We start from the raw sequence: 72089 nt of genomic DNA on the forward strand, positions 1-72089 counted from the left end.
CCTCTTTTTCTCTCTCAGAATTGTTGGGAAGGGCCCATAAGGAAGCATTTCACTGTTAGTCTACACCTGTTGTTCACAAGCTTGTGTCAAATACATTTGATTTGATTTGGACTGTGGACTGGAAGGAAAACTTTTTAGGTCAATTATAGCTTGCATGACTGCCCCTCCAGGATTCAGCGACCGTGAACACACAACCGCATCAAATCCCAGTCTGTGGATGGATACATGGATACAATTAAGAAAGAGTACATATTGTAAAATATGAATAATACGTGCATGTGTTAAAAATGTGTTAAAAATCTAATGGATCTGACTTTTTGAGGTTCCTTTGAATTATACATTTCAGTTTGAATGTGAGGTATTGTTGAAAACAATCATGTAAACAATCAATTTTCACAAACAAACTCTGCATCGTTGGTGGTCCTGATCAAACATACCATGTTTGTATCCCAACCCAGATACACCAATTCCACTAGGGAATTACCCATCAAGCCATATCCTATCACCCACTGACATCCAAACAAGGCTGTGGTCAGTGGTCACATTCTCCTAACAGTCACTAAATAACGGCCACTGACCTTATCTCTCAGTGGGTTTACAGATGGCATCTCCGACAGTGGCAATTGATTGTGTATCATCTAGTCATTTCAGAATGATCAGGCCATTTCCTAACAAACTGCATCTAACAGCCTGTAATTCTGATGCACCTTCCTGTAGGGTTCCAGAACATTATGGAAATTCTTTGGAATCCTTGGCCATTTGAGGAAATCCTGTTTCTGAGAAAGTATTTAGTCTCGGTAGTCTAGTCTGAAACCACATTGTATTGTTTCTTAATTTATCCTGATTCTGATATAGACTGATAAAAACAGCGGGACATTAGCTTACATTCACCCACCAGTCATTAGATTTAAAGCCATTTATGATTTTACATAAAACACAATCATATCCCACTGGGCACACACTGGTTGAATCAACATTGTTTCCACACCGTTTAAATTAAATGACATTGAACCAACGTGGTATAGATGTTTAATTGACGTCTGCTCCCAGTGGGATACCAGCAAGCATAATGGGGATTGTAACATCCGCATCCATCCTAAGTCTAGAAACAAACAACTTTCATAATATATAATAAGTATTCAAATGTATATCTAATCTATATACTGAATTTAATCATATATATATATATATATATATATATATATATATATATTATATATATATGTATATATTTTAAATGGCATGGATTATCTCAACCATATAATGAGACAATCTAATATCATGGTAGCCTTAGCCATGCAGTTGTTATTGAGGGCTTCTCTCTCCATGTATTCCTTGCTGGGTAAAAGTGTACCACGGTAACCATGGTTTTGTGAAATGCCCAAACGCAGCGACATCACATTAATCTTGTGTTTTTCCCTCTGGCGACAGAAACACTTACAATGGGAAACGACATGATACATGGGGCTGTCATCTTCACAGCTTCACCCTGCAACAGCATTGGAGCCAAATGGCTTTTGATGAATTCGATAGTTAATTCCCCTCCCAGCCATGTTTACAGTAACAGTTCAATACTTCACTCCATCAGGAAAGTTTCACACCATATTGGATCTGATAAACTGATTTAAATACCCACTGAGTGACATGGCATTGGCAGTGCTGAAGCCCACAAACCTGTCTATCTGCCTGCCAGTCTGTCTGTCTGTACGCCCATTATTATTCCTTCCGTCTGTTTGCCTGTCTGTCTGCATTGTTTTTGATGTGTCTTCATGACTTCTCCTCAGACAGTTTTTCGTAACAACACAGACATGACGTGGTGTTGAGTGAAATATCTGTTCAGGCTTTTGCACAGTAATGGAAGATCTATAGCACTCATCTGTTGAAGTAATTTTGCGTTTTTGAGCTTAACCTTTTTGCTTCAGAATGGAGTTGTTGACGAGCAGCCGTTCACGAAACGAGCAGCAGTACAATATGTAACGCCCTTTTACTGAAAGTGAATGATACCGTCAATTGATAAGATGACCAGATATGATTATCATACACATCTGAACAATAACCTTCATTTTACAATGCAGAGGCAACGGCCTACATGTAAATCATGTTGCAAAATGGCTATGACTACTAAACAGCAAACACACATCTAAAAGGAGATGATACTTATGCAGACACACTGACAAAATACACAACCAGGACATACAAGAAGAAACCGTTGAATGATCATAAAGATTACACTCAGATAAGGTATTGACCTCATACCAGATAGTAGCCCTAACTTCCTGCAGAACAAGGTCCTCCCCACTCTTCATAGCATTCCTGTGTTATCAGACTGGTGGTGCTTGGGCCTCTGTGGATCTGCCTGTCCCTGGACAAGCCCTGATCCTGGTGATACTGGCCAGGGAACAAGCTCGACTGTGAAGGGGAGACGATTATAAAAGACTATAAGTTTGGGGAAGATTACATTAACAACTCATAGGAATCCAAGGCAGGCTGACTACACCCACACTAGCCACCCCAAGCCAGTAGTGCATGACTCAGGGAAGAGTTGATCTAGATTAAGATAATGTTGTTTGACAGTACTCTTCTTTTTGAAATATATTTCTTTATGAAATACTCTCTGGTACTATTGTCTGACTTCTGGGAACAATCAATACATTACCTAACTTTCCAGAAATTCTGCTTGGAGGATTCTGTATGTCCTTCTTATTCCCTCCTGATTCAAGGAATCGTTCAAATGGGATTTCAGGAAAACCAAGGAATTTATAGAAAACCCTTGTCTGACAATATTTTGTTATGTAAAGTAAAGTTATCTGGCAGTACTCCTCATTCTGGAATTGTCTGACTAAACCATTACCTCTTGAATGGTGTTTTTTCTGTTAATATCCCCAGCAGACAAGCTATCGACCTACAACTCCTACAACAGTTTTGTCATCCTCTCTCTTCGACTGGCACTGATTGTCTGTACTGTACCATGCTCTTCTCCTTAGTGGAAAGTGCTGTGGAAGTCTTGGGTAAGGCAGAAATCTTGCCTTGCCCAGAGTCAGGGTCTCACCACTCATCATCCCTAATGATCTCCATATGGGCTGACTGCAGCTCAATGCCAATGTACTCACTTCCTGTTCTGACTAACTATAGGGAGTCACACCAGTGGAAAATCCTGAACTCCTGGTGTAGAAGAAACTAATACAGGGAGTTATTTCTGACCCTGTGACTTGACAAAGAGGAACTCCATGCCTTAAAGTCTATCACTAGCTTGGATTCAGTTTGAAGAACAGGTCCCAGCATACTGTAAGGCCAGGGTAAAGAATGAGTATCCATGGACACTGTGACTTCAGATAAGACTCATGGTATAATTAGAGCAACACAGCTTCAGGGACAAATAAAATACAATGAGAAATCATATGAGCAGAGAGCTGGCATCTGGCTTGGCACCAAACTCTAAACTGAACAACTATCCCAGAAACCTCTGCTCTTTATACCCAGAGCAACAGCATCCAGTATGAAAATAAAGATCATCCAATTACGGTCCCACATCACCCTCTGTCTCTCATAGAAGCATATTTCTTCTTACCTTTTACCACAGTGCAAACATAAAAAACATACATTATGGAAGGGCAAGATAAATATCATGCACTGAATGAAGGAGTGAAAAGGCCTGGAGTGTCACTGAAGCAAACCTTCACTGAGTGCATTGTGGGCGGCTCATGCAATTTTCAGCCACAATACTGTTTTGATGTCAATCTTTCACGATTCAATACACTTTGTCTAGTCTCTCCCTGCCCAGAACGTCGTCTGGATGTCCTCTCTGACCCCTCTTTATAAACCCATCATCTCTGCTGAGCTGAGGGAGAAGGCACGGTACAGTTCCTTAGCTCGCTTGTAGTATTAAATAACTGCAGAGGGAAGCAGTGTGTCTATTGATGTTGGCCACGCAGCTTAGCACACCCCAACCATCCTTTTCCTTTGTTACTGTGATTCTAACCTTTAATCCAATATATGACCTTTCTCCTTGTTGTTTAAGTGCTTTTAGACAGACTGAAAGACATACTTAACTTGGTAAAAGAACAAAAACCCTGTTTTTGAGGTTAATATAATGGTATTCAGACCTAAACAAACACATTTTTTCATTCCAAATGAGATTAACATGGTAGAATTTAGATTACATAGATAAGTCTTGTATATTGCTGTAATATGCATGCGGTCTCTCTCTCTCTCTCTCTCTCTCTCTCTCTACCTCTCTGTGCTGGTTCAGCAGACGCTACTTTCCTGAATGAGCACTTCCTCGTCTGGGCTCTGTGATCAGTGGGGCGGCTGTTAAGAGGAATGTGGAACGGAGGAGAGCATCAGCACAATGATCCCCCTCTCCCTCTCTTTACCTTTCACTCTTTCTCGTTCACGCTCCCTTTCACTCTCCCTTCTCTCGCTCCTTCCCCTCTCCTTTTCACCTCTATCGCTCTATATAATATCCTTGGCCCTCCTTTTCCTTCTTGTTCCCTCTCCTCTCTTGCATGGTCAGGACACTGGGAATATGAACATGGATTTGAACTACTTTAACTAGCTGGTATTCCTGTATGCCGCACTTACCATACGATACCACTATTCACCAACATCATACATGTATCTCTGTGTTGTGTATTTGTACTCTCTTACAATGAAGTAAGTGTCGGCAGCTTCCTCTAAAAACAACATCCAAGCAGGAATATGATGAGACACCTCAGATATTCTCCTCCGGTTTCAAGCATTAACCAAGGTTATGAAAAAGTGCTCCAGACTCACAAATCATTAGTTACCATAGAGAACATCTCTACTATATGAATACCAGACAGAGCTCAGCCCCGGCCCTGATTGGCAGATCTGGGAGTTTCTGTGAGTGGGGTCCATTCGGGTCATGGCTACAGCTTTTGTCAAATGAACATTGAAAGTAAAATATAAAAAATAAAAACCTTAACCTAATTATCCTAACCTGCTACGTTAATTCTCATAACCTGCTGTGTAAGTTCTCCTAACCTGCTACGTTAATTCTCATAACCTGCTGTGTAAGTTCTCCTAACCTGCTACGTTAATTCTCATAACCTGCTGTGTAAGTTCTCCTAACCTGCTACGTTAATTCTCATAACCTGCTGTGTAAGTTCTCCTAACCTGCTACGTTAATTCTCATAACCTGCTGTGTAAGTTCTCCTAACCTGCTACGTTAATTCTCATAACCTGCTGTGTAAGTTCTCCTAACCTGCTACGTTAATTCTCATAACCTGCTGTGTAAGTTCTCCTAACCTGCTACGTTAATTCTCATAACCTGCTGTGTAAGTTCTCCTAACCTGCTATGAAAAGTCAAATCTGACTGACGTTAATTTGACAAAAGCTGGATCCCTTCTAGCCATGACCGTCTGTACCATTGTCTTGCCAGTTCTCTGGGAGCAGAGAGTGTGGGAACATGACCTACATTATACTGGAGATTGGTTGCAGATGCAGCCTCGGTGCTGTTGTAGCAGGGAGCTGCTATTGAATCAGCAAAAACCCAGGCTTCCTCTGAGGTTTGCCCCCAAGCTTGAGATTTCTCTCTCGGAGGAGGTCTGGAAGTCTCCTTACATGTCCTCTATCTTACTACGAGGAGAGAGACACACAAAGAGAGAGAAGGAGAGAGGGAGACAGAGAGATGAAAAGGAGAGAGAGACACAGAGAGAGGGAGACAGAGAGATGAAAAGGAGAGACAGAGAGAGAGGGAGACAGAGAGATGGAAAGGAGAGACAGAGAGAGAGGGAGAGAGAGAGAGAGAGAGAGAGAGAGAAAGAGAGAGACAGAGAGATGAAAAGGAGAGACAGAGAGAGAGGGAGACAGGGAGATGGAAAGGAGAGACACAGAGAGAGAGGGAGAGAGAGAGAGAGAGAGAGAGAGAGAGACAGAGAGATGAAAAGGAGAGACACGGAGAGAGAGGGAGACAGAGAGATGAAAAGGAGACACACATAGAGAGAGAGAGGGAGACAGAGAGATGAAAGGAGAGACAGAGAGAGAGAAAGAGATAGTGAGCTTCCGTCATAAGATACATTTCACTGCGGTGCATAAAGTAGAAAGTGCTTTCTTGCATGAAATGCCATCACACTGATATCTGTGTATGACACAAGACACTTGTAATTTCATCCGTGTGATATGAGTTCATTCATTAAAACATAATCAGCCATTCTCAGATTATGGGAATTTGTGGACATCTCTCATCAGGTAGCTTATTTTGATCCTTTTGGTTTTTGTTAAGGCTACCACTTCTTCCAACCAACATAACATGTGGTCATAACACTTGTGTAAAAGTCAGTATAAAACAGACTTCTGCACAGTTTTTACAGCAACATGAACAGTTTATTGTAGAGGTGACCGTGGTGACGGTGACATAATTTGTCATGTGCTGCTTTCCAAGTTTTCTCGAGTATAACTACCCTCTGTTTGCAAAATTCATGACTCATATAACCAGTATCACCTTCTTTCCCAAGCACTCCCTTTTCCACAAGGTTTGCCGTTGAGTTCAATTCTCCGCTGGCAAAATGAACCACGGACAGTTTTCCATGGAAAAGGATTTACCAGATTGGGAATGGGGCCCAGAATGTACCACACACTGTAGTTACTGTACTGTATCACGGCTATTGACAGCTAATGATGATGCTGCTGTGACGGCTGTCTAATAGCTCCTTTAACCACACTCGTTTCAGGGATTTTAAACACATTCAGACTGCATTGATTAACTGCTTTGCCAGGGAAAACATGCCACAATGATGCTCACCAACGAGCAATGATTCCTATGCTGCTCTACGACTTGTATAGCCAACCACAGCCCCTAAGGTCCTCTGCCAATGGCCATATCTGAAATTGGTCAATGACCCTGATAATAGCCTGTGTGATTAATCTATACATAATGTCACTGCCAAGTGAATTACATGATTGTATGGTTATTAACATGGTTTATAGAATAACATGGTTGAGTGAGGTTTACCTGAACACTAAAGGATTACATTTCTTCCCAACATCTCACGTAAGGAGGAGACAATTCAAAACACACAGTAAACCCCACACACCTGGATGAAGTGATGTCACCTAATAACATTTTCAGATGTTTGTAAAATTGGATAGACTTTCCTAACTAACTAAGATTAATGGGCCTTTAAAGGGTTTCTGGTGTTTACATTTTTTTTGATATATACAGTGCCTTGCGAAAGTATTCGGCCCCCTTGACCTTTTGCCACATTTCAGGCTTCAAACATAAATATATAAAACTGTATTTTTTTGCGAAGAATCAACAACAAGTGGGACACAATCATGAAGTGGAACGACATTTATTGGATATTTCAAACTTTTTTAACAAATCAAAAACTGAAAAATTGGGCGTGCAAAATTATTCAGCCCCCTTAAGTTAATACTTTGTAGCGCCACCTTTTGCTGCGATTACAGCTGTAAGTCGCTTGGGGTATGTCTCTATCAGTTTTGCACATCGAGAGACTGACATTTTTTCCCATTCCTCCTTGCAAAACAGCTCGAGCTCAGTGAGGTTGGATGGAGAGCATTTGTGAACAGCAGTTTTCAGTTCTTTCCACAGATTCTCGATTGGATTCAGGTCTGGACTTTGACTTGGCCATTCTAACACCTGGATATGTTTATTTTTGAACCATTCCATTGTAGATTTTGCTTTATGTTTTGGATCATTGTCTTGTTGGAAGACAAATCTCCGTCCCAGTCTCAGGTCTTTTGCAGACTCCATCAGGTTTTCTTCCAGAATGGTCCTGTATTTGGCTCCATCCATCTTCCCATCAATTGTAACCATCTTCCCTGTCCCTGCTGAAGAAAAGCAGGCCCAAACCATGATGCTGCCACCACCATGTTTGACAGTGGGGATGGTGTGTTCAGTGTGATGAGCTGTGTTGCTTTTACGCCAAACATAACGTTTTGCATTGTTGCCAAAAAGTTACATTTTGGTTTCATCTGACCAGAGCACCTTCTTCCACATGTTTGGTGTGTCTCCCAGGTGGCTTGTGGCAAAGTTTAAACGACACTTTTTATGGATATCTTTAAGAAATGGCTTTCTTCTTGTCACTCTTCCATAAAGGCCAGATTTGTGCAATATACGACTGATTGTTGTCCTATGGACAGAGTCTCCCACCTCAGCTGTAGATCTCTGCAGTTCATCCAGAGTGATCATGGGCCTCTTGGCTGCATCTCTGATCAGTCTTCTCCTTGTATGAGCTGAAAGTTTAGAGGGACGGCCAGGTCTTGGTAGATTTGCAGTGGTCTGATACTCCTTCCATTTCAATATTATCGCTTGCACAGTGCTCCTTGGGATGTTTAAAGCTTGGGAAATATTTTTGTATCCAAATCCAGCTTTAAACTTCTTCACAACAGTATCTCGGACCTGCCTGGTGTTTTCCTTGTTCTTCATGATGCTCTCTGCGCTTTTAACGGACCTCTGAGACTATCACAGTGCAGGTGCATTTATACGGAGACTTGATTACACACAGGTGGATTGTATTCATCATCATTAGTAATTTAGGTCAACATTGGATCATTCAGAGATCCTCACTGAACTTCAGGAGAGAGTTTGCTGCACTGAAAGTAAAGGGGCTGAATAATTTTGCACGCCCAATTTTTCAGTTTTTGATTCGTTAAAAAAGTTCGAAATATCCAATAAATGTCGTTCCACTTCATGATTGTGTCCCACTTGTTGTTGATTCTTCACAAAAAAATACAGTTTTATTTCTTTATGTTTGAAGCCTGAAATGTGGCAAAAGGTCGCAAAGTTCAGGGGGGCCAAATACTTTCGCAAGGCACTGTATATCACTGCATTCCAGAACAATTTGGTCTCCATATCAGCGTTCAATGAACCAACAACGTGCTTTGGGCCAATCGACATGGGAAAACACACTCAACCATGTTAAACCCATTGTAAACCCAATCCCTCCAGAACTTTCATTACACACACTTGGCCACTATTCCCAGTGATTAGTAATTGTATAAGTGTTTGGTTTACCATTGTCCTGTCAATTATTGGTCCCATGTCCGTTGGTGGTGTGAGTACCTATGCGTTGGTGCAGCTGTTATGCTGGGTGTCTTATAGATTGTGTATTATTGGGTATCGTCCCGTGTCGTTCAACAAGGTTTACCCTCGCTCTTTTGTTTGGGTACAGCCTAGTGTTTTTGTATATGTGTTTGTTTTGAGTGTATTAAAAACCCCTATTGTGTATTCCTGCGCCTGTCTCCAAATCCTTTATACCAGCGTGACACCCACTCAACCGTGTTAAACGCATTCAGCTGTGTTAGTCTACTTTCAACCCCTGATCTGTTTCACCTGTCTTTGTGATTGTCTCCACCCACCTCCAGGTGTCTCCTGTTTTCCCCATTAGTCCCTGGTGTATTTATCCCTGTGTTTCCCGTCTCTCTGTGCCAGTTTGTCTTGTTTTGCCAAGTCAACCAGCATTTCTCCTAGCTCCTATTTTTCCCAATCTCTGTTATTCCCAAGCCCTCCTGGTGTTGACCCTTGCCCGTCCTGACACCATATCCGCCTGCCTGACCGCTGCCTGTTCTGACCACTGCCTGTTCTGACCTCGAGCCTGCCTATCACCATGTACTGTTTGGACTCAGACCTGTTCACTTAAACCCTGCCTGTCCCCGACCTGCCTTTTACCTACCCCTTTTGGTATAATAAATATCGGAGCTCAACCATCTGCCTCCTGTGTCTGCATTTGGGCCTCGCCTTGTGCCCTTTTACACCCCTCGGCTCTGACGTTTAGAATAGATTCATTATGATATCAATAGGGTCATTGACCAACTTCAATTATTTCAAATAATTATTTGTTGTATAATCCTCATTGGAGTATCATTGGAAGCGGATCATCTTCATTTGAACAGGTCAATTATCCTCAAGTGTAATTTGTCTCCCCATAACAGTCATGTTACAGCTTTCTAAATCATGTGACAAATGTTTTTGTTTTCTTGATCAACAAATAGTTTGGCCATTTTTGTGTGTACGTCTGTCATTACAAGAAGTCAGGTGTTCCGGCCTGGTTTTGTCATGGCTAAGTAACAGCATATAGGGTTTGCCCGAAACGGAGCCCTCAGAAGCAGGCGAGCTCAGTGGGAAACAGCCCTCCCTTTCAGCCCAGCGCGTGTACTTAATGAATTTCGACACGTTCCCCGTTCCTTTCTATCTCCCCTACCAAAATGAATAGAAGCAGGGCTCTACACTGAAAGGCTACGAGGGGAAATCTAAATGAAAGGAGATATTGTGTTGACACTATGGGACTTCCTAAAAAAAAAACGTTAAAAAAAACGATGGAACTTCCTGTCTGTATATTGTCTGCTTTCACAATATCCAATAACAGTGGGTCATGTTACAACGTTACAAGATAAGGGATCTAGAGAGCTGCTACACTATGTCTGTTGTTTGAATAATAGGAATTTTATCAACTGTGATCTCTCTTTAGGCTCTGGGAGGAACATGATTTCTAAGCCCATGTGAGAGCCATACTATGTGATCATGACACCAAAACCACAAGCACGACGAGATCACACGATCAGAGTCCAAGACCACAACACCAATTCCTGGCACAACTGTAGTTTATAGCTTCAATTAGGCATTTCACTACATCTAATTCCTCTCAGTTTATGCAACATTTTCACAGAAGACCCTCTGTGATTTGTCTAAAAGAGATGAAAGCACTGGCCTTTTTCGAAATAACCTGCTGTCTAATTACGGCTGTAGACAGACAATAAGATGCCTCACTTGGCCAATTAGAGATAACAAACATTAAATCAAATATGTTGGGCAGCAGTAATCTCTCTCTCTCCATCCCTTTCTCTCTCTCTCTCTTCCATATATCCCTCTGTCTCTACACCCCACCCTTTTTCCAACTCTCCCTCTTTATCTTTCATCCTTCATCCATCCCTCCCTTTCACTATCTATCTCTTTCTCATCTCTCTCTCTCTAATCACTGCACAGTCGTGGGCCAGGCATGGCAGCGTGCCATCAGGATTGATTTGAAGACCCTCCTCCTGAAAAGAGGACAATGAGGCCGAGGAGGTGGGTGCGCAGGGGCTCCCTTCTGATTAAATTCCACACAATCTTTTCCTCAGAGGGTTCCAACCTCTCAACACATACCCCTCCGCCCCCTCTGTATCCCACACAGCAGCTGGTCACAATGATTATAATAACACCCTGTACCTAGGTCAGAACTGGTAATGCCAGCAGCCACATGTGAGGGAGGTGATATAGTAGTGTTAGCATAGCAGGGGGTGATCTGATCTCACTGTCTGGTCTCTGAGGTGTTGTTTTATCTAATGGATGTGATGATATCAGACACACTGTCGATGCTTGACTGAAGGCCCTTTGACAGCCGATTTATGATCTCTTTATTATTTATTTATGATTTATTTGAGTAGGGACCCTTGACATTACTGTGCTGTATGTCTGAGATAAGCAGTTATTGTCCATTTTTTATTCAACCTTTATTTAGCTAGGCAAGTCAGTTAAGAACAAATTCTTATTTTACAATGACGTCCTCGCCCGGCCAAACCCTCCCCTAATAACCAGGATGACGCTGGACCAATTGTGTGCCACCCTATCAGACTCCCAATCACAGCCGGTTGTGATACAGCCCGGGATCGAACCAGGGTCTATAGTGACACCTCTAGCACTGAGATGCAGTGCCTTAGACCGCTGCGCCACTCGGGTCAATGCCCTGCTCTCTTGCTGTGTTCCATGGGAGAATCAGAGTTTTGTGCTGCCACCGTAAATTTCCTGACTTCTGTTCCATGCGCCACTAAATCATCAGATGTGGTTGTCCTACTTCCTGTTGTTCTATTGTTCCCATTTCTCCAGATAGACATCAAATCTCCAATAACACCCTGTTGCCCATAGTGCATTGCAGAGCTCTAATGTGGCTCTGGTCAAAAGTAGTGCATTATAAGATACAGGATAGGTTGGGACATGAGATGCATAATGAGCAAATGGTATCTGAAACCCTTCCCCATTATATTAGATATTCAATACCAAATGCCTCAATGTCTGTCCTGAGATGTCTTTTGTCTGAGAAGCATCTAAGGATATCCTCGAGAAAGGAAGGACTCAGTGAGTCTGAATATCTAGTAAGATGCTTCATGGATTGCAGTACAAGCATTGTTTTATTGATTTCATTTTTCTTCATTCTGACAGTCTCCCAACAGTCTCTCATGCAGTCATGGAAACCCCTGGAGTGTCTGTGCCAATGGTGCCAATATCCATCCCCGTTGTAGGACAAGCCTGGCACTGGTAGGGTTCCAGCAGGCCTGGCATGGGACACACAAGGGAGGGCATCCTAAATGGTTATTTGTGTGAACAGAGCTTAGCGCCATGTGTTTCTGAAGGTCCCTGTGGTGAGAGGGGGAATGAAGGAGCTGTAATCCTGTGGTGAGAGGGGGAATGAAGGAGCTGTAATCCTGTGGTGAGAGGGGGAATGAAGGAGCCGTAATCCTGTGGTGAGAGGGGGAATGAAGGAGCTGTAATCCTGTGGTGAGAGGGGGAATGAAGGAGCTGTAATCCTGTGGTGAGAGGGGGAATGAAGGAGCTGTAATCCTGTGGTGAGAGGGGGAATGAAGGAGCTGTAATCCTGTGGTGAGAGGGGGAATGAAGGAGCTGTAATCCTGTGGTGAGAGGGGGAATGAAGGAGCCGTAATCCTGTGGTGAGAGGGGGAATGAAGGAGCTGTAATCCTGTGGTGAGAGGGGGAATGAAGGAGCTGTAATCCTGTGGTGAGAGGGGGAATGAAGGAGCTGTAATCCTGTGGTGAGAGGGGGAATGAAGGAGCTGTAATCCTGTGGTGAGAGGGGGAATGAAGGAGCTGTAATCCTGTGGTGAGAGGGGGAATGAAGGAGCTGTAATCCTGTGAAGGAGCCGTAATCCTGTGGTGAGAGGGGGAATGAAGGAGCTGTAATCCTGTGGTGAGAGGGGGAATGAAGGAGCCGTAATCCTGTGGTGAGAGGGGGAATGAAGGAGCTGTAATCCTGTGGTGAGAGGGGGAATGAAGGAGCCGTAATCCTGTGGTGAGAGGGGGAATGAAGGAGCTGTAATCCTGTGGTGAGAGGGGGAATGAAGGAGCCGTAATCCTGTGGTGAGAGGGGGAATGAAGGAGCTGTAATCCTGTGGTGAGAGGGGGAATGAAGGAACCATAATCCTGTTGCATCTCCATAGACCCTGCAGCAATTAACATTAATGAGGCTGGTGAAAAGGCAGATGGGATGTTTACTGAGGGCCCTGAGACAAAAGAGGGTCATTTGTACCTATCTGTGACTGTTCTGTCTAAAATACGAGGAAACCAGAATCTTAAGAGTTCTCAAGTGTCTGCTTGTATTCACAGTGACATAATTTGAGGATTTTACTTTTCAAGGATAGTGTTGGTTTATTTCTGACTGTGTAAGCAAGCATGGGTTGATGGTGAGTATGGATGTGGTAGAGACTGGGAACAGCACAGCTGTGTGTGTGTGTGTGTGTGTGTGTATTCAAGTGTCTGTGTCTGTGCGCACGCGCGCGTGTGTGTGTGTGTGTGTGTGTGTGTGTGCATTCAAGTGTGTGAGCGTGTCTATGTGTGTGTGTGTGTGTGTGTGTGTGTGTGTGTGTGTGTGTGTGTGAGAGAGAGAGAGAGTGTCTGTGTGTGTTTTGGAGGTATTCCCTGTCTGTGTAGCCTACTTATAAGTGACCACTTTCATTCTTGCATAAAGAACAAAAAGAACTTTGAGGCACATGATCATATGTGCTTTTGTTAAAAAGTCACAAGGCGCATCTTTCATTTCAAGGCACAGATTGGATCATGCTCCCTAATTATTCAATTAGGCTGATTAAAGTGATATGAGATGGACAAAATGAATATTAATATATAAACAAATGTATATGCCAATGTCTGAAGATCACCGGGTTATGGTTAGGGAAATGGTTATCATTAAATGATGTCACAGAAATATATCAAAACTGGAACATTTGCTCCGTTATTGCTTTGATGAAAGTGTATACCAGCCAGCATGATCCGTCTTCATAAAAAGGACGCATCTCCTTTAAGAGAAAATGGGGCGCAACATCTACAATGGTAGGGGTGCATAAATCGACTGAGAATGTAAAATAGCATCATATCGCTAGCACCAATTATTTATCGTTAACAATTCATCAACAGTTATGCTATAATAATCAAGCAATGTGAACTTAAATCATTATACGAAGATTCATATGCAAGAACATTTGGAATATGTCCCTTGTCACCCCTTTCCCTGGCGCCGTCATTGTATGGATACGGACTGTACAGTGCGCTGCAGATTGCGTTGAATTAGCTGTTTGGTGTTGCCCTACAGTTTGGAGGCCATCCCCACACGTTCCGTATAACGGAACGATATTGCAGTATCCTTTGTTTTCCTTCGCTGTGTATCAAGGTAAGAAATGTACCTATGGTTTACCATATGCTTGTCTAGTAGCCGATATATTCTGCACAGACTGGCGTTGCCATGCATTCTTGACTTTTTTCGTCCGTTTCCCTCAATTCTCCATCACCGTAGGCTGAATGGATTGTTTGAATGATGTCAACTAGCTAGCTAGTTATTAAACACAAAATATGGAATAAAGTCAAGTCTGAGTAAAGTCAATTTCAGAATAAATTCGTGAACATGTGCGACGTCGTGTTTCAACCGGCATGCAAGCACCAGGCAACGTTCGTGCGTACTCCACTGTTGTTTTTTTTGGCTCACAATGCTCCATACAGGTTGTTGGTGGCTGTAATTTAGTAGCTACACTAGTTCTACAACGTTGCGTCATTACACCAGCCTGAAGCAGCAGGTCACAACGAAACGATGCAACTAAACCTCAATGTTGCTCTCTTTTTTTGTTGCGGTTTTAACATTCTGTCATTATGATGTTTTGGGTGGCTCGAGTGCTGGGGGATTGCGTAGTCCGCATCGTTATTGTATGATTGTATGGGGTTATGAGATGTGACATAATTCGAGTAATTGCCCGCTAACAAGCAGGGAAACTTGGACACGCCAGTCCACTGAGAACATGGCATACAGGAGGACAATGTTATGGTTCTTCTGAGATATTGTGGTGTTTTTCTGTTTTGACTGACATTTTTAGGCTGAGACACACTGTCTTTATTACATTAGTGGAAATTAAGTGCAAGTGTATTGCATTGATTATATATTAGCATTAGGTCTGTTAGCATCGAGTGCCATAGTTTAAAGCGGCAATCAGCAGTTGAAACATTAACTAAGTGCAGTCCCCGCCCCTGTTTCTGGTAAAAAGCTGAAGGATGGTGCTGGAGAAATGTAACAACTCTCAAATTCATAGACAGAGCTATGGCTGCAAGTACTGACCGTCCATGATATCAACATTATAGTTTTAACCATGTTTTGAGGCTCCTATATAGTGTTTGTTAACATTTACTTTGTTTAACAAACATTGGATTGAAACAAGCTTATATTTTGGGTCTGATGGGGTACAACAGTTGAACTAAGTTGAACTAACTCTGGCTGAATCATTTGATCTACAGTGCCTGGTACACAGCTGCACACAACAGGTTTAGTGTCAAAAGCTAAATATTGGGATTAGAGTGTGTGTGTCCATTGGTAGGCTGGCGTGGAAAATGCATTTGGGTATTTTATATCAGTGTGAACAGATTCTCAGGAAAATGCGAGGGAAAAGCATTAGGCTTGGATGAATTTAGCAGAAACACTTTATTTGAATGCTCCGTCATACTGCCTGCATAAGTCATAAACATGACTTAGTTTGACATAATATGTTTCCTATTGACAGTATGTTAAGCGTGATATGCTTATATCAGGTTTATGACAGAGACCAACAGTAATGTCATGCCCCAAGTCCCTTTTATTACACATCAAATGTGTGCATTAAAAGTTAAGCTACCATTTAAAAAAAAAATAATATGCATTTGGCCCAGGCCTAATCATTTTAAAGGGATAATGCGAGATTCTATCAATTATCTCTACAGGTATGCTAGCGTAATGCTACTGTACTTGTAGACTTCCAGTCATTGCCCTACTGCTCGTTAGCTTTGGATTGCAAAACTAACTTCAGTCGCACTGCACGCAGAGACATTAAAATGGTATCCACGAGTTCTTCTGACTGTAGAAAAACGGCTTACTTGCCAGAATCTCACAGTATCCCATTAAAGCTTGACACTGTTGTGATGCATAACAGCAGTAGTTGAACATTTTAGGCAAAAAACCTGACTGTGTGCGTCATAGGTTGCCGACTCGAAACAACGCATTATGACACCGTCGACACATTCTGTCCCTGCTGTGTAATTGGACAATTTGAATTCCCCTCTTGATCACATTAATATTAAACACTAAACCTGCCCAGTTGCTCACCAATTAACTCATCCCTTATCTGTCCTGACCATGCACACCTGGGCTGGCACAGCCAAGACAACAGCAGCTGTTGATTCTAGTGTTCATCACTAAAACTTTTTATTTGTGAGGAATGCTGAACCTTGATGAATTGGAGAGACAGACATGTCTAACATATGGGTCTCACAGTCAATGCCAGGTCAGTGTGATACATAATATTCATTTCACTATTCCCAGTTATCTGGAGTAGTAGGCTGTGCTATTATACACTACATGTTTGTTGCACCTTGCAAAGGGATCATTTAGGCTAGCCTACACTCTGCTATGGCAAGCAGCAAGGGATCATGTCAAGAGGAACACAGAAAGGCAGTAAATGCTAACTCTAAATTGTATTACCTTCACTAGGGAGTCATTAGCTTCACTCCTGAAAGTGTTATGACTGCTGCTTGTACTGAATGTCCATAGTGCTGCTGCCTCTCTATGCCATAAACATGAACCAAAAGTACCCCCTTAACATCTGTTGGGTTTACATGAAGAAAACAAAACATGAAGATGATAAACTAGCCTACACATTTTCTTGCACAGGGAAAACCAGTAAGTCACTTGAAAATATCACTTGTATGAAAATGTAGGCATGTTCCTAAAAACATTGAGGACATACAGTGCCTTCAGAAATTCATACCCCTTGACTTATTCTACATTTTGTTGTTACCGCCTGAATTCAGAATGGATTAAATATGTTTTTTTCTCACGTCTACACACAATACCCCTAATGACAGTGAAAACATGTTTTTAGAAATGTTAGCAAATTTATTGAAAATGAAATACAGATATCTAATTTACATAAGTATTCATACCCATGAGTCAGTACCTTGTAGAAGCACCTTTGGCAGCGATTACAGAGTCTTTCTGGGTAAGTCTCTAAGAGCTTTCCACACCTGGATTGTGCAACATTTGCCTATTATTATTTTCAAAGTTTTTCAAGCTCTGTCAAATTGGTTGTTGATCATTGCTAGACAACCATTTTCAGGTCTTGCCATAGATTTTCAAGTAGATTGAATTCAAAACTGTAACTCAGCCAGTCAGGAACATTCACTGTCTTCTTGGTAAGCAACTTCAGTGTAGATTTGGCCTTGTGTTTTAGGTTATTTTAAGGTGAATTATTCTCCCAGTGTCTGATGGAAAGCAGACTGAACCAGGTTTTCCTCTAGGATTTTGCCTGTGCTTAGCTTCATTCCAATTTCGTGATATCCAATTGCGATCTTGTCTCATTGCTGCAACTCCCCAACTGGCTCGGAAGAGGCAAAGGACGAGTCATGCGTCCTCCGAAACATGACCCGCCAAGCTGCGCTTCTTAACACCCGCCTGCTTAAGCTGAAAGCCAGCCGCACCAATGTGTTGGAGGAAACCATAAAGGAAACCATAAAGCCCCCCCCCCCCTCCCCCCCCCCCCCACGGGTTTGGACCAATTGTGCACCAACCTATGGGGCGATCAAACCCCAGGGTGTTGCGATGCAGTGTCTTAGACCTGCTTTTTCTATCCTAAAAAAACTCCCCAGTCCTTAGTGATTACAAGCATATCCATAACATGATGCAGCCACCACTATGCTTTCAAATATGGAGTGGTACTCAGTAATGTGTTGTATTGAATTTGCCTCAAATATAACACTTTGTATTTAGGACAAAAAGTGAATTTCTTTGCCACGTTTTACAGTATTATTTTAGTGCCTTGTTGCAACAGGATGCATGTTTTGGAATATTTTATTCTGTACAGGCTTCCTGTAGTGACTGGGTGTATTGATAAACCATCCAAAGTGTAATTAATGACCTCACCACGCTCAAAGGGATATTCAATGTCTGCTTTTATTTTTACCCATTTACCAATAGGTGCCTTTTGCAAGGCATTGGAAAACAGCGTTGGTCTTTTTGGTTGGATATGTGTTTTAAAATTCACTGCTGGACTAAGGAACATTACAGAAAGTTAATTGTGTGTGTGGGGTACAGAGATGAGGTAGTCATTTCAAATATCATGGTAAACACTTATTACACAGTTATTACACACAGTGACTCCATGCAACTTATTGGGACTTTTCTTGCAATTTTTTACTCCTGAACTTATTTAGGCTTACGATAATAAAGGGGTTAAATACTTTCATCTTTAGAAGTGATGCTCTAAGCTGCTGCAAATGCCTGACCTGGAACAATCTGTGAACACATGAGCATCCATACATCATACACTGAGAATCATCAGACTACTAAAGCAGAGAGTATTAGCCGACGTAAAAGACCATCTTACACCTGTGTTTTTCAACCTTTTCTGTGCCAGGGACTAGCAAGCTGTGGTTCTCCGCCTTATAGCTGAGTTTAAAGCTATTAGTTGAGAACTGATGAAATAGTGAGTTGACACTATCTGACAGAGCAGATAAGTTAGCAACATCACATGGACCGGAGCTGGTCAACGGAACAGAGGGTTGAGAAACCTTATCCTACTCCTCCTCTGGTCCTCTGCTGATGTAGAGGTTAACCCAGGCCCTGCAGCCCCCAGCATCACTCCCATTCCCCAGGCGCTCTCATTTGACTTTTGTAACCGTAAAAGCGTTGGTTTCATGCATGTTAACATTAGAAGCCTCCTCCCTAAGTTTTTTTTTCTTTTCACAGCTTTAGCACACTCCGCCAACCCTGATGTCCTAGCCGTGTCTGAATCCTGGCTTGGGAAGGGCACCAAAAATCCTGAAATTTTCATCCCTAACTATAACATTTTCCGCCAAGATAGAACTGCCAAAGTGGGCGGAGTTAGCCTGCATTGTTCTGTCATGCTATCCAGGTCTGTGCCCAAACAATTTGAGCTTCCACCTTTCCAGAAACAAGTCTCTCACCGTTGCCACTTGTTATAGACCCCCTTCAGCCCCCAGCTGTGCCCTGGACACCATATGTGAATTGATTTCCCCTTATCTATCTTCAGAGTTCATACTGCCAGGTGACCTAAACTGGGACATGCTTAACACCCTGGCCGTCCTACAATCTAAGTTAGATGCCCTCATTCTCACACAAATTATCAAGGAACCTACCAGGTACAACCCTAAATCCGTAGCCATGGGCACCCTCTTAGATATAGTGGGGGAAAAAAGTATTTAGTCAGCCATCAATTGTGCAAGTTCTCCCACTTAAAAAGATGAGAGGCCTGTAATTTTCATCATAGGTACACTTCAACTATGACAGACAAAATGAGGGAAAAAAAATCCAGAAAATCACATTGTAGGATTTTTTTATTAATTTATTTGCAAATTATGGTGGAAAATAAGTATTTGGTTAATAACAAAAGTTTATCTCAATACTTTGTCATTGCCAACAAAGGGTATATGACAGAGGTCAAACATTTTCTGTAAGTCTTCACAAGGTTTTCACACACTTTTGCTGGTATTTTGGCCCATTCCTCCATGCAGATCTCCTAGAGCAGTGATGTTTTGGGGCTGTTGCTGGGCAACACGGACTTTCAACTCCCTCCAAAGATTTTCTATGGGGTTGAGATCTGGAGACTGGCTAGGCCACTCCAGGACCTTGAAATGCTTCTTACGAAGCCACTCCTTCGTTGCCCGGGCGGTGTGTTTGGGATCATTGTCATGCCGAAAGACCCAGCCACGTTTCATCTTCCCTTGCTGATGGAAGGAGGTTTTCACTCAAAATCTCACGATACATGGCCCTATTCATTCTTTCCTTTACACGGATCAGTCGTCCTGGTCCCTTTGCAGAAAATCTACTATATTATCTTCTGGGATGAGTAGCAGGCAGTTGAATTTGGGCATGCTTTTCATCCAAAATTCCAAATGCTGCCCCCTTTCCTAGAGAAGTTAAATAAAGGTGAAATAAATAAATAACCATTAGCCAAGGCACGACCAGTTACTTTCCCACTTTCATGGTTAGTGTTCCTCCTTGGAAGAGAGAGGCAGGTATTTTGGGATGCTGATGTTTTACGTCCAACATTCTGTTTCATTGCTTGTTGTTGAACAGTAAGATCTTCTACAGCTGTGAGAGAGTGAGTTTCTGCTGTTTTCCAAAAGGCACGACCAGACAGTCAGGTCTTCTATCCCTCTCGTTCTTCTTGTCGGGCGCAGCATGGGGTGCATCATAATAGTCTAGAAAGGACTTCCTTTCCCTCTCACTCTCCTCTTCATCTGCACTGATCTGAAAAGAAAGGGTAGGTGAATCGTGAAAGGAAGTCCCTGGATACCTGCTGGGAATGCATAGTAGCCATCTGATTAATAGACTTGCATGTGGTGGTTTTAGTCATTCTAAAACATTGTATTGCAACACAATCACTTGCCAATCAATAAGGGATATGTTTTGGCTTTATGAAATAGCAGAGGTAAATCTACCAGGTACATGGTGGTCAATTTAATCTACTTCTGATCTGAGGACACAAAGCAACTTATTGTGACTGTTACAAAGGTTAGTTAGGTCATTGAATTACACATCAAACAGCTAGTGATGTGCTATGTTCAGCAGGACCTGTACCACATGTCCTCTCTTCTATAATCTAGGCCGTTCCTTCCTCAGCCCCAGGGCATGATGTGGTGGTCAGCGAGACGTCACACATTTTGATTAGGACATTTTAAGGCTGGCTATGTTTGTCTCGAACATTTGGAGTCAAAGAATTGTTGGCACTGGCAGTGACATTAAATATCCATGGTTCCTGAGATAAGTATGACTGCATAGCTACTCTTCCTGGGGTCCAGCAAACACTGCTAACCAACAACCTCAGTTTCTGTACTCAAACAATAGTGCCCTCTTGTACATGAGTACGCTAGTGTCTGAGGCATGTTAGCATGCCGTCTGAGGAGCAATAGAGAGAGACTGGGTCAGTCAGACAGCGTTCACTAGGACAGCTCCACTGATATGATCCTGGAGGGAGCAGAAAAATGGGGAGAGAGGGAGAAAGAGGGCAGAGGAAAGAGGGAGGAAGGGAAAAAGAGGGGTGTGAGGGGGGGTTTAAAGTGGAGCAGTGGAGTTTTACTGAGACTGGTTATAAAGCTGGCACTCAGGCGGGAGGAGGAGAGGTAGAGGAGGGGTAGGAGGGAGAGCGAGTAGAGTACAAAGACTTTTGGGAGTGGGCATTTACTGTAGACCGTGGGAGTCTTGAAGGTTGACCATAGACATCTCTAACTGTAGTGTAGAGAATCATTGTACCATCTAAACCGCTGTGAAATATATTTTACATAACCAAAAATATTGTATTTTCAGCTGTTTGAAGCTGGTGTTCAAAACCGAAAGTAAGACGCAAAAACTAAACTTTAAATGGGAAGCATAGAAATAGCGTACATAACCGATCTACTGCTTCTTAGACTTGCTTTCAATGAGAATGACAATCTATAACTCACATTTCTATTTTGAATTTTGTCGGGTCGCCCAAAAAAGTTACATATTGCAGCTGTAATGCGCTAAAACTAAGCTAGCTGTAATAAAGCTTTGCAGTTGCTGCTGATGCTCGTGAATTTTCTCTGATGGTTGTACTAGAGTTATTTTACTGTTTACATTGTATGATAGTGGCATTTACTGGCTAGGTTGTATTGTGTCACTGTTATAGGCGTTGTTAAAGTGTGACTGTAGTCTCAGCCAGGCTAGCTATTTTTATGCCTGGGCTGTTTGAGTTGGCTGGGCTAATTCGGAGATTGCTGTGGTGATAACATTGTGGCTCATTAGAATTCTCTGGAAGGTTAGGCTATGTGAAAATGTGGCTGTGCAGTGTCAATTTAGGATTGTGATAATGCGACTATTAGTTGTGGTAATGTAGTTTATGTCTGCATTTTGCTACAGATACTGTCTCTGTTGTGTCATATCGGAGATTAAAGTGTGGCCATTTTATTTATGGTTATGTGGCTGTCTCATGTTAAAGTGTGTACTACTGAGTCACTTTTGTGATAGTCTGGCCATCTAGGCTAGGTTGTGTTATTGTGTTGATGGTTTCATCTTTCGGTTGTGATAGTGTGGCCATCTAGGCTAGGTTGTGTTATTGTGTTGATGGTTGTGATAGTCTGGCCATCTAGGCTAGGTTGTGTTATTGTGTTGATGGTTGTGATAGTCTGGCCATCTAGGCTAGGTTGTGTTATTGTGTTTATGGTTGTGATAGTCTGGCCATCTAGGCTAGGTTGTGTTATTATGTTGATGGTTGTGATAGTGTGGCCATCTAGGCTAGGTTGTGTTATTGTGTTGATGGTTGTGATAGTGTGGCCCTGGTCTCATATTTCTCAGCTCATGTGAATCCTCTGGAGGCTATTTAGACCCATCTGTCTGATTCCTGACACATCAATGGAGACGCAGCTGTAAAAAAACAGGGCCCCTTCAGGCCTTTTCCTGACAGAGTGAACACATCTCTGTGTGTGTGTTTTGCCTCCAGTCAACGGTTGCCCTACCTGCTGCTTGTTTTTTTTTTTTTATGTCGAGTGCATCTGCCTCTGGAGAGACAAGAGAATTAGCTGATCTGATCATGTGGCCTAACACTCACCAGTGTGAGGCCTCCCGGATGGTCATTTGACTCCCAAAATCCTGATACCTCAACCATTCAACACATAACAGGCCAATCAAACACTCCTGAGCCCTGGAAAATAGGCCTACTAATAATTTGCATACTGTACACATTTAGTGTAGAGCCCTGTGCAAGAACTCCTTGGCAGACACTGTGTATTTGCGCTTGAATGCGAGGAGAGCTACTTGCAGCGGCATTCAGGATATAGGAACCTCCTTTTTTTTTCTGGGATGTGGACCTAGGCCCAATGTCTTGTAATTTAAGTTAGTGTACATCTAAGCTACTTGACTTCCTGCCGTGCTGTTATGTGAGGAGGGTGCACATCACACCCCTTTGTGCACACTGACTGATTCTCAAAGGGCCGAAGCCTTGACAGTGAATCATCTCGTTTTAGGATTAGATCCAGAGTGACATTTCTGTCCTGCTGGGGTTGTGCTAATGCCTCACCTTTGGTCTGCTTCTGCTTGGCGTTAAGCCTTCCTGGTTCTCAGGCTGTTATGTTGTGGCTTCTAAAGGCCTCTCAGGCAGACCTGTTCATATGCATGTTGAAATGCAAATCTATTGTTTTCACCCTCCAAGAAACAACACACACTGATAGGCCTGGCCTACATAGGGCTGGGGTGATTTTGTTTGACATTCATGGCAATGTATCATCCTAGATGTTTTGTGTGACATTCATATAACCCACGTATTGTTATTAGGTTTCTAAATCGTGATCCCATTGAGATTATTAAACCTGTCGCAGTGGTCACCAACCGGTCAATCGTGATCGGCTGGTTGATTTTCAATGCATTCCTTGTCGATCACCAAACATTTCTGTAGGAAATCCAACGATAAAGGCTTGCGCTCCATTTTGTTCAATTTTTATTTGTGTTGTGAATTTGGCGGTAGGTGCACTTGATTCATAAGCCCTGCGTAGCAGGTACTCAGTGTTCACATTTTTAACTATTTAATTTGTTACAGAAGATAAACTCTGCCTACCTGGCGGACCGGTGACTAAATCGAGTGCTGCGACTACTACGCTGGCCAATCGCTGGCCAATCGGATAGCTCAAATCACCACGCCCACAGAACTCTCACGACCCACAGCAAAGTTTGATAGGCTACTAGCCTATGTAAGAGTTAATAACTTTTAAAACCATGACCACATAGAGACCGTCCAAATTATACAGCAAAGAGCTGCTGTTTTTGAGTGAGTTCATGTTACATTTTTTATTCAGGACTGTCAACACTGTTTTTATTCGACACTATTACAAAACATAAAACACACTTCTCCGTACTTCCACTAGCGCTGCAATGAATGAGTAGCCAAGTATAGGCCTATCAAAGGCCCTGCGTTTTAGTATTAGTAGCTTGTCGTGTCTATTGTAATATTGTGGAATATTTAACTTTCTCATATGAACAACATGAATTTGTGCATGAGGCAGATGCAATGCGACTCGAGTTTAGTCATCAGGTGGGAGACTGTTCCCCCTCTCTCTAGTCATCAGGTGGGAGACTGTTCCCCCTCGCTCTAGTCATCAGGTGGGAGACTGTGCTTCCTCCCTCTGGTCAGTCTCACCGGAGGAAAGAAAGGAGAGCTCAGGGACCGTGAGAGGACCCTCTTCTGTTCTCTCCCTCTCTCCACTGAGACTAATGCCGCGTTCAAAACAACTGGGAACTACTGGGGGAAACTAGATCCGACTGGGAAACCGTTTTGAACAGTCATCCAACTCGGGATTCCAAGTCAGAAACTCTGGCATCTTTCTAGACCTCCGACTTTCCAACCTGAAGATCACTGACATCATGATTTTACCTTGGGCCCCAGTTGTCTTGAAAGCACCTTGACCAAACGCACATTTCAATTTATGCTCAGCTGTGTCTCACAAGTGCAACACCAACTGATCTATTTTGTTATCAAAGCTCGAGTTGTGAAATATAATATGGTCTGATTAACAATTTTGGGAGGCCAGTCATATAGCCAAAATGCTGTGATAATGTATTAGTCCTTAACTTAATTCCTACACAACTTGTTTTATTAGGTTCATCAAATCACATTTTATTTGTCACTTGCGCCGAATGCAGGTGTAGACCTTAGTGAAATGCTTACTTACAAGCCCTTAACCAACAATGCAGTTAAGAAAAATACCTAATAAAAATAAAAGAAACAAAGTAACAAATAATTACAGAGCAGCAGTAAAATAACAATAGCAATGTTAAGGTTACATTTTCTTTAGTGGTAGATCTGCTTGTTTTTAGACTGCGAAAGTGATCTTACTGCACCAGTAACCAAAAGGTTGTTTGTTCACATTGTTCGAATACCCTAGCCAACTATCTGTCTATGTGCCCTTGAGCAAGGAGCTTAACCCTAATTGCTTTGGATAAGAGCCAATTTTTTGCTTGACACAATTTCATGTGTCCTGAAGGTAGAACTCCGCCTACCCGGCAGGCCCAGAGAGCAAATCAATTACACCTATAGGCCTGCCGCTGGCTAATTGGACAGCTCTGATTACCGTGTCTGCACAATTTTCTCGTGCCATAGACTGTAAAACAAAGCCTTGAACGCACAGCAAAGTTGATAATGTAAGATTTAAAAACTTTTAAGACAATGACTATAGAGAATGACTCAACGACTACAGCAAAGAGCTGCTGTTTTTATGAGTAAGTTCATGCTTAAGTTATTGAGCACTGTCAACACCTTGTTCAACACTTTTTTATGACACATAAAATGTGAGCTCTCTCTACTTTCACTCATGCTACAACCAGCACTGCACCTGCAATGAATGAGTCTAGTAAAGTGTTTCCATAAGCTTGTGTTGCTTTTATTATTGTCTTGCCTTTTTTTAATATCCAGGAATATTTTACTTTCTCTGGTCATAGGAGTAACAACATTAATTGGTGCATGAGGCAGAAATAATGCAATGCGACTTGTGTTTCGCCATCAGCTGGAAGACTGTCTCCTTTTCTCAGTGGAGGAAGGGAGAGAGGAGGGACGGTGAGTCTGGTGAGAGGCAGCCTCATCGCTGCTCCCGCCCTCCGCTCAGACTGACCATCAGATGCAGGTCATCAGTCCAGTAAAAAAAGTACATTATTATGCTCACTCAGCTGTGCCTCAGAAGTAATACAACAAATGATCTATTACCAGTGTGATCATATACCTACAATTTTGAAATATCATTTGAAAATGGTCTGAAAAGAACCACATTGGCAGGGAATTTCAAGCATAGCCAATATGCAGTGATAATGTATTGGGCCTATAGCCTTCTGCACAAACATAACTGTTTTTAATTGGTTAATGTTGCATAGGTTTACGTTTTTTATGTCACGTTTAAATCAAATCTGAGCGGTAGATCTCGGCCTGCATTTTGAATTAGAACGTGATCTTGACTCAGGAAATCTTGGTGACCACTGGTGTAGAGACTTATTTACAGATGGCTGGGCATGCTACCAGAGTTGTGAGATTATTCCAACATCAGGTTGAATGAAGGGGGATTATACGGCAGCACTGCTGTGAGTGTGAACGACCCACCAGAAGGTACTGATGAGACAGACCATATAGTACCCTGCCTGAGCAGATGGTCTCAACCAAAGGTCTCCACAGGAACTGTTGAAGGGTGCCAGGTAACGAGCAGTTCCATATTTCCCAAACCCAAACAAGCGATGCAGAGAGCCAGAGAAGAGCTGTGTCTGCAGTAGCACTGTGGACGATTGTGACATTGACAGTATTCGGATAAAGTCACTAACTCCTCTCTGCTTGTAAAGGCCAATTGATTTGGGTTTTCGAATTACAGTACCAGTCAAAAGTTTGGACACCTACTCATTCCAGGTTTTTAAAATTTAATTTTCATATTTTCTACATTGTAGAATAATAGTGAAGACATCAACACTATGAAATAACACATGGAATCATGTAGTAACCAAAAAAGTGTTAAACAAATCAAAATATATTTGAGATTCTTCAAAGTAGCCACCCTTTGCCAAGAGTGTGCAAAGCTGTCATCAAGGCATTCTCTCAACCAGCTTCAAGAGGTAGTCACCTGGAATGCATTTCAATTGACATGTGTGTCTTGTTAAAAGTTATTTAGTGGAGTTTGAGCCAATCAGTTGTTTTGTGACAAGGTAGGGGTGGTATCAGTGGCGTAAAGTTATTTAACTTCTCTAGGGTAAGGGGCAGCATTCGGAATTTTGGAGTGAAAGCATGCCCAAATTACACGGCCTGCTACTTGGGCCCAGAAGATATGATATGCGAATACTGATACTGGTAGATTTGGATAGAAAACACTCTAAAGTTTTCAAAACTGTTAAAATAGTGTATGTGAGTATAACAGAACTGATTTGGCAGGCAAAAACCTGAGAAAAATCCGTTCAAGAAGTAGTTTATTTTTTGGTTTTGTAGTTTTCTATTCAATGCCATTACAGTATCCATTGACTTAGGACTCAAATTGCAGTTCCTATGCCTTCCACTAGATGTCAACAGTCCCATTGCAATATTATAGAACATTTAGGCTAAAAACAACCTGAGGATTGAATATAAACATCGTTTGACATGTTTCTATGAACTTTACGGATACAATGATTTTTTTGTCTGCCTGTTTTGACTGCGTTTGAGCCTGTGGATTACTGAAGAAAACGAGCAAACAAAACGGAGGTTTTTGGATATAAAGAGACTTTATCGAACAAAAGGAACATTTATTGAGTAAATTAATGTCTTCCGAGTGCAACCATATGAAGATCATCAAAGGTAAGGGATTAATTTTATCTCTATTTCTGACTTGTGTAACTCTACTTGGCTGGCTACTGTTTGTAATGATTTGTCTGCTGGGCTATTTTCTCAAATAATCGTAAGGTATGCTTTCGCCGTAAAGCATTTTTAAAAATCTGACACCGTGGTTGGATTCACAAGAAGTTCATCTTTAAACCGATGTATAACACTTGTATGTTTTCTGAATTTTTATAATGACTATTTCTGTATTTGAATTTGGCGCTCTGCAATCTCACTGGATGTTGGCAAGATAGGACGCTAGTATCCCACATACCCTAGAGCGGTTAAAACATCTTAAGGCTCCTTTTATCTCAATTTCCGCCTGAATGACGTGCCCAAAGTAAACTGCCTGTTGCTCAGGCCCTGAAGCCAGGGTATGCATATAATTGGTACCATTGGATAGAAAACACAGAAGTTTGAAGAAATGTTAAAATATATTAGGACAATAAAACACAATAGATATGGTTGGAGAAAATCCAAAGAAAAACTAACTGTAATTTTGTTTCTTTTGAGAGAACATCCTCTTAGAATGGCCAATATAAGGGCATACTGAGAATTAGCTCCCTGGATGCGATTCCTATGGCTTCCACAGGGTGTCAGCAGTGTATGTTCAAGGTTTCAGGATTGTAACTTAAAAAACGAATAACAAATATCAGTTTTAGTACAGGGACACAATCTTGGAAATTCGTGTTTGCGCCCGCTATGAAGACAGGACGCACCTGCTAAAATCGGTTTCCTATTGAACATACTTCTTTCCGTAAGAAATATAATAGTTTGATTACATTTTAGGGTATCTGAGGAGTAAATAGAAATTTATTTTGACTTGTTGAAACAAAGTTTAGTCGTAGATTTTCAGATTATTTTCTCTCCATGTTGAACGAGTGGATTACGCAAATCGATGGCGCCAACTAAACAGACCTTTTGGGATTTAAAGAAGGATTTTATCTAACAAAACGACACTACATTTTATAGCTGGAACCCTTTGGATGACAAATCACAGGAAGATTTTCAAAAAGTAAGTGAATATTTAATTGCTATTTGTGAATTTATGAAACCTGTGCCGGTGAAAAAAATATTTTGATGTAGGCGCTGTCCTCAAACAATCGCATGGCATGCTTTCGCTGTAATAGCTACTGTAAATCAGACAGTTCAGTTAGATTAACAGGAATTTAAGCTTTCAACCGATATAAGACACATGTACCTAAATGTTTAATATCCATAATATTTATGAATATTTATTTGATTTGTGAGTCCTCCAGTTCCACCGGAAGTTGTTCCGCTAGCGGGATGCCTAGGCTTAAGAATTAACTGACTTGCCTAGTTAAATAAAGGTTAAATAAAAACATCTCAGTGAGATTGACTAACAAAATCAACCCCCCCCCCCCCCCCCCCCCCCCCAGCAGCTCTTCATTGTGCATCAAGCATTGCGCTGTTTATGACTTCAAGCCTATCATCTCCCGAGATGAGGCTGGTGTAACCGAAGTGAAATGGCTAGCTAGTTAGCGGGGTGCACGCTATTAGCGTTTCAAACGTCACTCGCTCTGAAACTTAGAGGGGTTGTTCTCCTTGCTCTGCATGGGTAACGCTGCTTCGAGGGTGGCTGTTGTTGTGTTCCTGGTTCGAGCCCAGGGAGGAGCGAGGAGAGGGACGGAAGCTATACAGTTACACTGGCAATACTAAAGTGCCTATAAGAACATCCAATAGTCAAAGGTTAATGAAATACAAATGCTATAGAGGGAAATAGTCCTATAATTCCTATAATAACTACAACCTAAAACTTCTTACCTGGGAATATTGAAGACTCGTTAAAAGGAACCACCAGCTTTCATATGTTCTCATGTTGTGAGCAAGGAACTTAAACGTTAGCTTTCTTACATGGCACATATTGCACTTTTACTTTCTTCTCCAACACTTTGTTTTTGCATTATTTAAACCAAATTGAACATGTTTCATTATTTATTTGAGGCTAAATTGATTTTATTGATGTATTATATTAAGTTAAAATAAGTGTTCATTCATTATTGTTGTAAATGTCATTATTAAAAATATATAAAAAAATTGGCCGATTTTAATTGGTATGGGCTTTTTTTAGTCCTCCAATAATTGGTATCGGCGTTGAAAAATCATAATCGGTCGACCTCTACTCAATACTGACCTTGCAGTCATAAGAAGTTAACTGCCCTGTTCAGGGGCAGAACGACAGATTTTTACCTTGTCAGCTCAGGGATTTGATCCAGCAATCTTTCGGTTACTGGCCCAACACTCTAACCACTAGGCTACCTCGCTCCCCCAGATTTCACATTAAAAACTGCAAACATTTCTCCCCACCCTATGAAAAAAATGTGTAGAGTTGCAGGAAATTTGCTTTAAAACGGCTAATTCTTCTTTCCGCCCCATGGCAAAATGTGTGGAATTGCAGGAAATTAACTCGGGACTAGGGCCCGTTCTGACTGTGGATGTGGGTACGCCGACCGGCGAGCCTCTGCAGCCCCTCATGATGAATTCAGATCCCCCCCCCCCCACCCCCATCAAAGTTCCCTGAGATAGAACATCCCTGGCCCAACCTGCTCCTCCACAAATGTATTTGGTTGACATTTGTTTTGCTGTTGTCCCTCATGGTAAAGTAAAGATACCCAAGGACCGTATCCAAGTGTCCCTGCATCCTAAAGCTGGCTCCCTCTCACTTTCCATCCACAACTGCACCTGCTCATATCCAGTAACACAGGGGCAAAGAAAACCTTTCTAGTGTTGTTATGGCAATGATTTGTGATCTCTGCAATACTAACAAGGGACATATGACAGCAATAGGACCAAAAACAGACACATTTCCACCTACAGGTGTGTATAGTAGTGAAAATATTTGACAGAACTTCCTGGGACAAGGATTGGAGTCACTACCATTTTCACTCCGTTCAAAAGATTCTCATAGAAGGAAATGAGCTGTTTCTATTCAGCATCTAAACTGACTTGATCCCAACCCCGCCAGAGGGTTATTTTGAGGTCACTTCATGACCTAGTACACTACACAGTATCCCTGGTTCACCCATAATGTTTATCTGTGCGGTATAACATCGTAAGCTCTTAAGACCTTTTGGGGCCATGATCCTCTTGGCTCTCTAAGACTTTTAGACTGAGACCACGGCTGTTTCAGAAGGCTCATCATTCTTTGAGTGTGCGTGAGTTTGTTATTAGCCCTCTCTGATTTGAGCCAGGGTTGTTTTGTTAGCCTATTATTTGTGGATGGGGCAATTTTGTCTGATCTTCCTCAGTGAACTCCATAACCCGCTGTATTTGGACAATAGGCAGTGATTACTGTGCTGTACAGTCGATCTTTGTGAATTAACCTCAGGGCCAGTGAGATCAGTCTAACAGTCTGACAAGGGGATTAAAGGATGACCCAAATCCTCTGCATGGGGGGTGGGGTACTACTGTACCAGGCACTAGAACACATTTTTTGGGTTTCCACACCTGACTTTTTTGTTTCTCTTATTCAATCACTCCTACATAGGTCATAACGAGGGCAGTTGTCTCTAGTCTACTTTTGTTAGGTGGCATCTACTGGCCCTCAAGTATTTGGTATTCCTGAAGTAAACTGCATTCGGAAAGTATTCAGACCCATTCACTTTTTCCACATTTTGTTATGTTACAGCCTTATTCTAAAACTGATTAAATCGTTTCCCCTCCTCAATCTACACACAAAACCTCATAAGAATGGGAGAAACTCTCCAGATTCTGGTGTGCCAAGCTTGTAGCGTCATACCCAAGAGGACTCGAGGCTGTAATCGCTGCCAAAGGTGCTTCAATATAGTACTGAGTAAAGGGTCTGAATACTTATGTAAATCTTATGTACATTTTATAAATATGCAAAAAATTCAAAAAATGCATTTTTGCTTTGTCATTATGTTCATTTAAGAATAAGGCTGTAACGTAACAAAATGTGGTAAAAGGGGTCTGAATACTTTCCAAATGCACTGTATATATGCACCATTTAGCAGATGCTTTTATCCAAAGCAACTTAGTCATGCATGCAAGTACAGGTGGTCCCAGGAATCAAACCCACTAACCTGGCGTTGCAAGCACCATGCTCTACCATCTGAGCTACAGAGGACCAGGAGGGTTTTGCATGGACCTCCCCTTGGATGCAGACTGACTGTCATCCAGACTACGTAGTTTTCAGGCAAATCAAAAGAAGAGGATTAGTACTAGGCCTACTCAGGTTGGTGGATTCAGCTCCCCTCAGCCAAATAGGTTTCTCTGCCATAAAAAAACAGAACCTGGCCAAGTTAATACTCACCTCAATAACCAGGCCCTGTCCAGGTTAATACTCACCTCAATAACCAGAACCTGTCCAAGTTAATACTCACCTCAATAACCAGAACCTGTCCAGGTTAATACTCACCTCAATAACCAGGTCCTGTCCAGGTTAATACTCACCTCAATAACCAGAACCTGTCCAAGTTAATACTCACCTCAATAACCAGGTCCTGTCCAGGTTAATACTCACCTCAATAACCAGGTCCTGTCCAGGTTAATACTCACCTCAATAACCAGGTCCTGTCCAGGTTAATACTCACCTCAATAACCAGGCCCTGTCCAGGTTAATACTCACCTCAATAACCAGGTCCTGTCCAGGTTAATACTCACCTCAATAACCAGAACCTGTCCAAGTTAATACTCACCTCAATAACCAGAACCTGTCCAGGTTAATACTCACCTCAATAACCAGAACCTGTCCAAGTTAATACTCACCTCAATAACCAGGTCCTGTCCAAGTTAATCCTTTTGAAGTTAATATTTACTTATCATTTTTGTTAAACAACTCTGTAATGACAAGCTAGGGCCTAATAGTTTTTGAACTTTGGTCGATCTGGTTGTCTCTCATAGTCAGTTAGTGTAGTAAGGCTTTAACCAATGTCTGTTAGAAGTAGGATGCAGTTTCTCCTACAGACACTGATTGCATTTACCCCCAAAATGTTTCAGGATAGGATTTAGGGAAGGTCAGTTGCTGCTAGATCTCTGCCTATGGACAGCTTTTACCCTGAGTGAACGTCAGTCTTTGTTATTTCTGAAATATATTTGCCCACACCAGTTGGTTTCAGATGAACCATGCTTTCTTTGCCAGTATAAATAGAACGCGTTTTGCATTGTGCTTCTTAGCTCGGTTGGCAACACCATTATCTGGTCTGAGTGTTCTCTAGTCTAGGTGTTAGCGAATTAGGTTGTGTTCCTCAGACTTTACCTGTGGACAGGGTCAAGCTTTGGCCTTTGTAATGTTGTTAACCCTTCATCATCCCACTTTGGAGAGATCATTACCCTGAGAGCCATTGGCCTAATCTGTGTTGAGGGAAGCACTGATATTATTTCTCTCCTGTGCACATTTGCAGAATGTCCAAGTGATCTTATACTTTCCATACTGAAAATACAGAGTAAGTTACTTTTGCTTTTCTGTGTTGACTTGGTTAATGATGGAATCCGCAGTAGGTGGAAACAGCGCCACTGTCACCCATTGTTTTTGCTTTGTTGACGAAGCAAAGACAAAGACTGGGAGTTCTGGGGAGCGTCAAGTTAAAAAATGCAGTACATATTCTCCTGTATTATCATGCGTGCAATGATGATCTTGAAGAACGATCTGGCCTTAATGACCATGTATTCTTATCTCCACTGGGCAAAGCCAGAAGAGGACTGGCCTCCCCTCAGAACTTGTTCCTCTAGGTTTCTTCCTAGGAGCTTTTCCTAGCCACCGTGCTTCTGCATTGTTTTAGGCTGAGTTTCTGTATAAGCACTTTGTGACATCTGCTGATGTAAAAAGGGCTTTATACATTTTAAAGAAACTGTTTGTTTGCAGTAACTTCTTTGTTGTAATATCGCAAATGGTCAGTTTCACCATTAGGGAATCCAGCTTCAAGGTGTGGTTACAAGAGTCTTAGTCTTGCCGTAAGGGTCTTGCCACATGGTTTGGCTAGCAGTACTAGCATTTTCATTAGGCAGGATGTAGAGCTGTGATTAAGGCCCCAGGTAGATCACACTGTATTAGGCTAATGGGGTCTGAAAGCAGGTTAGCTCATGTTCTACTCAGTTATTTTCCTACGTGTAGTTAAACTGTTAGGGTTGTAAAATGCTCCCATTCTGTACCGTGATTCTCTTTTTCCAGCTCTGGAAAGTACTTCAATGTTTGGGCTGCTAGGAAGATCTGCTTAAGCAGTAAGTTTGTATGCTAATTTGCTTGTTTCTTGTATCAGGCAAAGTGTTAGGAAAACAACCTGTTAGGGATGTTTATTTTTTCCTAGTAAGATGTGGCACATAGTTTGACAGTGTTGAACGTTTTCATTTTGATATAGGCTAGTAGAGCAGTTGTGATTATTTTGCAATTGATCTAGACCCTACACAGGTCTGTCTTTCCCTTTGACTAGTCTACCGTCCAATAGTATCTATGGCTACGCCTCAAGTCCCTTTCCAAGTATGTCAGTGTCTCATGGCCCTGTTCAACTTAAACAGAAAATCCCTGGTTTAAGGTAAAATAGCAATTCCTCCAACATTGCAAGAAAGTGCATGAAATTGACAATCATGCAGTCAACTTATTTATTTTACTCCATAGCCTGTTGTTGAATGATGTATCCAAATGTAGTTTGCTGAAGTGAAGTGTTATTTTCTCATACCCTTTCAACTTCTAGATACCAGTTTGTTTGAATACTGTCTGCCAGTGTCTGGTCTATCTTGATTTCATTGTGGCTCAGTACAACTGTTGAAGGTCAGGAGACATCCCTCTATCCTTTAGTGTCCTTAGAAATAAAAGCAGACAGTTAGAGGTAATACTAGCTAGTGGAATACAAACAAGGCATCATTGTCCTATTTTATTGCGTAGTGTCTGTGCTGGTTTAGATGATGGATTAATCATCATGCATTTGATTGATCAGACTAAACACATGTTTTATATGAGAAGATAATTGGCCTGCAAGGGCCTCCAGTTGAGGGCAATAATTTAGGCCTACCTCACAAAGAGGTGGCTGTATTGGATCTTAATACACATGGTTCTTTTCCTGTGGTCCTGTACGTCCTTTGTTGCAAAGAAGGTTACCCAGTACTTTATGCTAATAATGAACCAGCTATGGTGACGATTAGGGAGAGTCTAAGACAGGTGTTCTGGACTTGAACCAGCTATGGTGACGATTAGGGAGAGTCTAAGACAGGTGTTCTGGACTTGAACCAGCTATGGTGACGATTAGGGAGAGTCTAAGACAGGTGTTCTGGACTTGAACCAGCTATGGTGACGATTAGGGAGAGTCTAAGACAGGTGTTCTGGACTTGAACCAGCTATGGTGACGATTAGGGAGAGTCTAAGACAGGTGTTCTGGACTTGAACCAGCTATGGTGACGATTAGGGAGAGTCTAAGACAGGTGTTCTGGACTTGAACCAGCTATGGTGATGATTAGGGAGAGTCTAAGACAGGTGTTCTGGACTTGAACCAGCTATGGTGACGATTAGGGAGAGTCTAAGACAGGTGTTCTGGACTTGAACCAGCTATGGTTACGATTACGGAGAGTCTAAGACAGGTGTTCTGGGCATACTTGAACCAGTGCAATGACTCAGAACTTTTCATTTCGGTCACTGCAAAATTAAAATCTTAAAAGGAGAACAAATATTTTACGTAGACAAATAGCCTACATTCAGTATCTTTCACGATCTCACTTCCATGCACACACACACACTTAGGAGTGCTGTTACACTAGCATTCACTGCTTCATGAGGTCATGGCAGGCAGACACCGTATCCGTCGCCATTATGTCTGGGCTGGCTAGCCTAAACACACACAGGCTCCCTGTCCACGGGGCTGGACCGAGTTCATTGTGTCTGTCCTCTCGACAGCGTTATTAAGAATGGCTGCTTCACGTCATCTCCTGAGGATTCCATTTATAAATGTATAGTACTGGTGCTGCACCCCCCTCACCCCACCAGACTATCGGAACGGTCCACTGAAGACCTGGAACTAAATGAGGAGGAGAAAGCCAGGGGTGAGAGAGGGGCTGTGCTGCAGCCTGTAGTCTTTTAAGATCTCAGCGTCATGTGTCTGCCTGGTGCTGCAGGTGTCAGTGGCCAGCCAATGTCACAGTCTGACAGGTGGACCGCCCCCCCCCAGTGCTCTAATCCTGACACTGCGGGTCCTCGCTGCTGTTGCAGGCGGTCCATCTTGATACCTGCGGGGAAACCGTGGGCAGGAAAGGGGAGGAAGAGGAAGAGGGAGGTGAAGGGGGTGACTTTGTTTTAAAGGTCAGCATAAAGTATTCAGCAGAAAGCGGCGGTGGTAAGTGTGAGTGTGTGGTGGTCGGTAACCAGATACTGGGCCACAACCCTGAGTTAGGCAGATAGCCTAGTGGTTACGTGTGTTGGGCCACTAACCAAAAGGTTGCTGATTCAAATCCCTGCGCTGACTAGCTGTTGATGCCCTTGAGCAAGGAACTTAACCCTAATTGTTCTTGTAAATTACTAAAATGTAAATGGTATGGCTGTTTTAATTCAAGTGTGTGCTATCATGTCTGAGTGGGAGCCTGTTTCCAGGCCGTGTGTCAAGTGGCTGTTTGTGTGTATATTTCAGCACTGGAAGCTTGTAGATTCAGAACCCTAAGAGCTTTTCGGAGGGTGCTGCTATGTTTTAAGTACTGTGGTGTGTTTGTGTGTGTGTGTGTGGGATGGGGAGTATTACTTAATACTGCTGCAGCACTTCTACAGTGGCTGAGGCTGTGTAATGGAAATTCATTGAGGCTTTATCTTGGTTGTTTATTTTAGTATTATAAATGATGTAATGTAATGACTTAGCACCATTTGAGTAATTGCTTATGGATTGAACCATTTGATGATTTTACCTGCCGCTATTTCATTGTTGACTGAACTAAACCTAATATTTTGTTTAGCATGTTGTTCCTCTTTAAATGTCCTTAGACATGTGACTCTGACTGGTCTCATGTTAGAGTATACGCCACATCATGCATGTATCAAGGTTTGGTTCAATAAGACCACTGTTTCCATGCCAGAGCTGTCTTATTTTGATGGCTTGTGTGTATTTATTCAGCTTAGCTAGCCCCTTCTCCAAGAGAGTGTGTGTGTGTGTGTGCAGCATGTTTCGAGGAGTTTGGGCCGGTCTTGTTGCACTGAAACAGGCAGCAAACAGCGCTACTCCTCTCTGCTCCAGATTTGTGAAAACAAATGAGAATATTTTGTGATTATAGAAAAAGGATGAAAGAAAGATTATGAGAAGATAATTGGCCTGCAAGGGCCTCCAGTTGAGGGCAATAATTTAGGCCTACCTCACAAAGAGGTGGCTGTATTGGATCTTAATACACATGGTTCTTTTCCTGTGGTCCTGTACGTCCTTTGTTGCAAAGAAGGTTACCCAGTACTTTATGCTAATAATGAACCAGCTATGGTGACGATTAGGGAGAGTCTAAGACAGGTGTTCTGGACTTGAACCAGCTATGGTGACGATTAGGGAGAGTCTAAGACAGGTGTTCTGGACTTGAACCAGCTATGGTGACGATTAGGGAGAGTCTAAGACAGGTGTTCTGGACTTGAACCAGCTATGGTGACGATTAGGGAGAGTCTAAGACAGGTGTTCTGGACTTGAACCAGCTATGGTGATGATTAGGGAGAGTCTAAGACAGGTGTTCTGGACTTGAACCAGCTATGGTGACGATTAGGGAGAGTCTAAGACAGGTGTTCTGGACTTGAACCAGCTATGGTGACGATTAGGGAGAGTCTAAGACAGGTGTTCTGGACTTGAACCAGCTATGGTGACGATTAGGGAGAGTCTAAGACAGGTGTTCTGGACTTGAACCAGCTATGGTGACGATTAGGGAGAGTCTAAGACAGGTGTTCTGGACTTGAACCAGCTATGGTTACGATTACGGAGAGTCTAAGACAGGTGTTCTGGGCATACTTGAACCAGTGCAATGACTCAGAACTTTTCATTTCGGTCACTGCAAAATTAAAATCTTAAAAGGAGAACAAATATTTTACGTAGACAAATAGCCTACATTCAGTATCTTTCACGATCTCACTTCCATGCACACACACACACTTAGGAGTGCTGTTACACTAGCATTCACTGCTTCATGAGGTCATGGCAGGCAGACACCGTATCCGTCGCCATTATGTCTGGGCTGGCTAGCCTAAACACACACAGGCTCCCTGTCCACGGGGCTGGACCGAGTTCATTGTGTCTGTCCTCTCGACAGCGTTATTAAGAATGGCTGCTTCACGTCATCTCCTGAGGATTCCATTTATAAATGTATAGTACTGGTGCTGCACCCCCCTCACCCCACCAGACTATCGGAACGGTCCACTGAAGACCTGGAACTAAATGAGGAGGAGAAAGCCAGGGGTGAGAGAGGGGCTGTGCTGCAGCCTGTAGTCTTTTAAGATCTCAGCGTCATGTGTCTGCCTGGTGCTGCAGGTGTCAGTGGCCAGCCAATGTCACAGTCTGACAGGTGGACCGCCCCCCCCCAGTGCTCTAATCCTGACACTGCGGGTCCTCGCTGCTGTTGCAGGCGGTCCATCTTGATACCTGCGGGGAAACCGTGGGCAGGAAAGGGGAGGAAGAGGAAGAGGGAGGTGAAGGGGGTGACTTTGTTTTAAAGGTCAGCATAAAGTATTCAGCAGAAAGCGGCGGTGGTAAGTGTGAGTGTGTGGTGGTCGGTAACCAGATACTGGGCCACAACCCTGAGTTAGGCAGATAGCCTAGTGGTTACGTGTGTTGGGCCACTAACCAAAAGGTTGCTGATTCAAATCCCTGCGCTGACTAGCTGTTGATGCCCTTGAGCAAGGAACTTAACCCTAATTGTTCTTGTAAATTACTAAAATGTAAATGGTATGGCTGTTTTAATTCAAGTGTGTGCTATCATGTCTGAGTGGGAGCCTGTTTCCAGGCCGTGTGTCAAGTGGCTGTTTGTGTGTATATTTCAGCACTGGAAGCTTGTAGATTCAGAACCCTAAGAGCTTTTCGGAGGGTGCTGCTATGTTTTAAGTACTGTGGTGTGTTTGTGTGTGTGTGTGTGGGATGGGGAGTATTACTTAATACTGCTGCAGCACTTCTACAGTGGCTGAGGCTGTGTAATGGAAATTCATTGAGGCTTTATCTTGGTTGTTTATTTTAGTATTATAAATGATGTAATGTAATGACTTAGCACCATTTGAGTAATTGCTTATGGATTGAACCATTTGATGATTTTACCTGCCGCTATTTCATTGTTGACTGAACTAAACCTAATATTTTGTTTAGCATGTTGTTCCTCTTTAAATGTCCTTAGACATGTGACTCTGACTGGTCTCATGTTAGAGTATACGCCACATCATGCATGTATCAAGGTTTGGTTCAATAAGACCACTGTTTCCATGCCAGAGCTGTCTTATTTTGATGGCTTGTGTGTATTTATTCAGCTTAGCTAGCCCCTTCTCCAAGAGAGTGTGTGTGTGTGTGTGCAGCATGTTTCGAGGAGTTTGGGCCGGTCTTGTTGCACTGAAACAGGCAGCAAACAGCGCTACTCCTCTCTGCTCCAGATTTGTGAAAACAAATGAGAATATTTTGTGATTATAGAAAAAGGATGAAAGAAAGATTATGAGAAGATAATTGGCCTGCAAGGGCCTCCAGTTGAGGGCAATAATTTAGGCCTACCTCACAAAGAGGTGGCTGTATTGGATCTTAATACACATGGTTCTTTTCCTGTGGTCCTGTACGTCCTTTGTTGCAAAGAAGGTTACCCAGTACTTTATGCTAATAATGAACCAGCTATGGTGACGATTAGGGAGAGTCTAAGACAGGTGTTCTGGACTTGAACCAGCTATGGTGACGATTAGGGAGAGTCTAAGACAGGTGTTCTGGACTTGAACCAGCTATGGTGACGATTAGGGAGAGTCTAAGACAGGTGTTCTGGACTTGAACCAGCTATGGTGACGATTAGGGAGAGTCTAAGACAGGTGTTCTGGACTTGAACCAGCTATGGTGATGATTAGGGAGAGTCTAAGACAGGTGTTCTGGACTTGAACCAGCTATGGTGACGATTAGGGAGAGTCTAAGACAGGTGTTCTGGACTTGAACCAGCTATGGTGACGATTAGGGAGAGTCTAAGACAGGTGTTCTGGACTTGAACCAGCTATGGTGACGATTAGGGAGAGTCTAAGACAGGTGTTCTGGACTTGAACCAGCTATGGTGACGATTAGGGAGAGTCTAAGACAGGTGTTCTGGACTTGAACCAGCTATGGTTACGATTACGGAGAGTCTAAGACAGGTGTTCTGGGCATACTTGAACCAGTGCAATGACTCAGAACTTTTCATTTCGGTCACTGCAAAATTAAAATCTTAAAAGGAGAACAAATATTTTACGTAGACAAATAGCCTACATTCAGTATCTTTCACGATCTCACTTCCATGCACACACACACACTTAGGAGTGCTGTTACACTAGCATTCACTGCTTCATGAGGTCATGGCAGGCAGACACCGTATCCGTCGCCATTATGTCTGGGCTGGCTAGCCTAAACACACACAGGCTCCCTGTCCACGGGGCTGGACCGAGTTCATTGTGTCTGTCCTCTCGACAGCGTTATTAAGAATGGCTGCTTCACGTCATCTCCTGAGGATTCCATTTATAAATGTATAGTACTGGTGCTGCACCCCCCTCACCCCACCAGACTATCGGAACGGTCCACTGAAGACCTGGAACTAAATGAGGAGGAGAAAGCCAGGGGTGAGAGAGGGGCTGTGCTGCAGCCTGTAGTCTTTTAAGATCTCAGCGTCATGTGTCTGCCTGGTGCTGCAGGTGTCAGTGGCCAGCCAATGTCACAGTCTGACAGGTGGACCGCCCCCCCCCAGTGCTCTAATCCTGACACTGCGGGTCCTCGCTGCTGTTGCAGGCGGTCCATCTTGATACCTGCGGGGAAACCGTGGGCAGGAAAGGGGAGGAAGAGGAAGAGGGAGGTGAAGGGGGTGACTTTGTTTTAAAGGTCAGCATAAAGTATTCAGCAGAAAGCGGCGGTGGTAAGTGTGAGTGTGTGGTGGTCGGTAACCAGATACTGGGCCACAACCCTGAGTTAGGCAGATAGCCTAGTGGTTACGTGTGTTGGGCCACTAACCAAAAGGTTGCTGATTCAAATCCCTGCGCTGACTAGCTGTTGATGCCCTTGAGCAAGGAACTTAACCCTAATTGTTCTTGTAAATTACTAAAATGTAAATGGTATGGCTGTTTTAATTCAAGTGTGTGCTATCATGTCTGAGTGGGAGCCTGTTTCCAGGCCGTGTGTCAAGTGGCTGTTTGTGTGTATATTTCAGCACTGGAAGCTTGTAGATTCAGAACCCTAAGAGCTTTTCGGAGGGTGCTGCTATGTTTTAAGTACTGTGGTGTGTTTGTGTGTGTGTGTGTGGGATGGGGAGTATTACTTAATACTGCTGCAGCACTTCTACAGTGGCTGAGGCTGTGTAATGGAAATTCATTGAGGCTTTATCTTGGTTGTTTATTTTAGTATTATAAATGATGTAATGTAATGACTTAGCACCATTTGAGTAATTGCTTATGGATTGAACCATTTGATGATTTTACCTGCCGCTATTTCATTGTTGACTGAACTAAACCTAATATTTTGTTTAGCATGTTGTTCCTCTTTAAATGTCCTTAGACATGTGACTCTGACTGGTCTCATGTTAGAGTATACGCCACATCATGCATGTATCAAGGTTTGGTTCAATAAGACCACTGTTTCCATGCCAGAGCTGTCTTATTTTGATGGCTTGTGTGTATTTATTCAGCTTAGCTAGCCCCTTCTCCAAGAGAGTGTGTGTGTGTGTGTGCAGCATGTTTCGAGGAGTTTGGGCCGGTCTTGTTGCACTGAAACAGGCAGCAAACAGCGCTACTCCTCTCTGCTCCAGATTTGTGAAAACAAATGAGAATATTTTGTGATTATAGAAAAAGGATGAAAGAAAGATTATATGTTTGTCACAAGATTCTGATCAAGGCTGCATGAATTTCATGTTCATGCATGACGGTGTGATTTTTACTATTGACTACTGTAATACAGCAGACCAAGCCTACCTTGATTTTTTTCACTTACTAAGTAAAAAGAGTCTCAAAGTCAGATGGACGTTTCCAGCTGAATGATGATGGGAGTTTAGTTCCTCCAATGGGAGTAGGCCTTGGGAGGCCAATGGGAGTAGGCACTACACACACACATCACCTTCCCCTTTCTCTGCAGTCTAAACACTCCCCTGTCTGTTGTGTGGAGGACTCTATTCTGATGCTGCCAGTCTGTCTGACAGAGAGATCAGACACTGCTGCAGCGAGTAGCCAAGCTAATAGGAATATAAGCAACTTCACTTAGAAAAGCTTAGCTTTGAAGCGTCCAAGCCTAGGATAGGAAAGGAACTAATGGCTTTCGAGCTTATTCAGTGCAGTAGAATTACAAAACAAACTATTATAGATGACATACATAGAAAGCATTCCTTGACCGCCGGTTCAGTAGCCTTGATTATATTCTACAGCCTGGTATTGTTGTATTCAAAACAATGTTAATGACTGGAGATTTGGTGCCTATTCAAACTAAAATGTTCACCTCTGAAACATGACATTCTCCCCTTTGATCAAAACCATTAAAAGGAACAAATCTACCAAATCCAACCACTAACATACTCCACCTGTCTCCCGAACTAAAAATACAGGATCCAGGGATAAAGTTGTCCATCAGCCCTTAAACCGTATCTGTTCGCCTCTTCGTCTAAACACCTTCAAAGTAGTTGTGATTTACATTTCTTCAGAGATCCTGAACAGACCTCATTCCTTTCTCCCAGTACACACCCTATCCTGCCAATCCCTGAAGTACTGTAACTATCTAGGCCTAGCACTGCTGAACAGAGGAGCATCATCCCAAATGTTTTCATTACTTCAGTGCAACAGTGTTTTTCCACTCTAGCACCAAGGCCAACAAGCAGCTAAGCTAACAGGCAGCAAGGTAGCAGCAGTCTTCTGCAGAAGAAGAAAGACAGACCCAAATGTTATTCCAATGTGTTCAAGATAATGTCAGGACAGAGGAAAACACAAGTGGACTAAGTTCATCACTCACTGGTGGTGATGATTTTCCACTGTTAGACACCGAGGCCGATTGGAACTTATGTTCTCCTTTTAGCCAGCCGAATTATCTTGCATTTGAGATGCATCTGCTTTCAGCTGAGACAGTGTTCTATCTATGGCTGGGACAGCTTCCCTGTCTATCTGTACTGTAAGCTAGTATCAGTACTGTAAGCTGGTATAGCTGACAGAGCAATATACTGATCCCCCACTGTGCCAAGAAGCAGGGCCTCTCAAACACGCCCACCTCGCTCCTGCTTCTGCTGGTGTTAGTAAACAAACGATAGATAATGTATCACAACTGTGACTATCTCTGCTAAGAACAGGATGGATGTATCACAACTATGAGAAGGCAAGCTGTTAAGAACAGGGTAGGATGCTACTGATCTAAGTCAGTTCTGTGTTAGGTTAGGATTTGAGAAGGTGGGCCTACTATCTTCTACCTGCAGTGTTTAGAACAGGGAACAGAGGAAGCCAATGATTCTGGCCATATGTTGTATGTAGTGCAACATCCTTTGTTCCAGCCCAGAACCCTAAACACCTGACTCAACTAATTGTGGTTTTGAACCAGTACTGTCAAGACAATGATTAGGTGCTTAGGTGCTGCGGTGAACCAAAAGCTTTACTCAGTACTAAACAGTACTACACAGTGTAACAGTAACCTTTAGTGGAGTCTGTGTGAACAGTCATTTTGGCCTAGATCAGATCTATCCTCGATTAAGTGATCACAGTGGGCAGAGAGTTAGTGTAACTGGCAGCCCATTAGACAAATAGGCTATGTTATGTGTAGCTAAACAGCAGAGGGTCAAAGTCGTTAAGAATTCAGCTCTAGCATAACAGACGGCGTGCACTGAGGCCAGTTTCATTATGCCCTCTAATGGTCATGGTCTTTTGTTAGTTTTTCTCCCCAATTTTGTGGTATCTAATTGGTCTTGCCTCATCGCTCCAACTCCCGTACGGACTCGGGAGAGGCGAAGGTCGAGCTTCATGTGTCCTTCGAAACACAATCCAACCAAGCCGCACTGATTCTTGACACAATGCTCACTTAACCCAGAAGCCAGCCGCACCAATATGTCGGAGAAAACACCGTACACCTGGCGACCTTGTCAGCATGCATTGCGCCCTGTCCGCCACAGGAGTCGCTAGTGCGCAACGGGACAAGGACATCCCTGCCGGCCAAACCCTCCTCTAACCCGGACGACGCTGGGCCAATTGTGCCCTGCCCCATGGGTCTCCCGGCTGCGACAGAGCCTGGACTCGAACCCAGAATCTCTAGTGGCACATCAGGCGATGCAGTGTCTTAGACCACTGCGCCACTTGGGAGGCCATTGGTCATGGTCTTTATGTTTGGGAAACAGATCCTGAAACTGCTTTCCTACATCAAAGGATGTTATTCAGCCTCTTTATTTCTCCTATGACTCCAACTGTCCTACTTTTAAAGGACGGAGGCTGAGGAGCTGTTTTTGTGGAGGTGGTGCCAGGAAGAAGATGGGAGGACTACTCTCCTGTTTTTCCCCTGTTCTCTGTGGCGTGACCATAATTAACACCACTGAAACGCACAGCATGCTGGGAGGGAGGGGGAGAGAGGCGAAGTCAGGCGGGTTAGCGACTCAAGCAGGCGCACGTGTGTGCGTGGTCTGCCAGGAACCCTGTTTATAAATATCCCTGCCTACACTGCTGCATCGTGGGATGCTGAGGCTCATCGTGTGGAGGCTGTGCTCTCCGCAGTGTATGAGATAATCTGCTGTTTTTTATGAGGGAAGAAGAACCGATATTATGAGGCTATGCCCCCGTACTCTTACAAATTGAGAGAACAGATTTAAAAAAGCTTTAGCCTACTTCATTTGCAGCCAATTTGAAAAAGTGTTTCTTATTAGGCTTATTTGTCAACAAAATAGCCGATGCCACGTCTGTTAATTTGAATTGTATTCTCTCAAAAGACTTCCATGTGAAACTAAAGTAAATAAGTTATGAATAAGTAGAATATCCAGTATTATTTTTTTCTTATTGTAATAACTAACCGGCTTCATTGCAGTAATTTAGTTCAGAGCCATATTTCTGGCTATAAGGAACTGAATCTGCCTCATTGTTACAGGTTAGTCATGGTTGATTTGGGAGATTGCTATAGTGGAGCGCTTGTTCCACATTTTGTTACATTACATCTTTATTCTAAAAAAAGTATTAAATAAATACAAATTCTCAATCTACTCACAATACCCCATAATGACAAAGCATTGTAGACATTTTTGCAAAAAAAACAGAAATACCTTATTTACATAAGTATTCAGACCCTTTGCTATGAGACTTGAAATTAAGCTCAGGTGCATTCTGTTTCCATTGATCATCCTTGATGTTTCTACAACTTGATTGGAGTCGACCTGTGGTAAATTCAATTGATTGGACAGGATTTGGAAAGGCACACATATAAGGTCCCACAGTTGACAGAACATGTCATAGCAAAAAACAGGCCATGAGGTCAAAGTAATTGTCCGTAGAGCTCCGAGACAGGATTGTGTCAAGCACAGATCTGGGCCAAAGTACCCAAAAAATTCTGCAGCATTGAAGGCCCCAAGAACACAGTGGCCTCCATCCTTAAATGGAAGAAGTTTGGAACTACCAAGACTCTTGCTAGAGCTGGCTGCTCGGCCAAACTGAGCAATCGTGGGAGAAGGGCCTTGGCCAGGGAGGTGACCAAGAACCCGGTGGTCACTCTGACAGAGCTCCAGAGTTCCTCTGTGGAGATGGGAGAACCTTCCAGAAGGACAACCAGGAATGGCTTCCGGACAAGTCTCTAAATGTCCTTGAGTGGCCCAGGCAGAGCCCAATCGAACATCTCTGGAGAGACCTGAAAATAGCTGTGCAGCGACGCACGCTCCCCATCCAACCTGACAGTGCTTGAGAGGATATGCAGAGAATAATGGGAGAAACTCCCCAAATACAGGTGTGCCAAGCTTGTAGCATCATACCCAAGAGGACTCGAGACTGTAATCGCTGCCAAAGGTGCTTCAAGAAAGTAATGAGTGAAGGGTCTGAATACTTATGTGATATTTCAACAAAACTTATTTTTTTAAACATTTGCTAAACTTTCTAAAACTTGTTTTTGCTTTGTCATTATGGGGTATTGTGTGTAGATTGATGGGGGGGGGACAATTTAACACATTTTAGATTAAGACTGTAACGTAACAAAGTGGAAAAGTCAAGGGGTCTGAATACTTTCCAAAAGCCCTGTACCCCCCCAGTTCTTCTAGTAAATAAACATAACTGCTTGCATGAACTGAGCTGGATAAGGTGATGTGCAGGCAGGCAACAGCATTGTAATGAAGTGTCTGTGTTGAACATAACTGTCCCAAAACAGCCTCCCTCTCCAATCCCATTAGCAATATTTGTCGGCAGCCGTTAGGCCTGCTGATGTTGGGATCACATTTACGGAGTGTGTGTGTGTGTCCACCCACTGTGAATGTGTAAGTGTGTGGAGGAGAGGGGAGGTTTGTGTGTGTGTGAGAATACTGACAATCTCTCTCACACAGTAGCATCTATGGTTGTAGCTCACCAGTAACACATCTATGGTTGTAGCTCACCAGTAACACATCTATGGTTGTAGCTCACCACTAACACATCTAGGCAAGGACTTGATGATCTGTTGAATCAGGTTGTTAAACATCCGTGGAGTTTAAATGAAGACTCTATGCATGCTATATAAAGCCTTTGTTTGTGGGACCAAGCCTGAGCACCACATGAGACTAAGTTTAAAATGGGTCTGAGTGTGTGTGTGTTTTTCTTGTACTAATAGAGACTACGGTGTTTGTGTGTTTCTATCTCTGTCATTCTATCTCTATAGGAAACCCTGCCTGTCTGTCCTGATGCCCTTTGCATTCGTTTGCCTGGGATCACAGATTAACACAGAGACTTCACTGACTAATTCCTGTACCATAAATATTGATTCTCACCATCCAAAATAAGTAACACAGGCCTGCTTGTACAGTCGTATCGGCGCAAATAACCTCTAATGGAAAAACTGGCGGTTTCGGACCAACAAACGCTTTTACAGTTTCTCTCTGTTCTTCCAAATAGTATAAAATTCAATAGACTTACATTCAGTCCAAAATAATTTTCCTGTTGCGTAAAATTAATATTTTATTCTAATCAGTTTTCCGACTGAAAAATGTTCGGTTTATTTACACGGTGGGATGGTCAAGATGTAACGGGATAGCTGAAGTGTACAGGTACAGCAGACCTATTCTGTAACAGATCTATTGTATTGTCTTTTGGCTGAAGACACAGCGCTGGCTGCTGTCAATATCTCCATATCTCCTCAGAGTAACAGATCTTCCAAGCCTTGTATTGACATTGGAAAGTATTGGCAGTTGATAACTGTCGCTGCAATTCTTGAGTTTTTCACATAGACAGTGTTGGGAGTTTGTGGGCGACCCCTAGAGTCTGAACATCTTTTACTGTCACTTTGATCTCAAGCTTTTTCCCATCTTGCTTTTGGAGAGAGTGCAGACCAACGTTGAAGCAGAAAGAAACCTAGAAAGTTGTAAAGTATATGTTTACTACTAAAGGAGAATCGAGTGCTTAGATGATCAGTGTGATGAACCAGAAGGGAATTGGAATGTCTCTTCCTTTGCCATTTGTGAATGGAGAATCCTGGTTTTGTGCTCCCCTTTTTGATGCGTGCACTGCATTCTGATTCTACAGCAACAGCGCCATCTACCGCCATTTTCTACAAACTACTTTGCGATCTAATAGAGCCTCATCTACAGCTTCTAGAATCATCATCGTCGCCTCATTTTAAGAGGGACGTTTGACTGGTACATCGTGGGAGGATCTGATATGAGTGCACTCACATTTCATTTTCATTTTATTATTACTGTTTTGGACAACTATTGTTGTGAATGAATGTGCATTGAAAACAAACTATTTCAACAGTAGATGAATTGAAACATTTGTCACTGAGTCCTTGCCGTATTCTTCCTTCAGTAGATATTACATGTTTTCCCTTGCCTTTATTAGATAACATTGCTTTAGATCGCAGTCCCCTTTTGTACCGCAATAGACTGTATGCACATTGTACATAGTAACTCTAAAGTAGTTCCTACAGTGTGTTGCACAATGTTTTTGGGGAAATAAAGGTATTTTTTATATTCTCTGCTACCCCAAAATCTCTGGCCTAAAATCTTACCCACTCTTCTACACTCCTTCATGTAAAAGGGGTGAGCCCATCCAAAAGCACCTCTCTGGGCCTGCAGCCATCCCCAAACTACCATCCCCAAAGACCAGCCCCCTTCAATCCCCCTGAGAGGAGAAACCTGGGAGTGGCGTGTTTCTTGTGGTAACAACATGCAGATAGAGATGGTTTTAACCATGTTCAGAGAACCACACACAGAGATGAGAGGGAATGGGCTCCATCCCCCAGGGAGATGTGGTGCAAGCACATATTCAGTCTCAACCAATATCTGGAAGGATGGAGGAAATCTGTAAACACACAGAACCATTTGGGGGAAATTAGGAGACATGCTATAGGTATCACAGGGTCTCTTTTCATTATAGTGAATGAACCATGAGTTTACAATGACACATGGCAACCTGACATATTGTGGCTCTGAATCTTCTCCTGTCTGTTGCAGATTTGTGTACAAGACCTTGGCAGATAGTAGATTTGCAAACCCTATTAAAGTCAACTGCCAGTTGAATGACTCAACACTCAGAGACTGTCGTTATTTGGGGGTTTGCAAACATCTGAGTCTTGAGAATTAGCGATGGCTCAAAGCTGATCCAACCCCCGTTGTGCGGCTCAAAGCTGATCCAACATTGTGGACTTCATTGTAGTTTGTAATGAGTTTTGATTTTGCATGTGCAGTACTTCTCTCTCTACATGCTGCATTGGTCATTCAGCTATACTGTACGTAGTTCTTATTCTGTCTCAATTTGTCGCAACAATACCATTATTTAACTGAACATGGGCCCCTAGCCATGTCCGTTCAGTCATCACCAAATGTCTGGGTGCCTACTTACTGCCTAGTACGTAACACACTGACCATCATGTGTTTGGGGCCTGGGGTTGAGAAAACAAAAGGATTGTCTGCCTCTCCCAGACCCAGCAATGAATTTGAGCTCTCAGCTGATGTGGTGTTTTTCTGTTGGCCTTTGATTTATTTTTAAGGAAGAGAATGGAATGTTAGGCTAATGTGGTTATGAGAATGAAGGATTTTGTTGGGTCGAACATTCCAAACATACTCCGCTGTTATGGATGTGCTCATTCTGGCCAAAGGACACTATGCATCTCCTGTGTTGATCAACCCCCCGGCCAACAGCTCTGCACCCCCCCCCCCCCCCCTCTTCTCCTTCATCCAAATCCAGATAGCTGATGTTCTGAAAGAGCTGCAAAATCTGGATCCCTACAAATCAGCTGGGCTAGACGGTCTGGACCCTCTCTTGCTAAAATGATCTGCCTCCATTGTTGCAACCCCTATGACTAGTCTGTTCAACCTCTCTTTCGTATCGTCTGAGATTCCTAAAGATTGGAAAGCGTCCGCGGTCATCCCCCTCTTCAAAGGGGGCGAAACTCTAGACCCAAACTGTTACAGACCTATATCCATTCTGCCCTGCCTTTTTAAGGTCTTCGAAAGCCAAGTGAGCAAACAGATTTCGAAACCCACCGCTATGCAATCTAGTTTCCGAGCTGGTCACGGGTGCACCTCAGTCACACTCAAGGTCCTAAACGATATCATAACCGCCATCGATAAAAGACAATACTGTGCAGCCGTATTCATCGACCTGGCCAAGGCTCTCGACTCTGTCAATCACCGTATTCTTATCAGCACTCAACAGCTTTGGTTTCTCTAATGACTGCCTCGCCTGGTTCACCAACTACTTCTCAGACAGAGTTCAGTGTGTCAAATCGGAGGGCCTGTTGTCCGGACCTCTGGCAGTCTCTATGAGGGTGCTCAGGGTTCAATTCTCGGGCCAACTCTTTTCTCTGTACATATCAATGATGTCGCTCTTGTGGCTGGCGATTCTCAGATCTACCTCTACGCAGACGACACCATTCTGTATACATCTGGCCCTTCTTTGGACACTGTGTTAACAAACCTCCAAACGAGCTTCAGCTTCATACAACTCTCCTTCCGTGGATTCCAACTGCTCTTAAATGCATGCTCTTCAACTAATCGCTGCCCGCTCCCACCCACCCCACTAGCATCACTACTGTGGACGGTTCTGACTTAGAATATATGTGGACAACTAACAATACCTAGGTGTCTGGTTAGACTGTAAACTCTCCTTCAAGACTCACATTAAGCATCTTCAATCCAAGGTTAAATCTAGAATCAGCTTCTTATTTCGCAACAAAGCCTTGTTTGTTGCAATGTTTTTTAAAATATTTATTTTTTAGTTATTTCACCTTTATTTAACCAGGTAGGCAAGTTGAGAACAGGTTCTCATTTACAACTGCGACCTGGCCAAGATAAAGCAAACCAGTGCGACACAAACAACAACACAGAGTTACACATGGAATAAACAAGCGTACAGTCAATAACACAATAGAAAAAAAAGAAAGTATGCTGCCAAACATACCCTCTTAAAACTGACTATCCTACCGATCCTTGACTTCGGTGATGTCATTTACAAAATAGCCTCCAACCCTCTACTCAGCAAATTGGATGCTGTCTATCACAGTGCCATACGTTTTGTCACCAAAGCCCCATATACTACCCACCACTGCGACTTGTATGCTCTCGTTGGCTGGCCCTCGTTTTATATTCGTCGCCAAACCCACTGGCTCCAGGTCATCTATAAGTCTTTGCTAGGTAAAGCTCCGCCTTATCTTAGCTCACTGGTCACCATAGCAACACCCACCCGTAGCACGCGCTCCAGACGGTATATTTCACTGGTCATCCCCAAAGCCAACACCTCCTTTGACCGCCTTTCCTTCCAGTTCTCTGCTTCCAATGACTGGAACGATTTGCAAAAATAACTGAAGTTGGAGACTTATCTCCCTCACTAACTTTAAGCATCAGCTTAAAGCAGCTCACCGATCGCTGCAGCTGTACACAGCCCATCTGTAAATGGCCCATTAAACTACCTACCTCATCCCCATATTGTTTTTATTTACTTTTTTTGCTCTTTTGCACACCATTATTTCTACTTGCACATCATCTGCACATCGATCACTCCAGTGTTAATTTGCTAAATCGTAATTACTTCGCTACTATTGTCTATTTATTGCCTTCATTTGCGCACACTGTATACATATTTGTCTATTGTTTGTTTATCCCATGTGTAACTCTGTGTTGTTTGTGTCAAACTGTTTTGCTTTATCTTGGCCAGGTCGCAGTTGTAAATGAGAACTGGTTCTCAACTGGCCTACCTAGTTAAATAAAGGTGAAATAAAAAATCTTGATAAGATCCATGGAGAATATACGTCTAATAAAGAGGTAGTCTGTTAAGGAGAAAGACATGGCAAATGGTATTTATTAGGAGGAATCGGCTTCCTCAGACCGAGGAAGAGGGGGAGAGAGAATGAGGTGTGTGTGGACTTATCTGACTTAGTGACTTTTGCTTTGAGTAATTGAATCAAAACTGTAGGTCACTGACTGTAAACATGTGTATTATATCATCCATTCTCTGGTTGAATGTCAGGTGAAAAACTACTGAACTCTGTGCTGACATCATATACATACACTACAAACTCACTCTACAACCCCCCCCACCAAACAACCCTGCACCAAACAACGAGTGTTGCAGGGCAGACGGGACAAAAGGCCCCCACAGCTGGTTGGTTGGCATAGCCCTGTTGAGGGGGGTGGGTAAGGGTATTGTGAGAGGGAGGTTAAGACTGTAGTCCAGAGGTGATTATAGTCATTTGTATTGGCTTGAGGAGAGTCTGGTATTTACTGGTATTACTGTGTATAGTACTGGTTCTGACCCCCTCCTGCTCCTTAATTACGGTATGGTGGTGTGTGTGTGTGTGTGTGACTGCAGACATATGCAGTCATATGTATGGGCCCTGCCACTGACCCACCCACTTCTAATGAGAGTTTCCTTTTGTCATGCTGTTTTACACAGTCCTCTGTCTCCCATAACATTCATAGTCATATAATCCTCTCATGTTTACATTATAATATAGGCAATCTACTGGGTCCTTTAGCTCTAAGGTCTAGCCGTGACCATATCTATGGAGGAAATGGGGCCTGGGAGAGTTTCTGTTCATTCAGACGTCCTTCTGTGGATGACCCTGCAGTGTTTCCCCTATGTATTTTCATGTAGGCGTGTTGCAGAGGCCCCCGAATCTGCATCCGGGGCTAACCAAACAAATGTATTCCATTGAAGAAAAATGTAAGCGGGGTCAATGGGCAAGGTAGCCCTCCTAATTTATAATAAGGGGAAACACTGTCCCTCCGTATTAACCACTAGGGACTACAATGGTTTGGTTTATTCTCCTGGAGTGTCTTATCTTTAGATGATGAAATGGGTCCCCACGGTTACCCCGTGGCCACTGCTGTGTTTCGGCTGGAGCTGGGAGTCTGTCATTGCTCGATTGAATTATGTAAATATTCCTTTGCAGATTGCTGTGGGAGTCCCCAGACCCCTAATGTGATTATATTACTAAATAGAGGGAAGCAGGCTCGCCTCAGGTCTTTTTGTGTGTGACGGGTCAGGATATAAACTAGTAGTGTGTTTCTATGCTGTACGACAGGGGGGATTGGGAGTGAGGCTTTGGATCTCAATCTAGTCACCTCTCACCCCATCTCGTTTGTGGCATTATTTTGATTATGAAAAAACAAGTATAATTAGTGATTCGGGTGGATAAAGTTGGAGATATTGGATTCAGGCATGTGTATATGAAACAATTATTACTGATATGATGAGTGTGGGTGTGGAGAAAGTCACATGTTGTTTGCAGATGGTGATTACATTTTGTTGTAGTAACAACCCTCATTTCAGTGATTGAGGGGATTCACAAATTAAAAACAGTAGCATCCAAAGGTGCCTCTGATAATTACATTTCCATAGTAGCAAATTGAGGTACCACAACCCCGTTCAATCCAGAAACAAAAGCAAAACCCACAACAAATGGTTAGATTTGCACTGATCCATGACCCCATCACACCCCCCGTCCAGGCAGTGCCACCACTTGAAAATGACAAAGTAAACTACAAATTGTCCCTTTAAAAGGAACTCATTAGTCTACTCTTATCTGTAGTAAGCCAGACATTAGGGTGTGTTTTTGGTTTGACTGAGGCAGTCGGTGTCTGCTCCGCCATCGCTCCCCCAGACTCCTCTCCCTCAGTAATGTGTGACGTGTCACAGGCAGCGCTGCCTCAAGATCAAAGCAGACACACATACACATACGGTGGGGCTATAAAACTGGTTTGTCACTGCAATTTCCCTGTCCTGTCCCTGTCCTGTAATGATTTTTTATTTATGACAGCCCAAAATTCCACTTCATTATTTTTTCTGTGAAGTTCCCTGAGGTTCTGGTCAAGGCTGAGTGCTTCACTCTATACTTCACTGCACTCTCTATTTCACTCTACACTCTTGCTCTCCTTCTCTGTCATTCCCTTTCTGTCTTTCTGGCCGTGTGTGTGTGTGTGTGTGTGTGTGGTGAAAAAAAGCACACCACTGGTGGCAGTGTCAGCACTTTCTCGTGTGTGTGTGTCTGTCTGAGGCAGAGGAGGAGAGAGAGAAGAGTGAGTTGGAATAGTCTGACTCCTCTCACTGACAGACATCTTATTCTTCATAACTCTTCTGATGTTAGAGCAAAATGTACTGTGTGCTTTTCTACTCAGTCTTTCTTCCTTTGACTAACACCATATTTCTGTGTGTGTGTGTGTGTGTGTGTGCTTGCATCTGCATGTATTCCTTTGTGTGTGTGTTTTTATATAGTGTTCCCCTCAACAGACAAGTAAATGCATGTGTCCCAGCTCTTCATGTTGTTGTTATGACCTGATGTCACCTGATCTCCTAACGCAATTGGTCCGTCTGTGTTTCAGATCTGCTGCCTCCAGTCGGGCGAACAAAGGAGGGGAGAAGAGGCTGATCCTTCCCACAATCCTTCAGTCACTGGGCCTACTGTTCCGGACCACTGCTCTGCCTTCTCACTCCCCTCTCCCCTCCACCCTAAGGCAGGCAAGCTGTGGGGCAGTAGGATCAGGGCAGCAGTAAGGGCTGATTGATGCTCTGTGGGGATGAGACCTGGCTGCTGAAGGCCAGTGGAGACGGCTCCCATTCTCCGCTCGCCTGGCTTTATGTGCGTGTCTGCAGGCTGCCCTACGCGCAGCAGCAGCAGAGCCATCCCCCACGTCAGCCACGGTGGCCACCCCGAGCCATCCAGACATGCCCACCGAGACCCTGCCGTCGCTGGCAGATAGCAAACCCACCGGCCCTGGGGCGGCCTTTGTCTCCGCTGTCCCCCTGCGCATACTCAACAAGGGACCCGAGTACTTCCGGCGCCAGGTGGAGACCAACCCTAAGCGGCTGAGCGCTGTGGAGCGGTTGGAGGCGGACAAGTCCAAGTACGTGAAAAGCCAGGAGGTCATCAACGCCAAGCAGGAGCCTGTCAAGCCCCAGCTGCTGGCCAAGCCACCTGTCTGCCCCGCAGTGGCCAAGAGAGGGGCGAATGGTGGCGGTTGTGGTGGGGTGGCCCTCAAGACATTCAATAACAACTCCAAGTCGGACACGTGCGCCACCACCAGCAAACGGGAGAACCTTAACCTGGAGATCCTCAAGAACCTCCTGAATAGCTCCGGCTCGGTCTCTGAGGGCCACGCTAAGAGCGCTACTCTAAAACCTGGGGCCAGGAGCTTGGCCCCCCACCGCTCCACCCCCACACCCACCACAGACTGCACTGAGCCCACCAGCCTCCGTTCCGTCGCCAAGTCCCTCAAGGTGCCTCCGCCTGCACCTGGCCGACAGAGCCCCCAGGGGGGGAACCTGAACCTCAGCCGCCGGCTGCTGGAGGAGCGGGGCGAGGGCAATCACTCACCCCTCCATGCCTCCCACAGCTCCTCCGACATCCGCAGGCTGTGCAACGGTAAGCCTCTAAGGGCGGCCCGAAGCAGCAGCAGCTCCGCACCTCCCTTACCCCCCAAGCCCAGTACCAAAGTCCTGGCCCCCCTCTGCGACAATGCCCTTCAGTCCTCTGGGAGGGAGCCTCCGCCGCCCTCCTCTGCCACCCCAGATGAGCAGTTGGAGCTAGAGTTGGGGAGCTCGTTGGCCCGCCGGCCCTCTCTGCACCGCTCCAAGTCGGACCTGAGTGACCGGTATGCGCGGGCAGGCGCCGACGTGGAACGCTTCTTTAACTACTGTGGGCTGGACCCTGAGGAGCTGGAGAGTGTGGGCGTGGAGAGCTTTGCCCGAGCCAACTCCGACATAATCTCCCTCAACTTCCGCAGCGCTAGCATGATCAGCTCGGACTGTGACCAATCACGGCATAGCAACGAGGACATGACGGACGAGGAGGAAGACGTGAGCGAACGCGTGCCGTACGGAATCTCGGCCGTGGAACGAAACGCCCGTGTCATCAAATGGCTGTACAGCATCAAACAGGCGCGCGAGTCGCAGAAAGTGTCTCATGTCTAAAAGAGAAGAAACAAACTATTAGATGGTCCTTGCAACAAAACAAAAAAATACTTCCTATGGAATGAAGGTCTTTGGACACTCAATCTCTGAATGTCAAAGTATTGACTGGCAAGACGCCCTTGGATGGATCTTGCGGTCGCTATTGCGTTCAGTGTTTGTTGTCCTCTGAATCTGCATGGCTCCTCCCACCCACCCGCCACGGCGGCCTCCAGCTAAAGCAACAGATTTAGGAAATATTGCCTTTTTCAAGATGGCAGCAGTTCAGTTCCGTCTCTTCGAGCAGTACAGCTCTCTCTCATTGTTATGCTTTCTGTCTGTTTAGACCAGCTCAATGACGCCAGCTCTTTTTAGATGTCTTCTTAATGTCCTTTCTTTCTGAACAACACTGAGCCTGGAAGCCATATGGGTGTGAATGCAGCGCTTCAGTGTGTAACCAGTCTTTAGTCTGATAATTCTGAGCTTTGAGTGTCTATAGAAAAAAACTTCCTTGAAAAAAGGGCTGCGAAAGCATGGTACAGTCCAAACCTGCTTCACCCCTTTGGTACCAGGAGAGTTTGTTTGGTACATTCCAGACCCTGCCCCCTTCCCGGGGAAACCCCATATTTATCCCCTTTTTCAGTGTTACTATGGTGATAGCATTCAGGCAGCATCATGAAATCATTCAGCATTATGTGGTTTTTGCTTCTGTTTAGTTTGTTGTCCATAACATTCTCATTGGCAGTTTGATTTTGTGGTACTTGCTTTTTTTAAAGATATGTGTAAATGCTGTAAGAAAATGTATATAATTTCAAAACTGTTAGATGTTTGTCAGAGGGCGCCTGTTAAGCTAACTTACTACATTGTTCAGTCTTCTCTCTTGGCTTGACTGTGAGACTGCGTCAAACCCAGTTCATGATCAAATTTTTACGACGTTATGATGACATACACTACCGTTCAAAAGTTTGGGGTCACTTACAAATGTCCTTGTTTTTGAAAGAAAAGCAAAACATTTTTATACATTAAAATAACATAAAATTGATCAGAAATACAGTGTAGACATGGTTAATGTTGTAAATGACTATTGTAGCTGGAAACGGCAGATTTTTAATGGAATATCTACATAGGCGTACAGAGGCCCATTATCAGCAACCATCACTCCTGTGTTCCAATGGCACGTTGTGTTAGCTAATCCAAGTTTATCATTTTAAAAGGCTAATTGATCATTAGAAAATTGCAATTGTTAGCACAGCTGAAAACTGTTGAAATAGCCTTCATTTCTCAGAACAAGAATAGACTGATGAGTTTCAGAAGAAAGTGCTTTGTTTCTGGCCATTTTGAGCCTGTAATCGAACCCACAAATACTGATGCTCCAGATACTCAACTAGTCTAAAGGCCAGTTTTAATGCTTCTTTAAATTAACACAACAGTTTTCAAAGGAGTTTTCTAGTGATCAATTATCCTTTTTAAAATGATAAACTTGAATTAGCTAACACAACGTGCCATTGGAACACAGGAGTGATGGTTGCTGATAATGGGCCTCTGTACACCTATGTAGATATTCCATAAAAATCAGCCGTTTCCAGCTACAATAGTCATTTACAACATTAACAATGTCTACACTGTATTTCTGATCAACTTGATGTTATTTTAATGGACAAGTGACCCCAAACTTTTGAACGGTAGTGTACATGTTCAGTATATTGGAGTTGGAATTGTTTTGGTACTCAGTACTTCAAAATGAAGGCAATGAATTGTGTTCACTTTCATTTATTTTGCATTATTTCAATAAATGGCTTGTTTTGCCGTCTACTTCGGAAAGTTTTGTGAGTATTATTTCATAAAAAATGTGTATGTGGACACCCATTCAAATTAGTGGATTCGACATTTTCAGCCACACCCGTTGCTGACAGGTGTATAAAATCGAGCACACAGACGTGTGATCTCCATACACAAACATTGGCAGTAGAATGGCCTTACTGAAGAGCTCAGTGACTTTCAACATGACACTGTCATAGAATGCCACCTTTCCAAGTCAGTTTGTCGAATGTCTAGAGCTGCCCCAGTCAACTCTAAGTGCTGTCATTGTGAAGTGGAAACACCTAGGCACAACAACGGCTCAGCTGTGAAGTGGTAGGCCACACAAGCTCACAGAACGGGACTGCTGAGTGCTGAAGCGCATAGAGCGTAAAATCATCTGTCCTCTGTTTCAACACTCACTACCGAGTTCCAAACTGCCTCTGGAAGCAACATCAGCACTAGTTCGTTAGGACCTTCGTGAAATGGGTTTCCATGGCCGGGCAGCCACACACATGCCTAAGATCACCTTGCAGTGGAAATGCGTTCCCTGGAGTGATGACAGTCCGACGGACAAATCTGGGTTTGGCAGATGCCAGGAGAATGCTACCTGCCGCAATGCATAGTGCCAACTGTAAAGTTTGGTGGAGGAGGAATAATGGTCTGGTGCTGTTTTTCATGGTTCGAGCTAGGCCCCTTAGTACCAATGAAGGGAAATCTTAACACTACAGCATACCATGACATTCTAGGCGATTATGTGCTTCCAACTTTGTGGCAGCAGTTTGGGAAAGGCCCTTTCCTATTTCAGCATGACAGTGCTCCCGTGCACAAAGTGAGGTCCATACAGAAATGGTTTGTCGAGAAATTTGACTGGCCTGCACAGAGCCTCAACCCCATCTAACGCCGACTGCGAGCCAGGCCTAATCGCTTTGTTCATGTTCTGTACTACATTATGTATGGTTACTGCAGGGCATTGCATTTAAGGGTTACCATTACGTCATCCATCTAACTGCTCTACAGTGCATCAATTTGACTTGCAATGCGCCTAATATTTTGATGTGCGACTTGTCATTTTTATTTAGGAACACAGTGCACCTAGCTTTATTACCTAAATTATTTTGCATTATGCTCCTAAATGTATTTTTGTGCGCCTACATTTTTCAACATAGATGCACACGTGCTCCTTGCAAAAAAAAGGTCAGTGTACAGCACTGACTATGTGAGTGGAGTCTGATGTTCGTTCAGAGGACACCAATATCACCTTCCTTGGGCGGTCCTGGAAAGCGAAAAACCTGTCGTCATTTTCCATGCTTCTGTGTATTGCTTCACTGACTGTACAAGGAACCTGAGCTAGTGTGTAAAACTGTATGGCACTTGCAACGGCAGGATTGTAGGTTTGATTCCCGGGGCTATCCATACAGTACATACATCCATACAGTACATACATCCATACAGTACATACATCCATACATAAAAATGTATGCAGTGCACGCATGACTGTATGTCACTTTGGAATAAAGCGTCTGCTCAATGGCACATTACCATCTCCACTCTCCATGTTCCAGGTTTACCAGGCTGTGGGAAATGTTACAAGAGTGATATGTCTGGGTAATGCAGCAGTTTCTTTACATAATTGTCTGTCTCCGGCTCAGAGAAGAAGTGACCTAATCAGTGGCGACCCATCATTCAGGGCCGCAAACAAATATGGTCTCTTTTTTGCTTTCTTGAGTAAAGCAGCTCCAAAATGCAGGTGTTTCAGCCAAGCTCAGTGCTTTCTGTGGTGGTGGGGCAGCCAGCAGAAAATACGAAGCGTAGGGGTTGGTAATGTTCTCTAGTTGCACTGTGATTGGCTCAGTGTTTTTCCACTCATGGGGACACTAAGTCACTGCCAAATCTAAGCCCCTTGGGCGCTGCCTTAGAGTTACATTGGAAGTGCCCATCCAAGAAGGCTCAAGGTCATTGGCCACAGATAAAATGACGTCAAATCCCGTTATATCTAATGTAGCTTTGATTGGACTGATCATCTAAACATCATAGTTTCAAAATCTTAGCATGCAGTCATTATCATGAATCAAGTCGACAATCTACTGGCAAATCCCTTTTAATCCTTGTCATATGAAGAGAAATTATAGATAATATATCGGTGCTCATCAGCCGTTGGACATAAACATTACACAACAAGTTTGAAATCGCATATTCAACATTGAGTGGTTTGGAAGGAATCAGTGGCTCACTGCAAGCATTGCAAAGCAATCACTAGCCCGCTATTCAGTGGAGTGACTCTGTGGTCCCAAGTCTGGGTTTAAGGGTCTCCTTTCCAAACTTAAAATGATAAACATTCAACATTGGCCATGCTGTCAATCCAGCATGATTTCTGCAGTGCTCAAAACGACTCTTAATTCAGATCTTGTGAAATCTGACTTCGGTGAGTTGAAGACAACTGGGAACTTGGGGAAAAAAATTGCTCTGACTGGGAAAATACGTTTTGGACGGTCATCCAACTCGGAATTGGGCGTCTTTCTAGAGCCATCATGATTCGACATTGTTTTTTTCAGTTGTCTTGAAAGCACCATATATCCAGACAATGCCATTCTTTGTTGACAAAGTTTGATGACAAAATTTGCCCACAAATGACTGCTGCGCCACCTTCCTGTTCAAGTCAGCACAGCACAACAAGGTGAGTCCAAAAATCTCTTGTATGCTGCTGCATAAATTATGTAATATGCCAGGGAGATATGTATACTGTAGCTAAGAAAGTAATACTAAGTGTATGTTGTGTAGTAAGGTGTTAGTAGCCCATGTGCCTCACCCTAATAATTTAGTCTATTTTCCCCTCTTAATTTTGCCTACTGTTCTGACTTGGTGGTGCACATGTAGCCTATAACCTGTTTTAGAGAAATGTAATCATCGAATATTGTAAGAACTTTCATTGTCTGCTTATATGCTCCATTTATTTATCACATGGTTCTGACTTGGTGTACAGGGAAAACACTAAGAACGGCCCATGTTCTGAATTCTGTCGCTATACATTTAAAAAGTGCTGAGCAAATAGTTATATTGACTACGTCCATCCTAGCTCGTTCGTTAACGTTTTAATTGAAATTACGGATTGCCTCTTATCCGCTCGTCATCCCCTTATGCCATAGTTTGTACATCTCAATCGTCAGTAAAACCACATTTGTTTAAGCAAGTCAGCCATATCAGCTATGTTTTTTTATAAAAGGCAGTAAATGAGACAATTAATTGTTTTGCTGCCAGACAAGGCTCCGCTGATAGCCAGGTGTAGCATTGATGGGACAGATTTATGAAGGCCCTAACAGTTTGTTGGCACTGTTTGTCACTGTTATAGTGCAATTAATGTATTGTTTAGTGTCGTGTTGTGTCGTGCTTTGCTGGCATGCATCCCACATTTTTTTGTTTTTGTTTGCCCCACCAAGATTTACATGCTAAAATCGCCACTGGACCTAATCCAAAACCAAAGTGCTAAGATTCACTCATCTATCAGGCACAGTTTACTCAACCCACGTTAGGCTACACTATGAAACATTACTGATGGAAGCACCCCACTCATTGAATGAAAGATGACATGCTCACCCTCAGATTATTTCTCAAATGTAATTGGTCCAGTCACCACACCCTAAGGTGTTTCACCAAGGGCACATCAATTGACCTCACATACCCATACTATACTGTAAAACTACAACTGCTAGAGGAACAATGACCACGTTTACATGCACACCAATATCCGGTTATTATTCGGAATACTCAAGTATTCTGTTTTTGAGTTGATGCATATAAACATCATTTCCTGTTTAAAATAACCTGAATACGTTTGTATCCCGGTTTTGAGAAGTCTGAATAAGATGCCTGGGATATGCTGATATTAGATGAGATACTGTGGCATGTAAACATATTATCCCATTTACTGTTGTTTTTGGTCAGATGGAAACAGTTATAGTTGGAATACTGACTGAAGTCTGGACATTGATTGTAGGCCTCACATAGCCTATTATAATATTAATTCCTGCAGAATTAAGTGTTGTAAAATTATAGACCAAATGTTAATTTTGTCTCGGGAACAGGCGTGGAGAAATTAGATTAATTTCTTTCTTCTTTAAAAAATGTGAACATGCGCTTAGGGACCGTGTTGTGTATCCTAAACGTGCAATTTTTTTCAGCAACATAAAAGCTGAAAGTATTTCACATTTAACCGCAAAATATGCATTCAAGATTAAAAGTGAAATACTATCAGAAACATGTTGGATCGTTTTCACAGATTTTAATTTCCTTAAAACCGGTCAACAAACTGATATCATTTGGAAATGTTGCACTGAAGATCTCCCTGGTCCCTAACTGTCTTTTGCTCCAGGAGAGAAGCAGAAATGAAAGAGAGAACTTTACCGATGTTAACTAGGTTGTTGATAATGCATTAATTTATCGATTTATGACAGCATTCTAGTGAGCAAGGCTTTATTTAGTATTCTAGAGCATTGTTCCCCAATTGGCGGGCCACGGAATGAATTTGGTCCGCTGGTGATTTTATTTGGCTCCCCAAGTTTTCGGAGAAAAAAATGTATATTATTGGACATAAGACAAATCAGCTCCCACAGATTCTTTATTTGGAAATCTGTTCCAAAGTATTCCCACACATAATAGAGAGATATGTGATCGTATAAAGCAAGGTTTGAAATTATTATGTTTTAGTCAAATATTATATATGTTTAGGCTTCCTGCAGTCAATTTGCAGTCTACAAATTATTTGTAATTATGTTCTGGCCCCATAACCATCCGCTCAAGAAAAAATTGTCCCGTGACTGAATCTAGTTGATGATCCCTGTTGTAGAGCATCAAGTAATGACAGAAGATAAACTGCATGTACTGTATCTAATTATAGACAAGTTGACTAACAAATAGCCTACATAATTTCAGAAATTATAAGCAGAAAAATAGAGGCTTAACTTTTTTCCCCCGCACCCCATGTAAAAAAATGGTACTGCTGTCCCTGGGCTAATTAAGAATATGTTTATTCATGGGAACAGGGATACTTGTGAGCGGGATATCAAAGGTGCATTTAAACAGTTTATCCTGAATTAGACCTTAAAGCTGCAATATGTAACTTTTTGGGAGACCTGACCAAATTCACATAAATGTGAGTTATAGATCTGTCATTCTCATTGACAAAGTCTAAAAAGCAGAAGATTTGTTCTATGTGCGCACTTTCTATGATTCCCATTTTTAAGTTTCGCTTTTGTAAACCAGTTTAAAACAGCTAAAAATACAATATTTTTGATAAAGATATTCCACAGCGGTTTAGATGGTACAATGATTCTCTACACTGCTGGCTTGTTTTGCCATATAAACTGAAATTAGGCAAACTATTTGCATTTTAGCAACCAGGAAATGGCAGAGATTTCTGCATATTACACCTTTAACAGGAATAAGAGCTATTATCCGGAATACTCTGCGGATGTAAACGTAGTCAATGTGGTTATAGCTTCTACAGTATTCTCGGGAGAGACATTCCCGGTCTTCATCTACTCACAACTGGTTGATTTAAGAACAGCATGACCTCACCATGACCTCAGCCTCACCCTGGAGTCTCAAATGGTAGCTTCTGTTTCCTGGTGTGCTGCCAGGAGAGTAAATATGAGTGTTTGACAGCCCTCTTAGCTTGGCTGCCCCGAAAATTAACTATAGCCTACATTCAGCTAAAGTACGGCCTGTTTCAATGTCATAGGATCAAACAACAACATCACAGACTCAAAACAAACAGCTTCTGTTTGGTTAGTTGGACATTAAAATGAAGTGAAACGACACCTGACGAGGCTGTAGCTCTAATAATCACAGAAAGTTGAATATAATATACTGAACAAAACTATAAACGCAATATGTACAGTGTTGGTCGCATGTTTCATGAGCTGAAATAAAAGATCCCAGAAATGTTCCATACGCACAAAAAGCTTATTTCTCAAAAATATGCACCAATTTGTTTACATCCCTGTTAGTGAGCATTTATCCTTCGCCAAGGTAATCCATTCATCTGACAGGTGTGGTATATCCAGAAGCTCATTCAACAGCATGATTGTTACTCATGGCTCCCGAGTGGCACAGCGGTCGAAGGCACTGCATCTCAGTGCAAGAGGCGTCACTACAGTCCCTGGGTCGAATCCAGGCTGTATCACATCCGGACGTGATTGGGAGTCCCATAGGGTGGCGCACAATTGGCCCAGCTTCGTCCGGGTTTAGCCGGAGTAGGCTGTCATTGTATAAGAATTTGTTCTTCACTGACTTGCATAGTTAAATACATTTTTATTTTATATTACACAGGTGCACCTTGTGCTGGGGACAATAAAAAGCCACTCTAAAATGGGCAGTTTTGTTATACAACACAATGCCACAGATATCTCAAGTTTTAAAGGAGTGTGCAACTGGCATTCTGATTGCAGGAATGTCCACCAGAGCTGTTGCCAGAGAATTGAAAGTACATTTCTCTACCATAAGCCGCCTCCGTCATTTTCGAGAATTTGCCTGTATGTCCAACCGGCATCACAACCGCAGACCATGTGTAACCACGCCAGCCCAGGACCTCCACATCCGGCTTCTTCACTGCCGGATCGTCGGACCAGCCCACCGGACATCTGATGAAACTGTGGGTTTTCACAACCTGAAGATTTTCTGCACAAACTGTCAGAAACCGTCTCAGGGAAGCTCATCTGCATGCTTATCGTCCTCACCAGGGTCTTGACCTGACTTCAGTTTGACATCGTAACCGACTTCAGTGGGCAAATGCTCCCCTTCGATGGCCAAGTGTGCTCGATGGAGAAGTGTGCTCTTCACAGATTAATCTCGGTTTCAACTGTATTGGGCAGATGGCAACTGTATCATTGTGTGGGTGAGCGGTTTGCTAATATCAACGTTGTGAACAGAGTGCCCCATGGTGGCGGTGGGGTTATGGTATGGGCAGGCATAAGCTACAAACAACGAACACAATTGCATTTTATCGATGGCAATTTGAATGTGTAACCGATGCGAAATGGCTAGCTAGTTAGCGGTGGTGCGCGCTAATAGCATTTCAATCGATGACGTCACTTGCTCTGAGACCTTGAAGTAGTGGTTCCCCTTGCTCTTCAAGGGCCGCGGCTTTTGTGGAGTGATAGGTAACGATGCTACGTGGGTGTCAGTTATTGATGTGTGCAGAGGGTCCCTGGTTCGAGCCCAGGTATGGGCGAGGGGACGGACTAAAGTTATACTGTTGCAAATGCATAGAGATACCGTGACGAGATCCTGAGGCCCATTGTCGTACCATTAATCTGCTGTCATCACCTCATGTTTCAGCGTGATATTGTTGCAAGGATCTGTTCACAGTTCCTGGAAGCTGAAAATGGCCCAGTTCTTCCATGGCCTGCATACTCACCAGACATGTCACCCATTGAGCAAGTTTGGGATGCTCTGGATCGATGTGTGTGATAGCATGTTCCAGTTCCTGCCTATATCCAGCAACTTCGCACAGCCATTCAGGAGGAGTGGGACAACATTCCACAGACCACAATCAACAGCCTAATCAACTCTATGCAAAGGAGATGTGTCGCGCTTGATGCAAATGGTGGTCCCACCAGATACTGACTGGTTTTCTGATCCACGCCCCTAATCTTGTTTTTTTAAAGGTATCTGTGACCAACAGATGCATATCTGTATTCCCAGTCGTGAAATCCATAGACTAGGGCCTAATTAATGTATTTAAATTGACTGATTTCCTTATATGTAACTGTAACTCAGTCAAATCCTTGAAATTGTTGCATGTTGTTTTTTTTATTTAAAATTTTGTTTAAAATCCCACTCTCTGTGCTGAGGTCCCGCTCTAGTATCTCTGGCAGGCTATTGGATTCGTCAGCTTCTTTCCTCCCACACCTGCACACACCGTAGAAAGACAGACGCTGCTTTTTAAGCCTTCTGAGACATTCTACTCAACTGCAGCAGCTTAGCCTAAGTCCATCCGCTGTGCAAAATAGAGAGGAGACGTTTAGCTGAGTACAGCTGACAGGCTCCTTATCTCCTTAACTCAGAAACGTGCTGTCACCACCACCATCATGGAGTCTCCTCCACTGAGCTCCATGGAGTTGTGTTTTAAGTGGTGGGAATAATCAATCTTTCAGTGAGGAGCCGTTTAACTGGAGGGGAAAAGAGCCTAGAAGGCCACTCTACTGTACTCCCTGTGCAAAAGTAACTGTCCAGTGAAAATCTCACTTTTAAAAGTTCACATTCTGTTAACTCATACCCAAATAATTGTGTTGATTCATCCTATGCTCGTATTTGTGGCCAAAGCATAAATCAGAGAAAAACACATTAAAAATACCTCAAATTTCAAAAATGCTTGCAATTTCCTCAGAGGATGATGTCATCTTCCTGAGGAGAATGAGCTGGCCAATCAGCAGTCTACTCGCATGAATATATTTTTAAATTATTATTTATTTATTTTGAATTTTACCCCTTTTTCTCCCCAATTTTGTGGTATCCAATTGTTTAGTAGCTACTGTCTTGTCTCATCGCTACAACTCCCGTACGGGCTCGGGAGAGACAAAGGTTGAAAATCATGCGTCCTCCGGTACACAACACAACCAAGCTGCACTGCTTCTTAACACAGCACCATCCAACCCGGAAGCCAGCCACACCAATGTGTCGGTGGAAACACAGTGCACCTGGCAACCTTGGTTAGCGCGCACTGCGCCCGGCCCACCACAGGAGTCGCTGGTGCGCGATGAGACAAGGATTTCCCTACCGGCCAAACCCTCCCTAACCCGGACGAGGCTAGGACCTCATGGCCGGCTACGACAGAGCCTGGGCGCAAACCCAGAGTCTCTGGTGGCACAGCTGGCGCTGCAGTACAGCGCCCTTAACCACTGCGCCCATCGCATTAATATTTTGAATGACTGGTATAGGCCCACGCCATTCTGTCGTTAGAGTATACCATTCCAACACAGAAAAGCTGCTTTTTAACATACTTAATCTGCCTGGTTATATAAGGGTATAAAATGTAGTCGAAGTCGGAGGTTTACAAACACCTTAGCCAAATACATTTAAACTCAGTTTTTCACAATGCCTGACATTTAATCCTAGTAAAAATTCCCTGTCTTAGGTCAGTTAGGATCACCACTTTATTTTAAGAATGTGAAATGTCAGAATAATAGTAGAAAGAATTATTTCTTTCATCACATTCCCAGTGGGTAAGAAGTTTACTTATACTCATTTAGAATTTGGTAGCATTGCCTTTAAATTGTTTAAGTTGGGTCAAACGTTCTGGGTAGCCTTCCACAAGCTTCCCACAATAAGTTGGGTGAATTTCGGCCCATTCCTCCTGACAGAGCTGGTGTAACTGAGTTGGGTTTGTAGGCCTCCTTGCTCGCACAGGCTTTTTCAGTTCTGCTCACAAATGTTCTATAGGATTGAGGTCAGGGCTTTGTGATGGATACTCCAATATCTTGACTTTGTTGTCCTTAAGCCATTTTGCCACAACTTTGGAAGTATGCTTGGGGCCATTGTTCATTTGGAAGACCCATTTGCAACCAAGCTTTAACTTCATGACTGATGTCTTGAGATGTTGCTTCAATATATCCACATAATTTTCCCACCTCATGATGCCATCTATTTTGTGAAGCGCAACAGTCCCTCCTGCAACAAAGCATCCCCAAAATATAATGCTGCCAACCCCGTGCTTCATGGTTGGGATGGTATTCTTCGGCTTGCAAGCATCCCCCTTTTTCCTCCAAACATAACAATGGTCATTATGGACAAACAGTTCTATTTTTGTTTAATCAGACCAGAGGACATTTCTCCAAAAAGTATGATCTTTGTCCCCATGTGCAGTTGCAAACCGTAGTCTGGCTTTTTTATGCCGGTTTTGGAGCAGTGGCTTCTTCCTTGCTGAGCGGCCTTTCAGGTTATGTCAATTTAGGACTTGTTTTACTGTGGATATAGATACTTTTGTACCTGTTTCCTCCAGCATCTTCACAAGGTCCTTTGCTGTTGATCTGGGATTTGATTTGCACTTTTCACACCAAAATACATTCATCTCTAGGACACAGAACATGTCTCCTTCCTGAGCGGTATGACGGCTCCGTGGTCCCATGGTGTTCATACTTGCGTACTATTGTTTGTACAGATTAACGTGGTACCTTCAGGTGTTTGGAAATTGCTCCCAAGGATGAACCAGACTTGTGGAGGTCTACCATTTTTTTTCTGAGGTCTTGGCTGATTTCTTTTGATTTTCCCATGATGTCTAGCAAAGAGGCACTGAGGTTGAAGGTAGGCCTTGAAATACATCCACAGGTACACCTCCAATTGACTCAAAGGATGTCAATAGCCTATCAGAAGCTTCTAAAGCCATGACATAATTTTCTGGAATTTTCCAAGCTGTTTAAAGGCACAGTCAACTTACTGTATGTAAACTTCTGACCCACTGGAATTGTAATACAGTGAATTATAAGTGAAATAATCTGTCTGTAAACAATTGTTGGAAAAATTACTTGTCATGCACAAAGTAGATGTTGTCACAGGCCGGCTCATAGCCTGTGGCATTAATAAGGGGACACGAACAACAGGCCAATCAAAAAGGTTCTTTATTATAAACCAAAAACAATTAACTTTAAACAAAGAAAAATGAGGTGTGAAAGTATCATAATGTAGGGTGTATGTAAAGTGCAGGGATGCGTGAATCTGTGTGTGTGAATATGACTGAGTGAAAACTACGTAAAACTACAAAGGAACAAACAAAACAGGATCATACCTGGAGGAGCAGAGAGAAGATACAAACTAGGTTAAAGAAGCACGGGACAGAGCATCAGCAATGATATGATCCTTACCACTAATGTGTCTAATATCAAGGTTGAATGGTTGCAAGAACAAAGCCCAACGCATCAGGCGCTGGTTGGGATTTTGCAGGGATTGTTGTTTGTGTCCCCTCATTTTGCAGGGATTGTTGTTTGTGTCCCCTCATTTTGCAGGGATTGTTGTTTGTGTCCCCTCATTTTGCCACAGGCTATGAGCCGGCCTGTGACAAGTGGGGGCTCATCCGTAAATTAAAGTTAATTGTACTTTAGTCTTACTTTAGTATTTCTAGTTCTATTTCTTTTTATTTAGTTCTATTTCTAGTTTTTTTTACTTCTGCCTGACCAAATGAACTGACCAGGAATAACTCTAGGTCCTAGTTATGGGGTATTTTGCCATCAGGTGAGCAGGTCAAGTGGACCATGGGAGGGTAGGCAATACCAGTGTTCAGATGATACTTTATGATCCCTGTTATACCCAAATGTGTGTTATTTTGATGTAAAACATGAAGAAATCAAAGGTCTCAGGTTCAGAAGTTGAATCTGTGAGGATTTATCTTAAATAACATTCCTGTGTGTAATGGATAGAACAGCAGTTCCCAACATTTTCTGTTCCGGGGTCACCAAATCACCGTCAAAAGCTCTTGAGAACCACTATTGTTGATTCGCAGAATTTGTTAACATTGAATTTCTTGGTGGACAAATTTAGAGTACATTTTATCAGGGAATATAACAGATGAAAGACCTATTAGTGTTATTATAACCCATTTGTATTGTGAAAAGTCATGTAAAATTCCTTCTAATACCATTAATACTCCCAACTTTTATTATTGGAAGAAGGGAAAAAAAAATTCACACACAAAAATAATCATTCTACAAAATAATCTTGAAAGAAATGTGTAGACCACAGGTTGAAAACCACTGGGATAGAGGAATGTCTCGTTGTCCTTGGTAGTTGATTTAGTGTAAAAATGTAGCTATTGTAGAGATGACATGATGCTGTAAGGTTGAGTACAACATGATTTTGACATCCGTGTGTCAACGAAGTGAGTAGAGCCTCCTTTTCAGCAAGAGCATTTCACATAGCAATGATTGAGGCAGGAATGAGGTGAAATATGCATTCCTGCACCCATAGAAGGGTGTATGGGTTTTTGACTTATGGCTCTTTTACATCACCTGAAAGGATTGTAAGTCAAAACCCCATACCCATTTCTATGGGTACAGGGATGCATATTTCACCTCATTCCTGCCTCAATCATTTCTATGTGAAGTCATTGCTATGTGAAATGATCTTGCTGAAAAGGGGGCTCTACTCAATTCGTTGACACACGGATGTCAAAATCATGTTGTACTCATCATTGCTATGAAATCCTGATGACTACACTTCTTCAATGACAAGACTGTTCTTTGATCACACCAGCAAACATGTGGTCCCCCCTCTCTCTATCACACACACACACACATCAAATCCCCTCTCCACACAGCACCCTCCTGGGGAGGACATGTCTGGGGCTGGCAGACACGAGGCCAGGAAGAGGCTGAGACAGACAAATGACTGTTACCACAGACAGTACAACATGACCCCATCCCTATGGGGTAACCTATTTCACATCATTATAGGGTTGCCCACATAGGCTGGCATGTGTGCTTGACATACAGATGAAATACTGTGGAAGAAAATGTAACGTTTTTTTTTTTTTTAGTTTACAATTGAGCTACACAGGCTCAGACCAGATAGGGAATTGTCTTAGGCTATGATCAATTTGTTTTCCTTCCTTCCTAATCACTATGTGCTAAGAAACAAATTAACCCATTCTGGGAAGGAGTCACGTTCCCAGCCTTGTTGAAATTTGATGTATCCTAATAGACATGAGGGGTATATATTTAACCTTTTTTGTACAGGGATTATTTATTGAAGGTATTGCTGAATCAATCAAGCCTGCATATGGATCATGGTAACTCAATTTAGTTTTGCTCTCTGCTAAATCTGTCCTTTTTTTTATTTTTTTTTACAAATCATGTAAAATAAGTAGACGCTTGGTGATAGACCTTGTAGTATTTGCTGACATCTAGTGGTTGGAAGCACGGTTAAATAAAATTCAATAATTTGTATAGCTAATAATTACGAATTCACTGCATAAATGTCACGTGTGTTAATGTGTTATGTACGTTAAAATACGGAGTGATTGTTAAAAAAGGCTTTGCACTAACACTAGTCTTACTAGTACTAGCAGGAAAGTTTTTACTAGCAATGATTGTGTTGTTGTCTTACCTACCTTAGTTGAATACACTGACCTTCTGGATAAGACTGTTAGCTAAATGACCAAAATGTAAACTTTTATTTGCTGAAAACAAATACATTTCGAAAGGCTATGGGATATGCATGACCTGAAAAATAAACAATTTACTTTTGAACTCTGGCCCTGCCGACAGTATGTGATTCATATACCGTTGCCGTGTTCATGTGCTAGTCGGGAACTAGAAAGTCGAAAATGTCCGAATTCGACTCAAAATTCTTGAGTTGTTCACCACTAGTGACATCAGAGGCTAAGTCACTCCTTTGAGGAATCACCCAGGAGGGGAGCTCACTATAAGGTGGCTTTGTTGGTGAATGGCTGCATTGAGTCCAGATGGTACAGGAGGCATAGACAGGCCGTAGAGCAAAGCTCTGCTATTCGGGTGTCCAGTCCAGGCCCAAAGCTAATTATTTCATAACCTCTAATCAGGGACTGATTTAGACCTGGGATACTTACACAGGCAGTCTAATTCTTTTTTTTCACTAATTGGTCTTGACTAATGACATCAGATCTTTTTCAGAGCTGATCTGATTGCGCAAAAGACCAATTCGAAAATCAGAATTGGACTGCTTGTGTAAATGCAGCCCAAGTGTGTGCAAATAATTATCAGGTAGAATAGAACCAGCAGTACTCTGGACCTCATAGGGGAATATTTGAATACCCTTGCTCTACACAATACATATGTTTCTGTCCACAACCTGGGCCTTAGTTGGTGACGGGTCTAATTTGAAGCCTCGCACCAGCTACAACATGACAGGTGTCCAGGTCCCACGCTGGGAAGGTGAAGGGTTTCATCGAGGAGGCCTTCGGGTCCACAACAGTCATCCTCCCAGCAGGGGGAGCAGGTACTGCACTTTTATTTGTCTGAAGTTTGTTCACCCAAATGTAGAATTTCTTAATCATTATCTGGCCATAGAAGTAGTCTTGGGTGAGCTGTGAATGCGTCATACTTTCATTTGCCATTTTTATAAGTATACCTATTTCTGTGGGCTTCAGTTTTTTAATAGGTGTTATATGATTGGAATAACACCCTGTCAGGTATTTACACAATTTATTTCACTGTTTTGTGGATGTTGATCTGGTATTTTCTACTCTCCATAGGCTATAAGGTGCTTGCTCTGCTGGACCCCAGTGATGAGGACATTGAGAAGGCAGACATGTACATCCACGTGACCTTCATCAAGAAGTGAGACATCTGTGCCGGCAATGGCCTGCTCACAGCCGACACTGAAGGGCGAGGAGATAGACCATTCGGGAGTGGCAGGCAACAATGGTGGTCTGCTAGCCAGTGTCAAGGTGGACCACCAAGCCCTGGTGGCGAAACTGCCTGCATGGGACTCTGCTGACAAACACTGAAAAAAACACACAGATATTTACACTCACCCATTATGTTCATACACAGATGATCAAGGACAAACAGACAAGATGACCACAAGCCTTGAAGACCAAACAAACACAGATGACAGGACCGCACAATCTGGGACAAGACAATATTACAAAGCCCACCAGTTTCTCCTTCAAACTCCTTTCACCATTTAAAAAAAATAATAGTATTTGTATAAAGATAAGTCAGTCCTTGCATTTTCTATCATAGAAAGTGCTAATAAGTTGGACAAGGAAAAGCCATGTGCCCAGCTTCAGTTTGTTGCTAAGAGATGGGTGCCTTTGATTGGCATGGAAACTTAGTCAATGCCTGGTGTGGAAAGGAACAAATGTGTTGGAACACTCTGTAGTTGTCGTTGTTCTTGACACCTTTGGGATATGATTGCTGGTGAAGGTACAGGGATGAATCAAGAGCTTTTTCTTCATAAAGTCATTTTCATTGTAGCACAATAACCTTGATCCTGTGAGGTTTCTTCTTTTAGTTGCTCATTCCTACAGAACATTTACATTATGCTAGACAGGGTA

General features: G+C 43.0%; 1 protein-coding gene across 1 annotated transcript; it reads left to right on the forward strand.

Moving 5' to 3' along the window:
* The first annotated feature begins 14066 nt into the window (after nt 1-14066).
* On the forward strand, nt 14067-56343 carry LOC110508826 (protein FAM110B). The gene is made up of 2 exons (XM_021589666.2): nt 14067-14417; nt 53704-56343. The coding sequence occupies exon 2, from the start codon at nt 54047-54049 to the stop codon at nt 55289-55291; it is 1245 nt and encodes a 414-aa protein (XP_021445341.1). The 5' UTR covers nt 14067-14417; nt 53704-54046; the 3' UTR covers nt 55292-56343.
* The last annotated feature ends 15746 nt before the right edge of the window (nt 56344-72089 follow it).

Source organism: Oncorhynchus mykiss, chromosome 28 (genome assembly GCF_013265735.2).
Source record: "Oncorhynchus mykiss isolate Arlee chromosome 28, USDA_OmykA_1.1, whole genome shotgun sequence".
Lineage (NCBI taxonomy): Eukaryota > Metazoa > Chordata > Actinopteri > Salmoniformes > Salmonidae > Oncorhynchus > Oncorhynchus mykiss.

Bases quoted from the DNA above. Each gene is read 5' to 3' on its own strand.
- LOC110508826 (XM_021589666.2), top strand. From the start codon at position 54,047: ATGCCCACCGAGACCCTGCCGTCGCTGGCAGATAGCAAACCCACCGGC.